The sequence below is a fragment of the Spermophilus citellus genome (genome assembly GCF_964194105.1).
Source record: "Spermophilus citellus genome assembly, chromosome: 9".
Lineage (NCBI taxonomy): Eukaryota > Metazoa > Chordata > Mammalia > Rodentia > Sciuridae > Spermophilus > Spermophilus citellus.
In genome coordinates, this window is record NC_138191.1 from 104,397,636 (window position 1) to 104,458,583 (window position 60,948).

Below are 60,948 nucleotides of genomic sequence, written 5' to 3' on the forward strand. Positions count from 1 at the left end.
AAGCACTTTACCACTGAGTCACATCTCCAGCCCAGGGATTCAATTTTAACTTATACATTCAAAGACACATTCAGATCAAATCAACTGGAAATGGAAACTGGAATTCTGTTCTTGTTAAAAATTGGTTTGACTATTATGAGTCTCCTAGACTCTCTATGAATTTTCTGCAAAGAAACCAGGTGGATTTGCATTGAAACCCAACTCAATTTAGGGAGTATGGCCATCTTAACAAGATCAAGTCTTTTGATTCAGGAACACAGGATGTCTTTTTTGTTTATATTGCCTTGGTTTTCTTTCTATCATGTTTTACAGTTTTCAGGTACAACTTTCTCCCCCCCCCCCCCAAGAATGTAGATCAAATCTGTGGCCTTGCACATGCTGGGCATGCACTCTACACTAAGTACAACCCCAGCCTCACTTATTTTTTTCTTAATATTTATTTTTTAGTTGTAGTTGGACACAATACCTTTGTTTTATTTATTTTTTGTGGTGCTGAGGATGGAACCCAGGGTCTCACACGTGCTAGGCGAGCACTCTACCACTGAGCCACAACCCCAGCCCCAGCCTCATTTATTTAAAAAATTATTTTAATGACATTAATTAAATATTTTAAACAGTTTAAGTATTTTTTTACTTTAAAAAACACCCTTACATCAAATACATTAATTTAGTTACGATTACAATAATTTTGCTCTTATACTTGTATGTATAGGAAGCCACAAATGCAGTACTCTGAGTAATCTCAAATCTATGGGTTAAGGGCTCTGTGGCAGTGAGGCCCAGACTTTGAGGCAGCCTGGAGCTCTACACGCAGGGACCAGCTCCAGACTCGGGAGCAGCCTCACGGCCACCAAAGACATTGGCATCCGGATGGCTGGATTAGAGGGAGCAGGGATTACACTTTCAGAAGGCTGAGAATATTCCACTTTACACAGAGGATATGCTAACCTGTCAGAGTCAAGTGAAAAATAAAATGTATATGTTTAACACAATAAAGTGTGGTGCAAAGGGCTTCGGTGAATCAATCAAGTTCCAAAGGTTGCAGCGTGTGGCCTTCCTTTCCGTTAAGAAGGCTACAAAATTAGACACTTGGCTTAAAAAAGTATGCCAAACCTTGCATGGTGGCTCAAGTCTGTAGTCCCAGCATTCAGGAGGCTGAGGCAGGAGAACTGCAAATTTCAAAGGCAGCTTCAGCAATTTAGCAACACTCTGTCTCTAAACAAAATATAAAAAGGGTTGGGGATGTGGCTCAGTGATTAAGTTCTCCTGGATTCAATCCCCAGCACCAGTAAATAAATACATAAATAAATAAGTGTATGCTGGTGTAGTCCCTTGGAAAGGACATTTTTTTACTTTACAATTTATAAATGGTACAGAGGTCAGTTTAAGGTTCTCAGAATTCAGAACCTTGCTCACATTCGGAAACTGGAAGATGTGGCACAAAATTCCCAATTTATCAATGTCCCAATGTGAATATTTGATCATAGTCAAATCTCTTCCTTCTCTTTCTCTGAATCTGAACCCAGAGTCTAAGTCTGAACTAGGAGGCTCTGTTTTTTATTATTTTTAACTTTAAGTGGTTGCTATTTGGAAAACTTTAGAAAAATAATTTTAATAAAATCCAATAAAATTACTGGATGAAGAGTATTTTTGTTTTGATTAAACTACATCCATTCACCTTTAAAATGGAAATAATAATAGTACTTATTTCATAGGATTAGTATCTACCTCAAAGGATAAATGAATTAATAAATGTAAAGTGTTTAGTATACAGTTTGGCATAACATAAGCATATTTCATGATGATATTATGTATTATTACTTTTGTTATTAGTGTCTCTGATTATAAAATAAGTGTTCATTGTAGAAAATGTAAAATAAAACAATGAAAAGGAAGTCTATGGGTTAATAAAATATTGAATTTGTAAATTTTTTTTAAAGAGAGAGAGAGAGAGAGAGAAATTTTTTTTAATATTTATTTTTTAGTTTTCGGCAGGCACAACATCTTTGTTTGTATGTGGTGCTGAGGATCGAACCCGGGCCGCACGCATGCCAGGCGAGCGTGCTACCGCTTGAGCCACATCCCCAGCCCCAAATATTTTTTAAAATATTTACTTTTTAGTTATAGGTGGACACAATGTCTTTATTTTACTTTATGTGGTGCTGATGATTGAACCCAGTGCCTCACACATGCCAGGTGAGCGCTCTCCCTCTGAGCCCCAGCCCCAGCCCAAATTTTTAAATTTTTAATTGGCATATAATAACTTATGGGGTGCAATATTGTAACTCAATATATGTATGCAATGAAAACAATCAAATCAGGGTAATTAACATTTCCATTTTCTTATGTTATCATTTTTACATATCAGGGACTTTCAAATTCTTCTCCTTTCGTTGTTATTTTGCAATGTATAATTAATCATTGTAGACTATACTTAGCCTATTGTGTTATTTAACTAAAAAGAGAGGCAGGGCACAGTGATGCATGCCTGTAATCCCAGCTACTCGGGAGCCTGAGGCAGGAGAATCACAAATTCAGGGCCATTCTGGGCAATTTAGTGAGACTCTATTTCAAAATAAAAAAATGAAAAAGGCTGGGAATGTTGCTCAGAGTTAAAGTACCCCAAGTTCAATCTTCAATACTGCAAAAAAATAAATGAAAATAAAGAGATATTAAGTCAATAAGACTGATAGAACTTTGCAATAGTTGAATGTGATGTTGAGCATGCAGATCATGTTGATATCCTTCTCAGATCATCTTTACTAGGATTGTAACGTGGTAAACCATCCCCCAGATCATGCAGGTATTGGCTTACTCTTGTACTTTTGACATTAGCTTCATCACCCACAGATATCAGAAAGGTTAAATGATGGGCAACCCTGGGAAGCCAATGACTAATTGATATGAGGGTATAAAAGCCTATTTGCTATAACTAAAAGTACTATATACACTAGATACAAATATCCTACTCTAAACTGTCCACTGGGAGTAAGAAATTGCCTCTTTGGTATGAAGAATTTATTTATTAATGGAAGCTATATATTAAGCTGTTGAGATTGACTATAATAATTGGTCCCAGAAGTTTACCAAGCAATTTGCAAAAGTACTTTAGAGATAATGAAAATACTTGTGGTTAGAAAAAAGGAAAATGAGTACTCAAAATTTATATTAGTTTAATGGATACAAAAATACCAGTTGAGAGGAGGATTAAGTTCTAGTGTGTTGGGCTGGGGATGTGGCTGAAGCGGTAGCGCGCTCACCTGGCATGCCTGCGGCCCAGGTTCGATCCTCAGCACCACATACCAACAAAGATGTTGTGTCCGCCAAGAACTAAAAAATAAATATTAAAAAAAAATTCTCTCTCCTCTCTCACTCTTTAAAAAAAAAGTTCTAGTGTGTTATAACATAGGAGGTGACTAGAATTAACAATAACGTATTGAATATTTCAAAATAATGAGAAGACATGAATGTGAATGTATCCAACACAAAGAAATGATAAATATTTGAAGTAATGTATATGTTACTTACCCTGATTTGATCATTGCACAGTGTACACATGTCTTCATATCACACTATACATGCATAATGTGTTAATTTTTAAAAATATATATTTTAGTTGTAGATGGATGCAATATCTTTATTCTATTCATTTATTTTTTTGTGGCACTGAGGATTGAACCCAGTACCACATACGTGTTAGGCAAGTGCTATACCACCGAGCCATAACCTCAGCCCCTAGTGTGTTAATTTTTAAAAATTATTTGGACCTGGGTTGTAGTTCAGTAACAGAGTGCTTATGTAGCATGCACTAAGACCTGGATTTGCTCTATGGGGTAATGGAAATAATTTATATTTTGATAGGTCACATGACATTATACTTGTGATGGTCTTATGATTGTGCTCTTAGCCTTTCCTGGGTCCTTCCTCATTTCTATCACAAGTGTTTCCTTTAAAAACAAAAACAATCTTGCATGTTTAATACCATTTTGGTATCTGCTTTTAGGATAATCTGGACTAATAATGCAATTAGCAAAACTCACAACTATATACCCAAAAAGCATAAATTTTACTATCAGTAATTTATACCTCAATAAATTATTTCTAAGTGTTATATTAGCTTTAAACATTTATCAACAATAGGTGAGATATTGTTGTTTCTTCCCCACTCTACATCAACAGTTCACTTTCAAGGCCTTTAACCTAAACTAGACTACCACCTAGAACTGGTGAAATTCCACATCCCACAATGACCACATTCACCTAATCTTACAATTTGTGTGGACAGCTACTACCCAAATCTGTTGTCCTGGTATTTCAGAATTGATTGGGGACACACACAAATGTCTTAAGAACTAAAGTTCTTAAAATATATAATAACTTACTGTATATTTCAAAATAATGAGAAGGGGGGCTGGGGATGTGGCTCAAGCGGTAGCGCGATCGCCTGGCATGCGTGCGGCCCGGGTTCGATCCTCAGCACCACATACAAACAAAGATGTTGTGTCCGCGGAAAACTAAGAAATAAATAAATATTTTTTAAAAGACTTAAAAAAATAATGAGATGAGTTTGAATGTTCCCAACACAAAGGAATGATAAATATTTGAAGTAATGTATACACTACTTACCCTGGTTTGACCATTGCACCGTGTACATGTGTCTGCATATTATACTGTATATGTATAACATAAATAAAAGGACAGGTAAAAGATCTAGACATTGGCCAGGCATGGTGGTATACAGCAGTAATCCCAGTGGCTTGGGAGGCTGAGGCAGAAGAATCACCAGTTCAAAGCCAGTCTCAGCAATGGCAAGGTGTTAAGCAACTCAGTGAGACCTTGTCTCTAAATAAAATACAAAATAGGGCTGGGAATGTGGCTCAGCAGTTGAATGCCCTTGAGTTCAATCCCTGGTACAAAAAAAAAAAAAAAAATCTAACATTGGAGAAGAGTGCCTAAACTAGAAAGAGAAGCTGGCCCTAGAGTGCCTGTGCTCTCTGCTGAACAGTCAGACCATAAGGGTACATCTAGTTCTTAAGGACCAAGAGACTATGACCTCAGACAACTTGACTGAGTTTTTATATGTACAAGCTATTTGTCATTCAAACAAAACAAAACAACAATTAACCACAACCACAAAACAAAATATACACACTAATAACATAATTATTACACTCAGAAGCCAAAGTCCTTCTCCTGGCAACCAAGGCACTATGTGATACTGCTCTTGGCATGTTTTCATATCCTGTGACTCTTCCTTCCTTTCACTAATGTTTCTCCAGAAACCATTATCATGTCATCTTCTACTTCTTTCCTCAGTACACCCCAGTAAAAATAGAAAGAAGCCTGAAGGTATAGCTAAGTGGTAGGATGCTTACCTAGCATGTGCAAAGCCCAGGGTTTGATCCCTAGTGCTGCTAAAAAATAAAAATTTAAAAAAAATAATAGTAATAAAATAAGCTGCAGCTGGCAGAGAAGCGAGGTCTACATTCAAAGCATAAAGTGGAACACAGTTACACCCCTTTCCTAGACTCGGCCAAAGATCCCGCGCAGACCGAAGATGGGTACAGTGACCCACAGACGACATTTCACGCACACTGTCACCACTCCTGCCTGGTGGAATCCAGCTCAGCGCACTCCATGAACCCACCAGGAGAAGCCTCCTGAAGTTTGCTGATTTCGCCTTGGGTCCTCTCACTGTCACAATCATAGCTGTGGGGAGGAACAGGGCGCCAACTGTTCCAACAAGTGTGCTTTGGGTGGGCCAAAGACGTTAATGATGTGCGTTGCTTTTTCCTCCAAGATGAAGAGGGAAACAGTCTGTTCCTAGGAGAAAACTTGAATCCAGAGAAGAAAGAAGGGGAAGGGGACAGTGTGGCCATTTCATCACACCCTCCCTTCCTTCCACTAAGATGCATGGCAGCTGCAATATTAATACTGCAGATGCTAAATTCGCTGGTAGGGGTTTGAAAACATTTGCAATGGGAAAGAAAGGGATTTTTGTTGTTTTTTAAATTTACTTTGGGTACTGGGGATTGAACTCAGAGGCACTTTACCACTAAATTATATCCCTAGTCCTCTTTATTTTTTATTTTGATACAGGGTCTCACTAAGTTGCTTAGGGCCTCAGTAAGTTGCTGAGGCTGGCCTAGAATTTGAGATCCTTCTACCTCAGCCTCCTGAGTTGCTGGGATTACAGGTGTGCACCATCATGCCCAACATTGATGCTGTTTTTAAATGACTTCATATTTTGTAGCTCTTGCACCTATATGTATAGTAAGAACCAATGACAAGTGTTAAAGGCTTTTTAATTTCATAAATGCTAGAGTGCTCCTTCCAATCCAGGAACACAGAAAAAGAAATTGTGAGATACAACTTCCTTGCTTTTTCACTACTGATGAGCAAACTAGAATTTAAACTCTTGAGTATTAGGAACAGTAAATCTCCACATGGATGATATTTTACTATGAACTTTTTGGAGCCTCTAGACAAGGCAATCAACAGGAATATAGAGCTGCTCAGCAGATGAAGACATCCTTTGGAGTTTTAAGAAGGAGATTTATAGTTGCTAAGCACCCCTTGTAAATCATATCAGATCTTGTTAAATTAGACCTTTTCAGCTGATGATTTTCAAATTGTTGGGCATATTTTTGAGTGGGTCAACTTGGACTTTAAGAATGACAAGATAGGCCAGGGATCGTGGCACATGCCTGTAATCCCAGCGGCTCGGGAAGCTGAGGCAGGAGGATTGCAAGTTCAAAGCCAGCCTCAGCAATGGGGAAGTGCTAAGCAATTCAGTGAGACCCTGTCTCTAAATAAAATACATAGAGTTAGGGATGTGGCTATGAGTCTAGTGCCCCTGAGTTCAATCCCTGGCACTAAAAATAAAATAAAATAAAAATAATAACAAGATATAAAGGGCAAAAGAAAAATAAAAGTCACAGGGGCTTGGAAAAGTTCTCTCAGACTTGGGCCCCAGCCTCTCGGGCTACGTGGTGTCTTGCTGTAACAGGGGTTCATTTGATGCTTTAACTATATCCCTTGTGGCATTGAAACTACGCTTTTTTCTTTTTTTCCAATCTCCTTTTTCCCTAAACTTCTCTTTCTTGATCTCCTTTTCTCAAATATTCTCCTTTCTTATCTCTCCTTCCTAATCTCATTTTTTTTCTGAGTCATCTCTATAAAAGCCCCTCCTTTCTGCAGATGGGCAGAATCACAGCCTTTGGGACAGGAGTCTCCTGTGTTTCTTTTATGCCAGCAAAGCAATAAACCTTCTTTTTCCTTTTTCTCAAAATAATAATAATAATAATAATAATAATAATAATAATAATAAGCCAGGTGTGGTGGCCCATGCCTATGATCCTAGTGACTCAAGAGACTGAGGCAGGAAGATGGCAAATTTGAGACCAGCCTCAGCAACTTAGTGAGACCTTTAGCAACTTACTAAGACTCTGTCTCAAAATAAAAAATAAAAAGGACTGGGATGCTGCTCATTGGTAAAGCACCATAGCTTTTATCCCCAGTACCAAAATGAATGAATGAATAAATGAATAAATAAATAAAGTAGAAAACTTAGCAAATGGAGAACCTAGCAAACAGTATGTCTTAGCCACAAAATTATCTGGAGCCTTGAGCAAGTTGGCATGCTCTATTTGCACTAGAGCCCCTTTAAAATTAAGCCCCAATCTCTCTAATTTCCTGATAAATTGTTTTTCTGCAACTGAGCTTCCTCAAACTGAGAATGGAAACTGAGGACTGGCCTCAAAGCCTGGGAAGGAGACAGAAGGCCTCAAAAACAGGAATTATAATATATTCTCCTGGCTACTACTGCTTAGCTAAGTCTACATATGTTTATTTCTTGCTTTTTTGTCCCATACTACCCCTTTTCCTCTTATAAAATCTGCTCACACCCAAATCTCCTAAAAATGAAGATTTGAGAGGAAAAGGTCTCCTCTCTTTTCCTCAGGGCCAGTTCCAAATAAACCTGTTTTCTTCCATCCACCTCTGCCTCCTGAATTTTATGGTTAAGCTACCAGCACCAAAATTTGCAATGCAGGTAACAGAGTGAATAAGTTTTCTGGGACTTTTGAAAGTGACTTTTCAAGTCAATCACTTCAACCACCATCTTAGGAAATCCTAAAAATCCTTGACCCAAGTTTCTTCTCATGGTATCTACCAAGCCAAATTCTAACCCTGAACCAATCCAAACAGTTACTTTTCTGAATCCAGGCAGGCTGCTAAGCATGGTAGAAGAAAAAAGCAGTCAACTAGGTAGGTTGACTAGGTAAATGACTATAAACTGATGGTCACTAATTTCAAGGAAAACATGGTCCAAAAATATTAAATGGACAATTCTAGAAATAAACAATTCACAAATTTTGAATAACCTATTATAGTATATTGTTATAATTGTTCTGTTTAATTATTAATTATTGTTGTTATCTCTTACTGTTCCTAATTTATAAGTTACACTTTAATATAGGGGCTGGGGTTGGGGCTCAGTGGTAGAGTGTTCCTAAGTTCAATCCCTGGTACCCCCACTCAAAAAAAAAAAAAAAGAATACAAAATTCTTGTGGATAAAATAAAACCTAAATTTTTAAAAAATATTTTTTTTAATTTACTTTTTTTTAGTTGTAGTTGGACACAATATTTTTATTTTATTTATTCATTTTTATGTGGTGCTGAGGATTGAACCCAGGGTTTCACACATGCTAGGTGAGCGCTCTACCGCTGAGCCACAAACTCAGCCCCTAAATTATTTTTAGAATTTAATTTTATGAAATAAAAATACTCAATATCATAGAGAAGTTAATTATCTACAAATTGTCCCATAGAGTTACTGAAACTCTAATAAGAACCTCAACTTCGGGCTGCGGATGTGGCTCAAGCGGTAGCGCGCTCGTCTGGCATGCATGCGGCCCGGGTTTGATCCTCAGCACCACATACAAACAAAGATGTTGTGTCTGCTGAAAACTAAAAAATAAATATAAAAAAAAAACAAGCCATCAAAAAAAAAAAAGAACCTCAACTTCTGTGTGTGTATGTGTATGCAAGATATGTGTGTATAAAACTAAACAGACTGATTCTAAAATCAATATAGAGGAATCAACATTGCCAGAAATAGCAGACACTACTGAAAAATAAGATAGGGAAACTTAATCTACTAGATATCAAGACTTTAAAAAGCTGTAGTAATTAAAACAGTAAGGCAGGAATGAATAGACCAATGAAATTGAATGAGAATGAATCACAGCCCAAAGGGAAATACAATATAGGAGGGAGCTGGCATTGCAGATCAGTGGAGAAATAAGAACTATAGAATATATGACAATTTTTTACATATATGGTGGTGGTGGTCAGATATGGGATCTCTATCCCAATCAGAACACAAAACTGCTTCTTAGTGACTTAAAGAATTAAATGTGTGGGGCTAGGTGCGGCTCAGTAGTAGAGTGCTCACCTAGTACACTGGGTTCAATCCTCAGCAGCACATAATAAATGATATAAAGATACTGTGTCCACCTACAACTAAAACATAAAAATAAAAAAAGAATTAAATATGGATAGAGATATTTTAACACTTTTAAGAGAAAATACAAGATATGGTGAAGAAAGAGTTTCTTTTCCTTCCTTCCTTCCTTCCTTTTTTTTTTTTTTTGTACTGGGGATTGAACCCAGAGGTGCTTTACCACTGAGCCACATTCTCAGACCATTTTATTTTTTACTTTAAAACAGGGTCTCACTAAGTTGCTTAGGGAATTGCTAAGTTGCTGAGAGTTTCTTAAACACACATCAATAGTGCAAAATGGGGCTGTGGTGAAGTAGCTCAGTGGTAGAGCACTTGTCTAACATGTGGATGTCCAGGGCTCAATCCCCAGCACTGCAAAAATAAATGAATAGGAGAAACATGAATAAATGTTTTAATAAATTGTAAAACTGTGAACTCTTGTTCATCAAAAGAGGCAATAAATAAAAGGTGTAGACAAACCACATGGGGAAGAAAATATTGACAATATGTATGATAAAAAAAATCCTTGTGGTGCATTACAGTACTCATCTGTAATCCCAGTGATCTGGGAGGTTAAGGCAGGAAGATGGCTGCTGAGAGCCACTGCCAAGTAGGAATGACGCATCAAAATTTTCTTGTCAGCCTACCCCATGTTGCTTAGAGGAAGAACTCTCCATTGTGGAAATGGGCTTGTCTTAGACTCAGGTCATTTGCAGTGACATTGCATGTAAGGTGACCTTGCTCAAGGACCAGGGCGGTTCCAGGTTTAAGGTGTACCCTGCTGGGAATAGGGCATATCCTGCTGCCTCAGGCACCTTGAGTTCTCGTGGGATTCAGAGAATATTTGGAATTCAGAGCCTGGTGGAATACGTGGATTTTGCCCAGAACGTGTGTAGAGTGCCGGTGTGAGTTCGGGAATAAAGAATTGCTGTTTGAATCTACAAGGTGTGTGGTGGCTCGTGATTTTGTGCCCAGCCAGACTGCGGTATTTGGTGGCCTGTACGGGGAACATCTGAAACTTGGAGGTAAGTGAAATTGCTCGCCCCTGAGGGAAGGCGAGAGAATGGGTGACCATTTCAAAAAACAATGTGATCTTGTTTTGATTTATTTTGTTTTTGTTTCAAGCTGCCTATCCCTAGAAATTTCTCAGGCAAACTGGGAAAAATGGTTGGCTAAAGGTTTGAAGTTTGTCGGCCCTTGGGAAGAGAAAATTGATACAACGATTTTTTATTCCGTTTTTGTTTCATTCAGTTTCGGTTTTGTTTTGTGTTATCTTATTGGGTTGCGTTATCTTTATAGTACATTAGAAATTAGTAAAAAAACAAACCGAAAAGGTGTTAAGTAAATTGTTAGAGGTTCAGACCATGGAGAAAGACATTTTAGATCAAGCAAAAGAGAAGGTATCTCAAGCTAGTCAGACAGAGGAAGAAAATTTAAAGGAAAAGGGGTTATTAGGAAAAAGGCTACAACAGGAGGTTGTTACTAATTCCGTTTTATCACCAGAGGGTGTAATTCAACCAACAGCCCCACCTATGGAGACAGCTGAGTGGCCCTCAAACTCCGTAGTTGATAAATGGGATCCTGAGACAGGACCTCAAAGATTAGCATGCCCTGTACTTGAACAGGTAGGAGAGCAGCGAATTCACCGTGATTTAGAGTTTAAAACAGTGAAGCAGTTAAAGGAGGTCGTAACAACCTATGGTCCCCAAGCATCCTTCACGGTAAGCATGGTCGAGTCCATTACTAACTTGGACATGACGCCAGCAGATTGGGCTAGCATGTGTAAATCTGTGCTAAATGGAGGACAATATTTGTTATGGAAGGTTGCCAATGAGGAATTTTGCACGGAGACAGCTAGGCAAAATGCAGCAGCCGGTTACCATCAAAGAAATCTAGATATGTTGTTAGGAAAAGGACCTTATGAGGGTCAACGGCAACAAATTGAATATGATCCTGCTATATATGCACAAATTGCTGCAGACGCAGTTAGGGCATGGAAGACTTTACAAGGACATGGAGATTTACAAGGTCAGCTATCTAAGGTAATACAGAGAACTAATGAACCTTACGCTGAATTTGTAGATAGGCTTATTCAAACAGCTTCCAGAATTTTGGGGGATACAGAACAGGCAATGTCATTAATCAAACAACTGGCTTATGACCAAGCAAATCGTTGCTGCAGAGAGGTCATTAGACCATGGAGACATGAAGATTTAAATACATATATTAAATTATGTAGAGACATTAATGAAGAAGGGCAAGTCTTGGCAGCTGCAGTACAACAGGCTTTAGATGCCAGGCCCAAAACATGCTATAATTGTGAACAAACAGGACATTTTAAAAGGAGTTGCCCCATAGGAGGAGGGTTTAACAAAACTAGATATCAAAGGAATAGAATACCGGGTATTTGCCCACGATGCCATAGAGGGAGACATTGGTCTAATGAATGCCATTCTTAAACCACCATAGAGGGTACTCCCTTATCAAAAAACGGACAAGGACCAGGTATTTACACACGGTATCGTGGAGAAAGGCATCAGGCTCCATTGCTAAAAAATGGACTGGGGGGCCCAATACTCCAGGGCCCACAACCACAAATATACGGGGCAGTGGAGGAACCCAGCAACACCATCAGGGTAGTGCCCAGGACACACTGTCCATTAAATCCCTCATCAGACAAACCCGAGGGAGCGCAGGGCTGGACATCTGCGCCTCTGCCAGAGCAGTACTAACTCCAGAGATGGGAGTTCAAATCATTCCCACAGGAGTAAAAGGACCTCTTCCCCAAGGAACAGTAGGCTTATTATTGGGACGTAGTTCATCTACATTAAAAGGATTTATGATAAGTCCTGGGGTAATTGATCCCGATTATGTAGGTGAAATAAAAACTATAGCTAGTTCTCCAAGAGGTATATCAGTAATTTCACCAGGAGATAGAATAGCACAGTTGTTAATAATACCCAGCCTACATGATAAATTCTCCAGCCGTAGTGTAGAAAGAGGTTCCAGGGGATTAGGCTCCAAAGGTGTAGATTGGGCTATGCTTTCTTTAAATTTAGATTCTCGCCCAATGCTAAAACTAAATATTCAAGGACATGAGTTTAATGGGCTACTGGACACAGGTGCTGACCTTAGCATCATATCTCGTCAAGAATGGCCAAAACATTGGCCAATACAACAAGCCACTCAAACGCTTCGAGGCCTAGGAGTGGCGACTAATCCACATAGAAGTGCAATGATATTAGATTGGAAGGATCCTGAAGGATGTGAAGGAACTATACAGCCATATGTATTGGATCATCTTCCTATAAATTTATGGGGACGAGATGTCCTAGATCAATTAGGTTTGACGTTAATAAATAACATCAATCCTAATGTGCCCACTACTAGGGCTAGACAAGGTTTTAGGAAAGAAAAAAGATTAGGAGAACAAGAACAAGGTATAGCAGCACCAATTCAAATAGATCAAGGCATACACAGACATGGGTTGGATTTTCAGAAAGGGCCACTGAGACAATAAAAATTACTTGGAAATCAGAAAGACCAGTGTGGGTTCCTCAGTGGCCCCTGACTAAAGAAAAGATACAAGTATCCCATGATCTGGTCAAACAACAATTAGCGGAGGGACATATACAACCTTCCGTATCTCCCCATAATACTCCCATTTTTGTCATCAAAAAGAAATCTGGTAAATGGAGATTATTGCAAGATTTAAGAGCCATTAATAATGAGATGGTTATTATGGGACCTGCTCAATCAGGGATTCCTCAATTGTCTGCTTTGCCAAAAACCTGGCATGTTTTAGCTATAGATATTAAAGATTGTTTTTTTTTCGATTCCAATTCATCCCGAGGATAGTCCACATTTTGCATTTACTATCCCTGCATTAAATCATGAAGGTCCTGATCAGAGATATGAATGGAAAGTACTCCCTCAAGGGATGGCTAACAGTCCAACTATGTGTCAAATCTATGTTAACAAAGCAATCCAGCCACTTAGAAATCAAAATCCTGAACTACAAATATTTCACTATATAGATGATGTATTATTAGCACATGAAGATAAAAACACATTGCTAGAATGTTATGCCACACTTACAAACTTATTAAAAAATTATAATCTAGAGATAGGAATAGATAAAGTACAATTAAATTTTCCAATTAATTATTTAGGAGTTCTATTATCCTCAACCATGGTCCGTCCACCAAAAATTCAAATACGAGTAGATCAACTCAAATCACTTAACGACTTTCAAAAGTTATTGGGAGACATAAATTGGATAAGGCCTTATCTAGGCATACCAACAGGAGAGTTGGTACCTTTATTTGATATTCTAAAAGGTCCATCAGATCCAAATTCACCCCGCATGTTAACTCCTAAAGCAAGAAAGGCATTAAAAATTATTGAAACATATATGGAAAATATGCATTTGGATAGAATTGATATAAGTTTGCCTTTATTATTTATTGTACTACCAACAAAAAATATTCCTACAGGAGTATTTTGGCAAAAAGGTCCATTATTGTGGATACATTTATCTTATTCTCCTAACACTATTCTTACTAGGTATCCTGAGGCTGTAGGACAATTAATACTCAAAGGAATAAAAGCAGCAAAGGGAGTGTTTGGAATTTCTCCCAATAAAATTATTACTCCATATACTATGGATCAAATTGATGAGTTAGCTAATGAGTTAAATACTTGGGCAATAATCATGTGTAAATCTAATGTTTCATTTGATAATCATTTACCATCTAATCCTTTATTGTCTTTTTGGTCTAAGCATCCTGTAGTTTTCCCTAAAATGACAAGAAAAACACCTATCATGAATGCTCCAAATATATTCACTGATGGGTCTAATAATGGTACAGCAGCAGTAGTTACCCCTGATCAAACTTTTACATTTTTAGTACCCAAACAATCAGCTCAAAAGGTAGAGCTTAATGCAGTTTTACAAGCTTTTGTGATGTTTAAAGATTCTGTATTTAATTTATTTTCTGATAGTCAATATATAGTTAATGCTATTGTATCCCTTGAAGATGCTGGTAGGATTTCCCCTTCCTCTACTGTTTTCTCTTTGCTTTCCACTATACAAAGTCTAATCTGGGACAGAAAAGATCCATTTTTATAGGACATATTAGGGCACATACAGGATTGCCTGGAGCCCTTAGTTTGGGCAATGATTTAGCAGATAAAACTACACATGACATACATATTTTCTCTACACTAGAAGAGGCTACAAATTTTCATAAAAGGTTTCATGTTAATGCTAATACTTTACAAAAGCATTTTAAAATAACTAAGGAACAAGCTAGACAAATAATAAAACAATGTCAAAATTGTGTGACCTTTTTACCACAAGTTAACCTTGGGGTCAATCCTAGAGGATTGATACCTAACCATATTTGGCAGATGGACGTCACACACTTGCCAGAATTTGGAAAATTAAAATATTTGCATGTTACAGTTGATACTTCTTCTGGATTTTTGATGGGCTCCCTTCATGCCGGAGAAAAAACTAACGATGTTATAGCTCATTGCTTACAAAATTTTGCCACTGTGGGCGTTCCTAAACAGTTAAAAACAGATAATGGTCCTGGCTATACCTCTACCTCTTTTAAACAATTTTGCTCATCATTTGGTATTACTCATATAACAGGAATCCCATACAATCCACAGGGACAAGGCATAGTTGAAAGAGCTCATCAAACTATTAAAACATACCTATTAAAGCAAAAAGAGGGAATTGGAAAAGGGTATATATCCCCCAAAGATAAACTTAAAATAACGCTTTTTACTCTAAACTTTTTAAATTTGGATTCATCAGGACTTAGTGCTGTGGAAAGGCATATGTATCCAAAAAATGTACATAAGCCTAAGGTACTTTGGAAAGATATTCTAACAGGACAATGGAAAGGTCCTGACCCAGTGATTGTCTGGAGTCGGGGTTCTGTTTGTGTTTTTCCACAGGGAGAACAGCAGCCAATTTGGATTCCAGAGAGACTAACTAAAGCAATTTCTACAGACCAAAAAGAAGATGATTTGACTTAAATCCATAACAGCTCATATCCAGAGCTCCAGCTTGGCTATTCTTACATCTGTGACAGTGATTAACCAGGATGCTTTTTTCAATATCTATTTTATTATTGCATTTTTCCCACATCATAAAGTTCTATTTTATTTTTTGAGCTCATACAGACCTAGGTTAATGTTTTTCTGATCAGTTTTATTTTTTGACTGTGGAGTTTTTAAACATTGCAATGGAGATTTCACCTAGGTAAAGCTACAAGGCCTTTACTATTGTCTTATGTGTTGTACGTTTGTGTGCACTCTTGTGTTTTGTGTTGTATGTCTGTGTGTGCGTATGTCCATATATCATATACGAGGAGTGCTCATGAAAAAATGGATCCGAATTATTATTTTTTATTCACGTGATTTAAATGGTTTAATTTAAATTAGGTAAATAGCTGTGAAGGATTGTTTTTAAAGGTGGTTAACAGATCTGTTTGTTTACTAATTTAAATTAGGTAAACAGCTCTTAGGATTGTTTTTAAAGGAGGTTAACAGATCTGTTTACTTTCACCTTTCCTTTTCATTATATTTAATAATTCTGTTCAGGATAATGTCTCTTTAGCATCTTTGCCAGAATTCCCATCTCCATCCCAGTGCCGGTGAAGACAAAGATAGAACCAAACTACAGCTTCTATGGTAGCTATCACAGTAAACTGTATAAACTGATGCATCAATGAATATAACTCAACAAGTAATGCTCAATCTAGGACTCGATTTACTTTGGGAGGAAATGGACATATTGATAGACTCCTCTGCTTTGAACTGCTTAGAGAACTTGCCTGGACTATGTATCACTTGTATACATTGTGAACTATCGTTTGGTGCAGCGAATTGTGGTAGTGCTGGCATATCTTTGCTGATGGTGTCACCAGTGATGCAATTTTTCCAAAGGAGCCATCAATTGGCTTGGTGTCGTGGCATTTCTGTATCCTCCTCCCTTTTGCTAGTGATGGTCTAAAATTTGGGGGCCAACAGAGGTGAGGCAAAGAACCTCACCCCCCCCCACTGGCACCAAGGCCAAATTTGGGGGCCAACAGAGGTGAGGCAAAGAACCTCACCCCACCACTGGTGCATAGGCCCATCCACAAGTATGGCTGTATGCTAGACCGGTAGTCAGTGACGGTTATGATCCAATTGCAGTGGTATCAACCTAAGACAGGAGGCTGACGCCTAGAGGTCAGTTTTTCCCATGACGGGTAAGAACCATATGTTGAATTGGACAACCTACCAGGCAGGGTCCTTAAGCCACATTGCTTGTCGTTTAATTAATCAGAAGGGGGGAGATGCTGAAAGCCATTGCCAAGTAGGAATGACGCATCAAAATTTTCTTGTCAGCCTACCCCATGTTGCTTAGAGGAAGAACTCTCCATTGTGGAAATGGGCTTGTCTTAGACTCAGGTCATTTGCAGTGACATTGCATGTAAGGTGACCTTGCTCAAGGACCAGGGCGGATCCAGGTTTAGGGTATATCCTGCTGGGATTAGGGAGTATCCTGCTCCTTAGGTTTAGGGCGGTTCCAGGTTTAAGGTGTACCCTGCTGGGAATAGGGCATATCCTGCTGCCTCAGGTGCCTTGAGTTCTCGTGGAATTCAGAGAATATTTGGAATTCAGAGCCTGGTGGAATACGTGGATTTTGCCCAGAACGTGGATTTCCCCAGAATGTGTGTAGAGTGCCGGTGTGAGTTCGGGAATAAAGAATTGCTGTTTGAATCTACAAGGTGTGTGGTGGATCGTGATTTTGTGCCCAGCCAGACTGCGGCAGATGGCAAGTTTGAGGACAGGCTCAGCAAAACTCTCAGCAATATTTTGCTGAGACCCTGTCACAAAATAAAAAATAAAAAGGACAAGGGATGTGGCTTGGTAGTAAAGTGTCCCTCAGTTCAATCCCTAGTACCCGACTCCCCCCCAAAAAAAATCCTCATATGAATCAATTTAAAAAATCAGTTAAGGCTAGGGATATAGCTCAGTTGGTAAAGTACTTCCCTTGCATGTACAAGGCCCTGGGTTCCAACCCCAGAACCCACATACACACATAAAAAAAGCCAAAAAACCTCTTAGTATACAACCAGAGATATGAAAAATTGTGATTTATATGTGTAATATGAATTGTAGTAATGCATATATATAATGTCATACATAACAAATTTGAATAAAACAAACAAACAAATAAAAAAAAACAGTTATCAGGGTACAGTGGTGTGCTCCTGTAATCCCAGTGGCTCAGAAAGCTGAGGCAGGAGGATTGAGAGTTCTAAGCCAGCCTCAGCAAAAATGAGGCGCTAAGCAACTCAGTGAGATCCTTTCTCTAAATAAAATACAAAATAGGGCTAAAGATGTGGCTCAGTGGTGGAGTCCCCTGAATTCAATCCCTAGTACCAAAAAAAAAAAATCATTTAAAAAATGGGTAAAACTCATGAGTAGTCTTTTATAGAAAAAGATACTCAATCCGTCTACATTTGTGCAAAATACAAAATACCATAGACTGCATGATTTAAACAGCAGAAATTTATTTCTCACAGCTCTGGGGGCCTGGGAAGTAGATTTCTTTCTTTCTTTTTTTTTTCCTTTTCTTTCTTTTTTTTTTCTTTCTTTCTTTCTTTCTTTCTTTTTTTTTTTTTTTAGTACTAGGGATTGAACACAAGGACATTTTACTTCTGAGCCACCTCCCCAGTCCTTTTTATTTTTTATTTTGAGATAAGTTCTCACTAAATTGCTTAGAGCCTTATTAACCTGCAGAGCCTGGCCTCAAAGTTGCAATCCTGTTTGCCTTATTTAAACTTGTTTGCCTCTGAAAGGCCCCATCTCTGAATACTATCACATTGGGGCTAGGGCTTCAACATGTGAATCAGAAACAATTCAGTCTGTAACACTCTATAAACATCTTTTTACTAACTAATATCACTAATAATCAGGGATGCAAATGAAAATAAACATGAAATACCACTTTACACCTACCAGATAATACAATATTGAAACTTCTAACAATATTAAAAGCTGTCAAGGATGCAAAGCAAAAGAATGCTATTCATTGCTGATGGGGATATAGATTGGAACAAACAATTTGGAAAAGAAATATTTTCTAGGGAGATGAAAGATGCACACACATCCTGTTGCAGCAATTTTTCTTCTGGGCATATGCTGAGAGCCACAGCCCAGTTGGAATGAAGCATGGCATTTGTGCCAGAAGGGAGTGGTTGAGAGGTGACACCAACGAGCCATTGAGATGACAGATGGTTACATTAAGCTGTGTTTTCAATTGTATATTAGACCCCTGCTGTCTGCCCGGGGCACCTGTTACTTTGGAGTTCTCTCGGTGATTCCTGGAGAGTTCGCATTGGTTGGGGAAGTTCCGGAGGTGGATTTTCCGGTTGGTGGCTGCTGGAAGAGCCACATGGGTGGCGTTCACGGGATTTGAACCTAGAAGTGCCTCGTGGAGGCTCGGTTATTTTGTGCCCAGCCAGACTGCGGCAGGCATACACCCTAAAGCAGAGCTTTTCAAATTGGTGAGTCGAAGCCAATAGTAATTAAAAGTAAAATAGTAATAGTGAAATTATTTTTAGTGGTGCTGAGGCTTAATTTTTTTGAAAATTAAGATCATGACTCTCAAATGTAAAATGAAATAGCAAATCTTTTATCTCCTAATGAGAGAGCCAGCAGCATGTTATAGGAATTTCATATGAATTTACTAAAAATCAGAAATGTTGAAATGGATCTTCAAAGAAGAGCAAAAGCAGCTTAATATTGATAATGGAGATAAGATCATACCTGAGATAAGATCTTATTGGAGATGGAGTCGTGTTCTTAGTTCTTGTGTCTTTTTTTTTTTTTAACTTTATTTATTTTTATTTGGTGCTGAGGATTGAACCCAATGCCTCACACAAGGGAGGCAAGCATCCTGCCACTGAGCCAAATCCCAGCCCTGAATTCTTGTGTCTTTTAATGAGAGGATTTCAAGCAGGACACAGGACTTAGTGAAGGTATAGCAAAGTTTATTAGAAGAGAAATAAGAAGGGGATGGTGGAAACACTATCAAAGGAGAGTAGGTCCTCTCAGAGAGAAGAGCAATAATTCACTTCTTTGTGTCCCAGCTTTTATTGGGTAGGAAGGAGACTGTTAAAAGGTCCCATCCAAGTATCATCTCTTGTCTCTGGATTGACAGAGTACATTAGCTAACAACCTAAGGGCATGCCTTGGTCATTGGCCTGGCTGACCAGTCCTAACTGAAACTGGTTTTATAGAATTTATGGTTGGTGGGGCCCAGTCTTAATCATCTTGCTTTCCTAGTCTGGAAATCTCTGGTCTGTTGTTTGTGTAGGGTCTTGCTTAAGATGTCTTAGTAATTAAGCCATTTGAGCAAACACATCTCTGCCTTCCCTTAATTTATCTATGTTCTTCCTGTTGTAAGAGGAATAGTTTATAGGGCCAAGATCAGACAAGGGTCCTGAAATAATTATTTTGTAAGACCTTCCACACCACTGAGGAAGGTCTGTTGATGAACTGATTTGCTCTGTATTAAGTGTTTTCTAAAACTCCTGACATGCTCATATCAAAAAATATGAAGGCTGGGCACGCTGGCTCACGCCTGTAATCCCAGTGGCTTGGGATGCTGAGGCAGGAGGATCCCGAGTTCAAAGCCAGCCTCAGCAAAAGCAAGGCATTAAGAAACCAAGTGAGACCCTGTCTCTAAATAAAAGGGCTGGGGATGTAGTTCAGTGGTTGGGTGCCCCTGATTTCAATCCCCGGTATCCCAAAAACAAACAAATAAACAAACACACACACACACACACACATCAAAAAAAGTAATGTTTTGGAATATATTTTATACCAAACTGACAAGTTATTTTAAATACTATCAGTCTTCCTATATATCAGTTTAGTCACTAGAAAATCAGAGGTACTTACGGATTCAAATCTTTCCAGTCTCTGCTAGACAATGCCCAGTCTTACACTGATTGGGCACTCGGTAATCTCTTTTACTCTTTTCCAGGTCTTCAACATTTCCTGCAATTTGGGTAGTGAAATAAACGAAATTTAGTGCATAATGGGTAGTAAATATATAGTTTTGTGAAAGTTTTGTTTATATTGGATTTGATATAAATCGGTTTTGTGCACCATGGACTGGGATTTAAAAAAAAGTTTAAAAGTCACTAATATGACAGATTATGAGGTTCAACAGTGAAAAAAAAACTAGGCGTTCGGAGTTCTCCATTCCCTCAAGTAGTTCCTTCAGTGCTGGGCTCAGACAAGCAGAGCTCAGAAAATAATCGGAGACGGGTCCAGAGGCACAATTTCTATCTGGCAACACTGAGGTCCGCGTTCTGACTGGGACGCCACAGGAATCCAGAGCGTGGTCGGAATGGAAAGGGCGAGCGGGCCAACCGCAGCCAGCAGGAGGACAGGCTTGCCACCCGGCCGCGCGCCCCGGAGGAGGCGAGCCCAGTCCCAGGGCCACAGCGGGGCGTACAGTGCGAGCGGAAGTACCCGGCGCACGCGCAGAGAAAAGCCAGTCCCGCAGAGCTCCGCAGACGCTTCACGCGGCCAGGCCTGGCTTCCAGCCTTCTGGGGGACCGCACCACCCCGTCACCCCGCCGGGTTTCCCCCGCCCTCCCCGCGCCTGTGCGGATCACGACTGCGCGCGCAGGGCCTGAGCCGGCGCCGGCGGGAAGGGGAAGCGGCGGGTAAGAAGGGCCTGCGTCCGCGGTGCGACTGTGATGGGTCTGGGAACTTCCTCTTCTGCTGTGTCCGGCTGTGTCCGGCTCTGAGGACCCGGGAGGACTAGACGGAGAGGAGCTCTGGAACTGGTTTCTCTTCTCCTGTCCTGTCGCCTCAGGCGTACCTCTGGCAGTGTTTTCGCCCTCACTGGAGTCCTCTTATCTGGAAAGCTGAGGCCTCTGCTCTCCCCGCTGCACTGGAGAAAAGGGGGCCATGTCCCTGGCTGCCCTGCTGTCCCCTCAGTCGTCTGAGATCCCTTGCCTGCCCTTTCGGTAGCTCCGGATTGAGTGTCCACCTTTAGTGTTGCAGGAGGTTATGGGTAGTTCTATAGGTCCGGCCCCCAAGCCAAGCACTTAGAACCTCAATTTTGTTTTTCTGGGTTTTCTTTCTCTCCCTTCTTCCTTTTCTCTCCCACCATCTACCCTCTTCTCCGACAGTCGTCCAGAATTCTTTCTGACACCGTTTGCTGAAGCAGCTTCCAGATACTCTCTACGTGCATCCAAGGACAGTAAACACGGGTCTTTACTTCTCAGTAATCTGTCTTTCAAGTTTGGGTCGCTTGAGGCATGGTTTTACATCCTTCTGCAATGTCCTAAGATCCTGCTCTTTTTCTTTGGAAATAGGATCACCCCGTCTGCCACCTTTTGGAATGAGGGACTCCACTGGCAGCGGGATAGTATCAGCAGATACTAAGAAAGTAGTAATAGACTAGGATTTCTGCTGTATGCTACCAGAGTGGGTTATTCAGCACTCTTTCTGGTAGCAGGAGGCAACATTTTAACTGAGTGGTTGTGCTTGATGCTTTAAGTAGGGGATGAAGGGGTTACCCTGTAGCTGAACCACTGGGGTTCAAAATCTGTTGACAGGGAGAAATCTGAAACCAGAGAAAAGATTGAAAACGTTGTCATGTTTAACAACATCTGCTAGTTGAATTTCTATATGTTAATTAAATGTACATGCTGGGGCTGGGGTTGTGGCTCAGTAGTGGAGTGCTTGCCTAGCAAGGGTGAGTCACTGGGTTCAATCCTGAGCACCACATAAAAATTAATAAATAAAAAGTATTGTATCCATCTACAATTAAAGAAAATGTACATGCTGATGTGAAGTTTTAGCAGCTACCTTAGAACCATTCAAATTTTTCAATAAGTTAATTTAGATAGTCATGATAATTGGCTTAGTTATTTTAACTTTGATAAGCTTGACTGGATACTATAAATGGAACTTGTTTACCTAATGTCAGCGCAGTCATTTCTTTCAATCTTACTTTGAATTCTCCTTGCTGCCTAAATTATAAAACCTTATTCATTTTAGGTTTCCTTTCTGCTTTCTTTCCATCTCTCTTTTTTTTTTTTAAAGAGAGAGTGAGAGAGGAGAGAGAGAGAGAGAGAGAATTTTTTTTTTAATATTTATTTTTTAGTTCTCGGCCGGACACAACATCTTTGTTGGTATGTGGTGCTGAGGATTGAACCCTGGCCGCACGCATGCCAGGCGAGCGCGCTACCGCTTGAGCCACATCCCCAGCCCTCCATATCTCTTATATTAGGGGATATTATGATTTCTTTATTCTAAAAAGTAATTTGGATTTATCCCTTTGATTCTCATTCCTGAAGCTCTAACACCGTTTTTTAAAAATGTTTTTTAGTTGTAGATGGACACAATATCTTTATTTTATTTATTTATTTTTATGTGATGCTGAGGATCAAACTCAGTGCCTCACACTTGCTAGGCAAGTGTTCTACCACTGAGCCCCAGCCCCTCTAACGCTGTTTAATAGAAGTTTGTTATCTCTTAGATCCTGCCTCTGAAAAACCATACAGTTCTGAAATATGGCTGTTGTTCATGTTTATTTTTGTTAAACCTATGAAAATTCAGGTCCAAATTTCTGTGCTTGGGTTTCAAGGCCCTTTCTCTATAATGTGGGCTAATAAATTATTTGTAATGTGATATGGTGGAAAAAGCCATGGACTTAGAGTCAGACCACCTGGATTCAGATAATGAAACTGTCATTATACTAAAACTGTATCTTTGGGGAAACTTTGAGCTTAATGAAATTTCCTTCTCTTTCATCTTAGATAAGATTGTCTTCCCCCCCCCCACTTCTTAATTATTGTGAGAATTACAATTAGTATGTAAAGAAGCTAAAGTAAACAAAAACCAACCTAAGTTGTTATTTCTCATTGTATTTCTCAATTGTTTAACAAACATTTGAAAAGCTAATATATGTTGAGATAGGTACAAGAGCTATGAAAGGTAGTCCTTCCCTACCCTTAAGGGACCCTCTTTCAAAAAACTGTGTGTGTGTGTGTGTGTGTGTGTGTGTGTGTGTGTGTGTTGGGATTAGAACGTTAGGGTATCTGACAAGATAGAGTGAGACAAGGGCTATAAAATAGGTGTAAGCTTAAGGTGATCACCAAACCCAGAGGGGTGAGGGACAGGGAAGGCTTCCTGTAGAAAGTTATATTTGAACATAGGCTAGATTACCACAAAGATCCAGAAAGACTTTTGTGTGTTAAGGGAAGCAAACAAATTGAAGAATTTTAAGTAGACATTTTGACTGATCACAATGTTTTATTTTATTTTTTTAAAGCTCTTTCTTTCTCTCTGTCTTGGTTGTAGATGGATGCAATACCTTTATTTTATTCATTCATTTATTTATTTATTTATTTTATGTGGTGCTGAGAATCGAACCCAGTTCCTCACACATGCGAGGCAAGTACTCAACTACTGAGCTACAACCCCAGCCCCTCATTTTTTTATTATTATTTTTTAGTTGTAGATTGACCCAGTACTTTTATTTATTTATATGTGGTACTGAAGGTTGAACCCAGGGCCTCACACATGCTAGGCAAGTGCTCTACCACTGAGCCACAAACCCAGCCCTTATTAATTTATTTTTATGTGATGCTGAGGTTCAAACCCAGTGCCTCACATGTGCTAGGCGAATGCTCTACCACTGAACCACAACCCCAGCCATGATCATAATTTATTTTTGAAAGTTCATTCTGGCTGTGATGTGTGCTTCCTTACTGCAGTGTGCAAAAACTTTGCGATTGTGCCTTATTTTCTTTACCCAGAGGAGCATATGAACTCTCCTCATACTTTAATGCTGTTTATCTTTTAGTATCCAATTCAGGTCCCATTTCTTCTGTGAGATAGCTCCAAATGTTTTAGCACCCATTATTTATTCTCTTCTCTGAAACTGTATTAGAAGTAGTACCACAAGATTTAGTCCTGTTTGTTTCATGTGTATTTGATATCCCTAAGTAAATTATAAGCTTAAGGAATTTTAAATACAAAAACATGTTTTTTGATCTCTTTGTATTTTGTTTTTCAGGGTAAGAGCAGACTATGGGCAATAGTCCTTTTAATTAATCTGCGATCATTATGGCGAATGAAGGCCATTCCAAGGCTGGTGATAATCCATTTTCATCAGACAAACATGCTCAACTCATCTTGGCCCAGATCAATAAAATGAGAAATGGACAGCATTTTTGTGATGTGCAGTTGCAAGTTGGGAAGGAAACTTTTAATGTTCATCGACTAGTTTTGGCTGCCAGTAGTCCATACTTTGCAGCTTTGTTCACTGGAGGAATGAGAGAGTCCTCAAAAGATGTTGTGCAGATTCTAGGAATTGAAGCTGGAATCTTTCAGTTACTTCTGGATTTCATTTACACAGGTATGTTACATGAGCCTGTTGCTTTGAGTGAAGAATGATACAATCACTCATACTCTATGATAGGAACAGAAGTCTATCTAACTTTATATGGAAGGTAACTTAGTAAACTTCAAAAAGTTTTTTTTTTTTTAGGTGAGATCTCACTTTGTTATCCAGGCTGGCCTTGAATTCTCAGGCTCAAGTGGTCCTTCTGCCTTATCTTCTTGAGTATTGAGGACCATAGTTACACACCATGTCCAGCAAAAGTTCTTATATTTTGACCCAATACTCCTTTTCTAGGAATCCTAAGGAATTAACTAATGATGCAGGCAAATATTTGTGAACCATATTTTTGTGTGTGTGAACCACAATTTTATTGTGACATTATTTATAATAATATATAATTGGATGCAATGTAATTGTCTCTCAGTGGGTTGTGCAATTAAATAAATCATGGTGTGTGTGTGTGTGTGTGTGTGTGTAATGGACTATTTCTTAGAACCTGATGAAAATCTACAAAAATATGGTTTCATGGGAGAAAGTTTATAATATACTAAATGAAAAAAATGAGAATATAAATGCAACCTAAATTTTGCAAAAAAACAAGTTGTGTGCATGAGAAAGAGATTAAAATGTTGATTGAATATGCAAATATTCTTATTTTACCCTTCCCCCCTCAAACTGTTTATAATCAGCATGCATTATTTTAGTTAAAACTTATTTTTAAAACATTTTGAAGCATTTCTATGACATTAAAAAATGCATATAAGAACTATATATATTGGGCTGGGGATGTGGCTCAAGCGGTAGCACGCTTGTCTGGCATGCGTGCGGCCCGGGTTCAATCCTCAGCACCACATACCAACAAAGATGTTGTGTCCACCGATAACTAAAAAAATAAATAAATATTTTATATAAAAAAAGAACTATATATAGTCTTAAATGATATGCAACATTCATATGCATAGAAAAAAGAGTTGAAAGAAATTCATTGAAGTGTTAATACAGTGTGTCTGTGATGGAAAATGTGTGATTTTCCTTTTATTTTTATGCTTTTCTGTTTAAAAGTTTTTTCCACAGTGAATATATATTACTCTTAAAATCAGAAAAAAAAAGTTTGAAAACAAAACCTGTTTATTTGGGTTAGTTTTGACAATATACTATGCTCTTCTCCTTTTTTTTTTCTTTTTTGATTGAACCCAGGGTGCTTAACCACTGAGCTACACCCCCAGCACCTTTTAGTTTTTTTTAATTTTAAGACAGGGTCTTCTTGCTAAGTTGCTTAGGGCCTTTGCAAGTTGTTGAGGCTGGACTCAAATTTGCAATCCTCCTGATTCAGCCTCCAAGTTACTGCAATTACAGGCATGTGCCACCAATGCTGTTTACTGTGCTGTTCAAGAGACTACTTTGTACAAGATAAACAAAGTATTGTTTTTTTCATGCATGGCATTTAAATATACAAAGTGACAAAAAGTGATTTCTTTTCTTTGTATTGTTTCATATTCCTTTTTTGGAAAATTTCAGAAAAACAATGATAATCTTAATTTGGGGACTATAATTAATTATCTTTTATTTGCTAAAAACAGTGCAGTTCTTACATTGAGGGATTCTTGAACTCATTACTCCAAATGACTTGTATAGGCTAATTAAACTCCTTCCTAAATTCTTCCTGCTTCATTTATTTGGAAAAAAAATGTATCAACCCAAATTAATCCATGGAATTAGTATTGAACAATATAAAAACAGAAGAAATACCAGAAGTTGTCTATTCTGCTTCTGTTGTTTGACTATAGCAACAAGGTATTTAGTGGAAAAAATGTTCATTCATGGCTTCATCATCATATTGCTGGTGATGATCACTTCCATCAAAGAAGTTAAAGGTGGTCCGCCAAGAACTAAAAGCTATCGAGCACATTGGGGTAAAATAATATTGTGGAGGATTGACATTTGAGGTAAAATCAGTTGCCAGTTATTTCCAACAGCATTTAGCTGCTGGAAATAGACATAAAATAGCTTGCTAATGTAGGAGTTTATTTTTCCACAAAAATGAATACATAGTAGGCATTCCAAGCCTGGTGTGGTGGCTTTATAATATTATTAGTGTCTAAATATTTAAAAAAAAATTTTTTTTAGTTGTAGATGGACACCATACCTTTATTTCTTTTATTTATTTTTATGTGGTACTGAGGATTGAACCCAGTGTTTCACACTTGCTAGGCAAGCACTTTACCACTGAGCTACAACCCCAGCCCCTAGTGTCCAAATATTCTAATCTTTTGCTCCATTATCTATAGGTTATAGCTTCCACTCTCTTACTCACTAACCTCCAGCCAGGAGGGAGGAAGGGAGAAAGACAAAAGGGTCTGCCATATGAATCTATGTTTTTTAAAATTTTTCTGGTAGTCCTTCCTAACAACTACTGCCTGTATGATGAGGGTCATACTCATTTAACATTTCATATCTATCTGCAGTTTTCAGCAGGGCATAGTTGCCACCCAAAACAAAGTCAAGTTTCTCTTAGTAAGGATGAAATTAAAATGTATTGAGACAGGGAAATTTGTAGTCTTTGACACAATTAGTTCTTACAATAATGTTCTTTTATTTTCATTGTAATACCATTTCTTATTTTGGCATGTGGGGACAGCAAATCTATTATTGAATTTATCTCTCCTTTGATCTCTTTTTCTTTACTAACCATTCACAATTCTAAGGTGTCTTTCTTTTTAATATTTATTTTTTAGGTGTAGATGGACACAACACAATGCCTTTATTTTTATGTGGTGCTGAGGATCGAACCCGGGTCCCACCCATGCTAGGTGAATGCTCTACTGCTGAGCCACAATCCCAGCCCTAAGGTGTCTTAATGTGTATTTCTCATCTTAGATTTTTATGCACTTCACTTGGAGTCTACTGACTTGGGTTTGAGATCTAACTATGGCACTAATTAACTGTGTGATACTAGACATTTCATTTAACATTAGTCAATCATTCATTCATTCTTTTAACATTTTTTAGTTAGGTGCTGGAATATGACAGTAAATGAGACAAAGTCTCTGCCTTAACAGAGCTTTATAGTTGTACAGGTTAGGTGCTTACAAAATACAAATAAGCCTGTGAGTATCTCTTTTTCTTTATTTGTAAAGTGGAGATCATAGCACTTTATAGTTCATGTAAAGGTTGAATGAGATAAATTTTAGCAAACATGAAAGTCCTTAGTAAACTATAAAGTTCTGTTAAGTTGAAGGGCATTCTTTTCTTACTCTCAAGCAACTCTTGGTATTATCCATCTAATAGTAGTCATTCAGTCCTCTTACATCAAAACCCATGATCTGATCTTATCCAAATTTGCAGTGAATTCCCATTCATTCCAGTAGTCTAACCTCAGTTTTCTCTGTAGCCCCTACCACCAACTCCCCCAACTTGCTCGATTTCATTTTTTTTTTAAATATTTATTTATTTATTTTTATTTTTTGGCGGACACAACATCTTTCTTTGTATGTGGTGCTGAGGATCGAACCCAGGCCGCACGCATGCCAGGCGAGCACGCTACCGCTTGAGCCACATCCCCAGCCCTCGATTTCATTTTTTATACTTTTGGAAAATTTTCAGTTTGCATTCATTGAGCCATATCCTTCCTTTCACCTTAATCTATTTGGCCATTAAAAAAAAAACATTTTTTAGTTTTTGATGGACCTTTATTTTATTTATTTGTATGTGGTGCTGAAAATCAAACCTAGTGCCTCACGAATGCTAGGCAAGTGCTCTATCACTGAGCCACAATCCCAGCCCCTATTTGTCCATTCTTTCATTAAATTTTTTTTTGTTTTTGTTTTTGTTTTGGTACCAAGGGATTGAACCCAGGGATGCTTTACCACCACGCTACATTCCCAGCCATTTTTATTTGTGGAGACAGGATCTTGCTAAGTTGCTGAGGCTGGCTTTGAATTCGCAATCCTCCTGCTTCAGCCTCCCAAGCTGCTGGAATTACAGCCATGTGCCACCATGCCCAGCTCATTAAAAAAAAAAAAAAATTATGAGCATCTAATATGTTTTGAGCATTAGGAATACAGAGGGGGCAAGCCTTGCCTTGACAGACTTTATAAATCTAATCAGGAAAACAAACTTTGGACAAAAAGTTTAATGAAGTGATTATAATAAAAGGCATAAAGTAAAAGGAAAGTGTGAGATGGAATGGAGAGTTTATTCTTTTTTTTTTTAACTTTTTAAAATAACATTTATTTATTTGTTTATTTATGTGGTGCTGAGGATTGAACACAGTGCCTCACACATGGTAGGCAAGCACTCTACCACTGAGCCACAACCCCAGCCCCAAGAGTTTATTCTTATTATGTAGGATAATTACAGTGATTTCTGTCCCCTATTAAATATAATTAGCTCTTTGATGTCCTCCCAAAGTCATTATGTAATTTAAAACACTTTATCTTAATTGAAGATCAAGAGCCAGGCGCTGTGGCACACGCCTGTAATCACAGCGGCTCAGGAGGCTGAGGCAGGAGGATTGAGAGTTCAGAGCCAGCCTCAGCAACTGTGAGGTGCTAATCAACTCAGTGAGACCCTGTCTCTAAATAAAATACAAAATAAGGCTGGGGATGTGGCTCAATGGTCGAGTGTCCCTGAGTTCAAACCCTGGTACCTCCCCCTCACCAAAAAATAACAGTTGATGATAAAGCCTTTATCTTACTTTCCCTATTTCCTTAGTGATGTTTGTTACATACCTGTATGTTTATGTGAAAAGAATGTACTTTAGCCGAACACAGTGGTGCTGGCCTATAATCCCAGCTACTCAGGAGGCTGAAGCAGAAGGATCAAAAATTTGAGGCCATGGGCTGGAGTTGTGGCTCAGTGGTAGAGCACTTGCCTTGTACATGTAAGGCACTGGGTTCAATCTTTAGCACCACATAAAAACAAATAAGTAAAAATAAAGGTGTTGTGTCCATCTACAATTAATAAAACATTAAAAATTTTTTTGAGGCCAGACTGTACAATTTATCAAGACCCTATCTCAAAATTAAACTTTTTTTTAATATTTATTTTATGTTTTTAGTTTTCGTGGACACAACATCCCCATTTCATTTTTATGTGGTGCTGAGGATCGAACCCAGCGCCCCACGCATGCCAGGCAAGCGTGTTACCGCTTGAGCCACATCCCCAGCCCAAAATTAAACTTTTTTTTTATTTTTAAAATATTTTTTTAGATGTTGACAGACCTTTATTTTATTCATTTATTTATATGCGATGCTGAGAATCTAACCCAGGGCCTCACACTTGCTAGGCAAGTGCTCTACCACTGAGCCACAACTCCAGCCCTCAAAATTAAACTTTTTTAAAAAGGACTAGGGATGTAGAACACTTTCCTAGTATATGGTAGGCACTGGACTTGATTCCCAGTACTGTAAAATCCAAAGGAAACCAACAAACCAAAAACATGGATTTAGATGTTACTTGCTTAGCCATTTAAGAAGGGGGAAAGTTACTTAAACTTTCTGATTCTGTTTCCTTAGTACAATAATAATAAAAATGATACTTGCCATTTTGAGTCATAGTGAAGGTTAAATAAGTGTGTGAAGGAATTAATACTGTGTCTGGTTCATTATAAGTATTCCAAAATGTTAATATCATTTTTATTTTAAGTTTTATGCTCATTCCAAAAATCCTTTGTTGCCTTTTTACCAAACTTTTATTTTGCAAACAATAAACTCTTTTTTTGTAGAATTTAACCTTTATTTTGTTTATTTGTTTTTATGTGGTGCTGAAGATCAAACCCAATGCCTCACACGTTAGGCAAGTGCTCTACTACTGAGCTACAACCCCAGCCCCCCTGACATTAAACTCTTAATGTAGTCAAGTAAAATATTTTTTGAGTATGGTAAATCAAATGTTTTTATCTTATTGGCTATTTTGTCTCCCTACTTCCCCAGGTATAGTTAACATAGCTGTGAACAATGTTCAGGAGTTGATTGTCGCAGCGGACATGCTACAATTAACTGAAGTTGTTAATCTTTGCTGTGAATTTCTCAAAGGACAAGTTGATCCATTGAACTGCATTGGAATCTTTCAGTTCTCTGAGCAAATTGCCTGCCATGATCTTTTGGAATTCACAGAAAACTACATCCATGTCCATTTCTTGGAGGTTCATAATGGGGAAGAGTTCCTGGCACTTACAAAAGATCAGCTGATCAAAATATTACGAAGTGAAGAGCTTAGCATTGAGGATGAATATCAGGTCTTCTTAGCTGCAATGCAATGGATTCTGAAAGATCTGGGAAAGAGAAGAAAACATGTGGTAGAAGTGCTGGACCCAATTCGATTCCCTTTATTACCTCCTCAGAGACTTTTAAAGTATATAGAAGGTAACTTTCTCACTGTCTATCAAATTAATTGATCATCAAATGGCTTTTTCTCTGAAATGTGATAGTGTTTTCATTTTTTGATTCAGTAACACATCTATTGAAATTATGTAAGGTACAACTTTGGTGAGTAGACAGTATTTTGATATTTCTACTCCCTATTTTAATGAAATTCTTATATATCTTTTTCTGAAATTAATAAAACAGATTAGTGTTATAAAGTTACTGACAAAACTAACACTGATCTGCTATTGTTGATGGTACTAATTATTTCAATATAGGATTTCCTTTTGCCATTCTGAAATTTTCAGCAAATCTTAATATTTAAGGAAAATGCTTATATTAAAAACAAAAGCAAAACTGAATAAATGCCTCTCACTATAAAATGAATTTTATATTGATATAATATCATAGCCTCTGAGTAGCCTTTGAATCAGCTTTAAATTCTAATCCCGCCCCACCCCCCCTTGCTGGGGATTAAACCTTGGACATGTTAGGCAAGTGCTCTTCCATTGAGCTGTATTCCCAGGCCCAATGCTAAACTTCTTTCTGAAAATATTTGTACCATAGCATAAAATGGGTTTTAATCTGTATATTAGAGATATTATAAAATTTAAATTTCTTTTTAAAAAGTTCTTTATATTTTAAAGATTTGATACTTTTACTGTCCTCATGCATTAAAACATTAGGTTGTAACAATTACAGATGATCTTCCTACAAATTAAATAGCACTAGTAAGCATCAAAGGTGTAATTCTGTGAAGAAATTATTTTGAATAATTGCCAGTTTTTCTCCACTCTTGGCAGTGTTAAGAGAATTTTGTAGGTTTTTTTTTTTGAGTGATATTTTTTATTAGTACATATAGTGTTAATTGTTACTTGCAATAGTTATTTCCTGTACAGTTGCCACAAACACTAAATTAGCAAATACCGAGCTATTTCTCCTAGATGATATATGGGGTTAGCTTCCTACAAGCCTCTGGTCACAACATTATTGTTCTCCAATCAATACGAAGCTTTATTTTATGTGTATTTTAATCTAAAAATACCTTAACACATATTGTTGATTTATTAACATTGAACTCATGGCCAAGCACTATAACTTATTCCTGAATGAAACTTGCCTAATACAAATAGTCTACCCTCAGATTCCTTGGTAAATTGGTTCCTGAACCCCCAAGGATACACAAATCCACACATGCTTAAGCCCTTTATATAAATGGTATTTTCATAAGACCAACACAATCCTTCCATGTATTTTATATCATCTCTCTATATAATGCAAATGCTATATAAATAGTCATTGTACTGTTTTGTGTAGGGAATAATGACAAGAAGAAAGTCTGTACATGTTTAGTACAGATAATATTTTTCCCAATTATTTTTATCTGCCATTGGTTGAATACATGATATAGAACCAACAGATATGCAGAGCCAACTATGTTTTCCCTGTGAGGCTCATAATAGCCTTGGTGCACATAGGAATACTACATAGTACCTGAGTACTAGAGTTGGGGACTATTTTAAACAGCAAAATCAACGAAAAGAAAAAAAATTGCAAAAAACATGGCCTAAAGTAGACTGAAAAAGGTGCTTATTTACATTCCAAGAGCTATAATAACAAGGCAGAGTGAATCCTTCTTCAATCTCATCCAGAAAGTACATATGAGATGATTCAAATTTTTTGCCCTTCTGCACATGTCGATGAACAACTACAAAAGTACTCCAAATATTAATTTGGGGGTTAAAATACTTTTTAGTGAGTAGGGGTTATTCACAAATAGGGACTCCTCAATTAATGAGGACTGGCTGTATTTAAATGATAAAACAAGGGAGAGGAATTACCCATACATACTTTTGTATGAGTCATGTGAAAATTTAGGAATGGATAAAGGTTTTTTTGTCTGGGTTGGCTTTTCTCAAGTGCCCAGGATACAGAGTGCTAAGGGGAAATTCCTTTGCTAGGAGCAAGGCAGGGTTACCCATATTGGGGCTTGTTTTCCTACAGCTTTTTGTGATTAAAATTAAGTCTACCACTGTTTTGTTTTGTTTTTAGTACTAGAGTTTGAACCCATTACCATTGAGATACATCCCCAGCCCTTTTTATTTTTCATTTCAATTCAGAGTCTTGCTAAGTTACTTAGGGTCTTATTAAGTTGCTGAAGCTGTCCTCGAACTTGCAATCCTCCTGCCTCAGTCTCCTGAGCCAGTGGGAGTATAAGCATATATCATCGTACTGGGCTCTTCCACTGTTTTTTAAGCAGGCCCAGTAGTTATCATATGAAGGTATTTTACTGGAGGAAAAATCTTCAATGTGTCAGGGAGAAGTAAATTGTGGAGTGTGTGTTGTGTGGGAAATTGAACCCAGGGACACTACCTGGGTTCACTACTCAGCTACATCTGCAGCCCTGTTAATTTTTAAGTTTTGACCCAGGGTATCACTAAGTGCCCAGGTTGGTCTTTCACTTGTGATCCTCTTGCTTCAGCCTCTGGAGTTGCTGGGATTACAGGCATGCACCTGCATGCTGGGCTGAAATTGAGGACTTTTAAAAAGTCAACATTAATATTTTTCAACTTCGAAACTTTGGTTATATTTTAGAAAATATGGGCAATCTATTAGAGAAAAACAAGAAGACTCTACCACAAAATTCAGAGAAGGAGCAAAATACTTAACCGAAGTAATTAAATTACATTATGTGAATGTGTAGACTTTTCTGCCTAATTCGTGGCATATGCTTATTATAAAAAGTGTAGATAATACAAATATATAAAAAGCAACAAACAGGAGCTGGGTGCAGTGGTTCACAGTTATAATCCTAGCAACTCTGAAGGCTGATGCAGGAGGATTGCAAGTTTGAGACCACAGGGTGTTGAGAGCCACAGCCCAAGGGGCCCCAGCAAACTTTCAGACTGCCAGCTGATGATTGGCTCACAGCGGCCCCAGCAACTTCTAGCTCATTGGCTCCTTTGCAGTGATGCTCATTGGGCTGTTTCCCTGCCCTTTCAGACTACGGAGCTGCTCATTGGGGGACTTCTTTTGGCTTCGCCCACACGACCCAGCCAATAGGCCTCAAGAGCAGGAGGATTGTGGGAGGTGGAGAGGCTTGTGGGAAGCCAGTGGTGGCAGTTGGGCTCTGAGGGTTTTTCCTGAGGAGCTGTTTTGTTTGGCATGTGTGGTTCTAAAAATAAAGTTAGTTTCTTTTGACAAGTGGCTCCTGATTGTGCCCAGCCAGACTGTGGCAACAGGGCAACTTAGAGATAACCTATCTCAAAATAATGTGTGTGTGTGTGTGTGTGTGTGTGTGTGTGTGTGTTAATAATACATAATATAGGGGCTGGAATTGTGGCTTAGCGGTAGAGCGCTCACCTAGGATGGGCGGTTCCCAAGTTCGATTCTCAGCACCACATAAAAATAAAGGCATTGTGTTGTGTCCACCTACAAAAAAGATTCATATTCTCTCTCTCTCTCTTTAAAAAAAATACACAATATATATATTATATATATATGTATATATAATATATATATGCACACACACACACACACATATGTGTATAAAAAGACTCAATGATAAAATGCATGCAAGAGCAAGGTCCTGGGTTTGATCCCTAGCACTACAAAGTAAAACAATAAGTCACCCAAAGTCTGTTCCTTAGAAATAGCCAGTTTTAATTCATATATAGGAAATATGTGATATAGAGGAGGATTGATGATAGGTAGTTCGTTGGATGGTCTTTAGAAAAAAATTTTAGTAAGAATAAGAATCATGGTACATATACAATTTATAATATAAAAATTTAGTTAAATTTCACTAAAAGTTAACAAGAGTAAGAATCCTGGGCTGGGGCTGTAGCTCAGTGGTAGAGCACTTGCCTAGCATGTGTGAGGAGGCATGCTAGGTTTGATCCTTAATACCACATCAATCCTAGGTTCGATCCTTAGCACCACATAAAAATAAACAAATAAAATAAAGGCATTCTGTCCATCATCAACTAAAAAAAATTTTAAAAAAGAGAATTCTTTTATATATACTGTTTATAATATAAAAATTTAGTTTAATTTCACTAAAAATTAACAAAAGAAGAAATAGAAGCAATAATTAATTTCCAATAAGTATTTCTTCATCTCAAGAAATAATCTTAAAGGTTCATATGAAATTAAGGGCAAAATTATTTAAAGATGAAAGCATAGTTCCATATTTTTTTAAATTTTTTTAGTTGTTGATGGACCTTTATTTTATTTATTTATATGTGGTGCTGAGAATCGAACCCAGTGCCTCACACATGTGAGGCAAGCACTATATCACTGAGCCACGACCCCAGCCCATATTTAAATATTTTTTAAATATTTTTTTTAGTTGTAGATGGATATAATACCTTTATTTTATTTATTTTTATTTTTATATGGTGCTGGGGATTGAACCCAGTGCTTCACGCATACTAGGGAAGCACTCTACCACTGAGTACAATCCCAGACCCATAGTTCCATATTAAAACAGTTATCAAACTCTGGTAAGAAAAATGAGGTACTTAGCATTTTTATTTTTCTTCTCTCCTACTCTCTCGGTCAAGGTTTATAACCTTTATTTATATAGGTATTTGCAGTCATGATTCCCTTAGTTCTATGCCATTATCTCTGTACTTAAATAAATTTGATGATCTCTACCAGGTTTTCTTCCACCGAGTGCGGTGGCACAGGCCTGTAATCCTAGCGGCTTGGGAGACTGAGGCAAGAGGATTGCCAATTCAAAGCTAGCCTCAGCAATGGCAAGGGCTAAGTAACTCAGTGAGACCCTGTCTCTAATAAAATACAAAATAGGGCTGGAGATGTGGCTCAGTGGTTGAATGCCCCTGAGTTCAATCCTTGGTACCCCCCACCAAAATTTATTTAACAAAAAGCTTAATATGAAAATATACATGCAAAAAAAAAAAAGAAAAGAAAATATACATGCCCTGATTTTTACATCCTAGTTTTAAATAGGCCTTTTGGAAAAGGGTCATGGATTTCTCTGCTAAACAGCCATTTTTTTTAAATACTCATTCCAAGACTTCTAACATGATGATTCTATTTCCTAGTATTATCACCATTCCATTGTTGTTCTGTTCCCCACTAGTTGCCATCTCCATCCTCATCTATCACAAGATTCATGAAAGGGTCAAATCCCCACAATATTCCTTGGACATGTCTGCCACCATTTATTTTCAATGATAACTTCTCTTCCATAAATGTTTTCAGCTCGGGAGTGTGAGCTTTGCTCTTGTTGCCTATTCAGCAGGCTCAGAGATGCTTTGAGACAGAATTGGCAGCCTCTTCACACTATTTTGGTCTTATTATTGGTCTTGAATCAAGGCCTACTTAACCTACCTAGAAATGTATTCCAAGAGTATGGTCCTGTAAAGAACCCCACCATGCTGGAGATCCAGCCCAGGTTCTGGTGCCTGCTAGGCAAACATTTCATTCCTAAGCTATACCTCCAGCTAAGACTTTTTCTTTTAATGGTTTAGTTTCCTTAACTTTCTTCTGAGTTTTGCTTTTTCATTGTTTATCCTTTCTCCAAATTTTTAATTATTGGTGGGAATTCTCTAGGGTTTATTATTTGACCTTTCCTCAAAATTCTTGTGGGATGTAGAGATAAAGCTAGGGAAATAGAAACAAACTAAGAGACAGGGAAATAGAAACCAACTAAGAGACAGTCCCTTATTAGCATATATAGTGCTTTGTGCAAATTAGAAAACAGTGCTCTTTTATTGGGGCTAGGTCTTAAAAGTTGGCAAAAGAAGACAGGTTGATTTTCATCCTCAGTTTACCTCAGCTAAGCACCCTTAAGAAGGGACAATCTGCCCAGTCATACTCAAGAGCGTTTTAGAGAAATGGTCCTCATTCCACCAGAATTTTTGTCTCTTGTTTTGCCTATCATTTTTTAAAATTTATAACATAATTTTGTATCTTTTTTGTTATTAGGTTGAAAATTAGATTTTTTTTTTACTATTTTTTAGATACTTTTGATCCCCTTACACTTTTTCATTTTTATTTGGAAATCCTTATACGTGAGTTTTCAAACTAATATTTTGAGCATATTTTTAAAACAATTTTTTGATTTAAAGAAAGTATATTCCTCAGTAGCAATGAGAAAAATAATATTTGATATTGAAGGGAACAAATGCCATCATTTGATGATGATTTGAGTACAAAATGTGTTTTATTTATAGAAATGAGCCTTTTGATAGCATTTAAGAGTTATTTGAAATATTGTCTTTTTAAATATTGCTCTAGGAGTATCTGATTTTAATCTTCGTGTTGCACTGCAAACACTTTTGAAAGAGTACTGTGAGGTGTGTAAATCTCCCAAAGAGAACAAGTTTTGTAGTTTTCTGCAGACATCTAAGATCCGACCTCGGAAGAAAGCAAGAAAGTACCTGTATGCAGTAGGTGAGGACCTTTAAAAAAGTAATAGAAATTATCTTTATTTTCAGAAGCAAAACTTTTTAATACTTTTGTTTTTAATATACATGTCACAATATATAATTAAATATGTAATATTTAATTTCACATTCAGGTTACAGATTTATAAATTATATTTGTGTAGCATAGTAAACATTTTTAAAAATACATAGCTTGGGGCTGGGGATGTGGCTCAAGCAGTAGCGCGCTTGCCTGGCATGCGTGCGGCCCGGGTTCGATCTTCAGCACCACATACAAACAAAGATGTTGTGTCCACCAATAACTAAAAAATAAATAAATAAATATTTAAAAAAAAAAGAAAGGGAAAGTTTAAAAAAAAATACATAGCTACTTAATTTGTCATCTGTTATTCTGTGATCTGAATGTTTGGGCTCTTAGATTAGCCAGTTATCAAATGACTGAATAAAGAAACATTGCTTTAAAATTTGAAATTTTGAATTCAAGTAAAAAATGTAGAGAATAAATCTCAAATTTTTGAACTATTTTAGTCATTGGTACAATAGAAATCAATGGTCTCCAAAGGGTCAGGTGCAGCATGATTTATCAGAATACCCAAGGAGCATACTAAAATTTCTTTTCATTTTTAATTTAAAAGCATTAAACCTGATAAATTTTTGATATGTAAGGTCAAATGTTTTCCAGATCAATATGTATGAAATAGTGTTTATGTAAGTGCTTTATATATGATATAATTTATAATTGCATATATTTTATATGTAATATGTAAATTTTCACCATTGGAATGCATACTATAATTTTTTACTGATGGGATGTGCAATCAAAACAAGGATTTCAATCTACTATTTTTAATTGAAAAAGACACTAATAGAAGTCATAGTGAAACTTTTTAACTAAATAGATAATCAGTGCCTAGATTTTTTATATACATATGTATTTAATATTTACTTTTTAGTTGTAGTTGGACACAATACCTTTATTTTATTTATTTATTTTTATATGGCACTGAGGATCAAACCCAGGGCCTCTCATGTGCTAGGTGAGTGCTCTACCATTGAGCCACAACTCAGCCCCTAGATTTACATTTTATCTAACATTCTGTTATCATCAGACTGTTATCATCAGACCTTCTCCTTGCATTTAAGCCATAGTCTTTCAGGGCTTGGCACATTTAAGAATAATACATTTGTATGTTATTTTTTATATATGGCAACATAAATAATGCATTTATTTCTTGGCATACAATAGTTATACTAAGTGTTTAGAGGTAGATGGCTAAATTTTCCTCATTACTGTTATTCTCATATTGAGTAGTAAAGGATTTTCTGTTTACTTCCTTTTTTTCTTTTGTTTAGGTGGATATACACGGTTGCAGGGGGGGCGATGGAGTGATAGCAGAGCTCTCAGCTGTGTAGAACGTTTTGACACTTTTAGCCAGTACTGGACCACTGTGTCTTCACTTCATCAAGCTCGATGTGGACTGGGAGTCGCAGTTCTGGGAGGGATGGTCTATGCTATTGGAGGTAATAATAAAAATGCCTTATTTCACTTATTAATCTAGTTGGCTACATTTTTTGGCACTATCCTCTCTCCTCAGCCCCTAGTTCACTGCATTCTTATATGTCTTATATATAAATGCTAGGTGCTATGTGATATACATAGATATAGTTACACTCTATAAAAATTTTTTTTTGTGAGGTGCTGGGGATCGAACCCTTGTGCATGTGAGGCAAGCACTCTACCTACTGAGCTATATTCACCAGCCCCCAAATATTTTTTTATTGAATTGATCAAGGAAAGAAAACACAAGTTGTTGAATGATTCATATCAGACAGATCCTGTGATTTTTTAACAAAACAGAATACTTAGGTTTGGTTTTAATAAAAAAAAAAGTTGTTTGTAAAATGTAATAAGCCATGTATTTTATGAACAAAATGTAATAAACCATCTATTTGAACTTTACTTATATGTCTAATGTGCACTTCAGACTTAACTTGTCTAAACTAAACTCTGATTTCCTAAGGTCTTAAGTCTGTATCTTTCCCAGGGTTTGCCATCTATAAATTGTAACCATGATTTACCTAGTGACTTAGGACAAAACTTCAGTCATACTTGATACCATTCTTTCTTTTATAACCCCTATCCAATTCTCCAAAATATAGAAAGATATACCTTCTTCATTAGTATAGTATAATACCTTAGTTTTCCTGATTGTATTTTTGTTTCTCTAAATCTATTCTATACATTATAGCCTATGATGTTCTTCTAACATTCGGGTCTGATCATGTCATTGCCATGCTCTGAAATGGCTTCCTGTTCACTTCCCCACCCCAGGCCCCCCAGTACTGGAATTGAACCCAGGAGCATTCTACAACTGAGTATATCCCTATCCCTTTTTATTTTTTTTATAAGTTTATTTATTTATTTTAATTAGGTATATATGACAACAGAATGCATTTTGATTCATTGTACACAATTGCAGTACAACTCTTCATTTCTCTGTACATGTAGCATTGCACCATATGTGTAGTCATACATGTACCTAGGATAATAATGTCCATCACATTCTTTTATTTTATTTTGAGACAGTTTTGCTATGTTGCCCTGACTAGCCTTGAACTTGCTTTCTCCACCTCCCAAGTTGCTGGGATTACCAGGCATGGGCTACTGTGCCCTTTCCTGTTTACTCTTAAGATCAAAACCAATCTATAATATCCTTCAAGGGCCCTACATAATATCTGGTTTCTGTCTAGCTCTCAATCTCTTAAATCTCACTTCTACTATTCTTCCCTTCATGTGGTTGTTTTTTTGGGGGGGGTCCATTTTCTTTGACATAATATATTTATTTATTTATTTATTTTTATGTGGTGTTGAGGATCGAACCCAGCGCCCCATGCATGCCAGGCGAGTGTGCTACCGCTTGAGCCACATCCCCAGCCCATCTTCCCCTCATGTTTAACTGCACTGTCCCTCTTGCCTTTTTCTTGGAAAAGTTACCTGAGTTCTAGTTTAATTGTTTTAGTTTTCTCAGTTGTAAAAGAAAGATGATGTAAAACTTACTCAAATATTCATTCTTTTAAACAGAATGATAAATTTGCTCTTATTATAGAATTCATGTTTGAGAAATATTGCATGACCTCTGTTTGTAAAATTTGTACTATTATTCTACCAGTTAGAAAAAAACAATGTGTTTATTTAGAAACTGGACCTCTGATCATGATTTTGTTTTTGTGGTTTTTTCTTTCTTTCTTTTTTTTTTTTTTTTTTTGGTTCTGGGGATTAAATTCAGGGGTGCTTACCCACTGAGCCACATTCCTATTATCTATTTTTAATTCTACCACTCAAACAATCCATGTGATTTTTTTTGAATTTTATTTAGAGACAGGGTCTCACTGAGTTGCTTAGGGCCTCCCTAATTTGTTGAGGCTGGTTTTGAACTCTCTGAGAGCTGCTGGGATTACAGGTGTGCACCACTGTTCCTGGCTTGCTTTTGTGTTTTTTAAACATAGGTAAGAAGTCCATTAGCTGGATGCAGTGGTTCATGCTTATAATGCCAGTGACTCAGGACACTGAGGCAGGAGGATTGTGAATTCAAAGCCAGCTTCAGTAACTTAGTGAGACCCTAAGCAAATCAGTGAGACCCTGTCTCTACATAAAAATAAATTAATAAAAAAAAAGGGGGGCTGAGGATGTCGCTTAGTGGTTAAGCACCCCTGGGTTCAATCTCTGGTACCAAAAAAAAAAAAAAAAGTTCATCAGCAATAAATATTCTTTGTCTCCATCCTGAGTGAATTCAGAGGATCAGAATATGGTTATCTTCCCAGGACTCCCAGAGCACTTGACAGTGTGATTATGTAGAACTTCACTATTTAGCCTTATAGTATTTGCTAATTGATTCTTGTCAGCTCAGGTGGTTGTGATGTTCTTAACCAAGAACAATTTTTTGAGCTTTTCTTTATCTGGCATATATTAGGTGCTCAACTAGCAGTAATGTTCAGTAAGCATAATTATCATGTTTACATTGACATATAATTCATGAACATAATACATTTCTTTATTTATTTAGGTGTGCCTTAATTTAAAATTTTATAATTTTCATTTATTAATTTATTTTTGTGGTGGTGGGGATTAAATCCAGGGCTTATGTTCACTTAGCACATGCTATAACTCTGAGCAACACCTCCATCTCCCCGATTTACCTTTTTTTTTCTTTTAATATTTTTAGTTGTGCAGGGACACAATACCTTTATTTTATTTATTTATTTTTTATGTGGTTCTGAGGATCAAACCCAGTGCCTCACACATGCTAGGTGAGCACTCTGCCACTGAGCTACAACTCTATCCCCCTAGACAAATTTTTGGACTCTGCTTTAAAATACTATTTTAAGTAGTATGTTTTTTAAAATTTTCTTTTTCTGTTTGTTGCTACATAGGATTATGGTTACATTGAGCCACAAATTGTACTAAGACCAGCTACCCAAACTAATACTTGAAAAAATATAGTAATGTTAAAATACAAATTGTGTCCTCCGAAATTGCATGGATTAGCTGGATCTGGTGGTGCATATCTGTAATCCCAGCCACTTAGGAGGCTGAAGAAGGAAGATCACAATTTCCAGGCCAGGCTCTGCAACTTAGTGAGACTTTGTCTCAAAATAAAAAATTGAAAGGACCCGGGATATAGCTCAGAGAAAGTACCTCTGAGTTCAATCTCTATACCTACCCCTCAAATTACAAGGATTGTTTGAGTGGTAGAATTAGAAATAGATAATAGGAAAATTGCCTTTATTTCATAAATAGGCTTAAATGACAGTTCTGTAGATTCAAAATAATGCTTGCTGAGCAAATGAATTTAATGATATTTTAAAATCACATAACAGTTGAATTGTCTAAAACAGAATGTTATTGAGTATTGTATTATGGTTCTGTGGTTTAGCATTACTAAATCCTTTGTTGTGTGTCTCTTATTTAAACCAGGTGAAAAGGATTCAATGATTTTTGACTGTACTGAATGCTATGATCCAGTTACTAAACAGTGGACAACTGTAGCTTCAATGAATCACCCCCGCTGTGGCTTGGGAGTGTGTGTGTGTTATGGGGCTATCTATGCTTTAGGTAATTTAACTAATATTATTTGAATTCTTAGGTTCTGATTACTTTATAGATGTTCCTTCTCTCCAATAAAAAATGTGTATCTTTTCAAAACTATTAATTCCTATTCTCAAATTTGTATTACTTGAAGAATATTGTCAAGTATGGGGTTTTGTTTTGTTATGTTTTTACAGGGCTTCTCTATTATCACTTCTTTTGACTTTTCTTTTTTATTCTCTTTAAGTATGAAGTTTTAAAAGGAGATAGTGATAAAAATATAGATGAGCTATCCAAAGAAACACTCTAGCTGACTGGCTAAATCTCATGATTTTGATTAAGTATATAACATTTCTAGCACTCTGAATGGTAGTCTCCCCCGCTTTTTTTTTTTTAAATCATTTTCTCTTTAACTCACTGTGTGGAACTCATGTTCTTCCTATACCTCACCATTAAAACCTATTCTGGAAAAGATATCAGTTATCTGAATGTGAATTTAGTCCATTATATTTTATCACTCCCATAAGTACTTTCATTTTGCAATTATACTTAAAATAACAGAAAAAAAAAACATTTTCAATTTCAAGAGTTGGAGAATGATAAGAAAATGCTATTGGGATGAGGGCCTCTTTGAAGTTCCTAAAATCACACTAAATAGGTAGTATACTCTGATTAGGTTTAGAACTGATCTTGATTAGTATAACCATTCTGAATTTGTAGAAATCATTTCAAAAGGTCACTTTGAAAAATACCTTGTTTCCTTTGCAATATGTTGAACTTTTTGCTTTGTTTTACTGCCTAGTGAAAGACCCAAGTTTTGCTTTTGATCATTTTCTAACTTCATGTCATCTTGGACAAATTACCTCTCTGGTTCATGTAATACTCATCCATAACATGAAGTAGTTAGATGTTTTCTAAAGTCTTTGTCATAGATAAGTTTCCTTTATCCCAGAAGTAAACATTTTTCTATTTGATTGCAGGTGGATGGGTTGGAGCTGAGATAGGTAACACCATTGAACGATTTGATCCTGATGAAAATAAATGGGAAGTAGTTGGCAACATGGCTGTATCACGATACTACTTTGGGTGCTGTGAAATGCAAGGTAATAACTTTCTTTGTTTGTTTTTTAGTTATAGTTGGACACAATACCTTTATTTTATTTTTATGTGGTGCTGAGGATCAAACCCAGTGCCCCTGCATGTGCTAGGCGAGTACTCTAACACTGAGCCACAACCCCAGCCCTAAGGTAATAACTTTATAAACCATTTTTCCACAAGATATATGTGGAAGTATGTGTGTGTGTGTGTGTGTGTGTGTGTGTGTATCTGTGTATATACATACACGTGTATTTAAACTATGTGATTTCGGGGCTTTATCTTCACAATGATATATTTTGGGTCTGTTAGTATTAAATGATTGACACTAGAAGTATAAATCTTTTACCTCATATTATTAATCTTTATTTCTGTATTGCCAAAACAATTGATTTTTTTCTGTAATAAACAAAGTTAGATTAAAATATCCAGGTAGGGACTGGGATTGTGGCTCAGCGGGGGACACCCGGGTTCCATCCTCACCACATGAAAATAAAGGCATTGTATTGTGTCCATCTACACCTAAAAAATAAATATTAAAAAAAAAATTCCAGGTAGGCAGACATACCTGATTATGCATTTCAAATGTAATTCATTATTGTCATTTTCTCCCATGAACACCTGAGTTAGTTTTTTAAAGTTAGGGAGATAGCATCAAAAGCAGTTTTCACTGTAGCCCACAGTGGTGGATGCCTATAATCCCAGTGACTGGAGAGGCTAAAGCAGGAGGGTTGCAAGTTGGAGGTCAGCCTTAGTAACTTACAGAGACCTGTTTCAAAATTTAAAAAAAAGGTTGGGGATATGGATTAGTGGTAAAGTGCCCCTGAGTTAAATCCCTGGTACCAAAAAATAAATGAACAACAACAACAAAAAAAAAAACAAAGAACAGTTCTCATGTTCTACCTACAGACTTCTTTGGTGCATGGACATTATTTTGTCTACTCTAAGAGGTAGATAGCAAGCACTGACAAATAGAACCCAATTCTGTTTAGGGTTAGAGAGCAAATTATAATGTATCTGTGGAGCAGGAAGCAATTTTCCTATTGTTGTATAATAGCTCAGCCTATAGTTTCCAATTCAAGTTCTTTATGCTTTGTGGATATTGTACCTTTTCTGATTTCCACCAGCATTTAAATGTTCAAATTATATGATCGGACTATATTTTATTGTTTAACATCATAGTATTCTCTAATTATTTTTTATTTAATATTTTTTATCTTCCCATCTAAAATTATAGAGCTAGAGAGGGATCTTAGAAATTATGTCTACATAAACTCTTTTAATTTATAGATAAGGAAGATGAAGATGAGCAAAGTTGTGAGTTGTCTTTTCTCATCAGTCATTACTGGCAAAACTGGAGTTAAAATTTACTAACGTTCACTCTGTGTTTCTTAAGATTTCACTCTTTTATAACTTATAGCTTCTCAGTTTAGATCATGAGAAATAAGATTAATAACTCAAAAATAATTTTGGATTGTCAGAACCATTAGTTTTAAGTCAATTTAATGAGCAGCTCTATAAATTTATTCTATTGTACTTTAGTAATTAATCCTGCTACCTAGATATGTAACTATTCCAAATTAAAGTCTCTATTTTATGTCCATCTGAGCAACAGGTAGGTTTTTGCTGAAGAAGACAATGTCATTCCCAGCATGCCATTTGCAGGGGGATGTTCCATGTCCCTTTCCTTTTTTATTTATGGGTAGTAGCACTGGATCTGGAACCTGAGATCACCAAGCAGACAATGAGATAGAAAATCCTTGTCTGACAAATTATTTTGTTATAATATCATTGGGTTCTTCAAGATTCAATGTCACTTTAAATTATATCCCTAATTTTTTGTAACATGCTTAAATGTGAGAAGTGATAATCTAGACTGAAGTTGATTTTTTCTTTTTTAACTTTTTTTTTAGTTGTTGATAGACATTTATTTATATGTGGTGCTGACAATCGAACCCAGGGTCTCATACATGCCAGGCAGGTGCTCAGCCACAGACACAGCCCCTTGATTTTTTTCTTTTAAATAATATTGTAAACTCTGGAATGAAATATAGTATTGGCATAGCAAATAGATCACAACTATGACTTTTCATCATTTTATCTTAAATTTCTATAGCATCTGAGCAAAAACATTTTATTTCCAGGTTTAATTTATGTAATTGGGGGAATCAGCAATGAAGGAATAGAGCTTCGTTCTTTTGAAGTTTATGATCCACTTTCTAAGCGTTGGTCTCCACTTCCTCCAATGGGAACCAGGAGAGCCTATCTTGGGGTAGCTGCCCTCAATGACTGCATCTATTCTATTGGAGGGTGGAATGAGACACAAGATGCTCTTCATACTGTAGAAAAATATTCCTTTGAAGAGGTAGGTTGGATGATTTCAAATGTTTAGAATCTGGTTTTATTTTATTTTTTAAATGTCCATAAGATCTGTAATGATGTGCTCTATTCCATTCATGAGTTTGATTATTTATACTTTTTTCTTTTCAAAGATCAACTTTTGGTATCATTAATTTGTTTTCTATTGATTTTCATTTTTTGTTTCCTTGATTTCTGTTCTTATTTTTTTTTCCTTCCTCTGATTTATTTGGATTTTTCCCTTCTTTTTCTAGATTCTTAAAGTAGAAGCAGAGATGATTGATCTTTCTTTTTCTATAATATGAGCCTTTAAAATTATGTTTTTTCAAGCACTGCTTTAATTTCATTCCACACATTTTGATATGTTGTGTTTAATTAGTATTCATCTTGAAATATTTTGTAATTTTCCTGGTAATTTCTTCTTTTGACCAATGGGAAGTATGTTATTGAGTTGAGGGTATAGTTCAGGGGTAAAGTGTGTGAGACTCTGAATTCAATCCCAGCACCAAAAAAAAAAAAAAAAAAAAGGAAAAGAGAAATATGTTATCAAATTTACAAATATGTAGGGATCTTTCAGATACATTTTTGTTATTGATTTCTCACTTAATTTCATTTCGATCAGAGAACATATTTTGTATTCTGCCATTGTTGGGTGTAGAGTTCCAATGTCGATTAGGTAAAGTTAAGTTTTTAGTGTTATTAAGTCTTCCCCAGTCTGGCTGATTTGTCCAACTATTCTGTCAGTTAGCAAGAAAGGGACATTGAAATCTCCATCAGTATTTGTGGATTTGTCTGTTTTTCTTTTCATTTCTGACAGATGTTTCCTTACATATTTTGAAACTCTGTTGGTAGATATGTACACATTGAGATTATTATATCGTCTTGGTGAATTGATATATTTCTGGTCATAAAATGTTTCTATATTTATGCCAAAGTCTACTCCGCCCAATATTAATATAGCCATTAATGCAGCTAAGCTTTCTTTTGATGAATGTTTACATGGTTTATCTTTTCCTTTACCTCTTCATTCACTCATTCATTCATTTATGCATGCATGCGTCTCATGCATGCTAAGCACAAACTTCCCCTCCGATTTTTAGTCTGTTTTTATAAACTGCAGACAACATATAGTTGTGGCCTCTTTTTAAATAGAGATGGGCAATCTCTGACTTTTATTTGGATTTTAATTTTTTGTTTCTTTTAAAGATAGGGTCTCATTGTGTTTTCCACATGGGTCTTAAACACATGGGCTCAAGTGATCTTTCCGCCTCAGCCTGCGGAGTAGCTGGGCCTGCAAATACATACCACCAAAGTCCACTAATCATCTCTGACTTTTAAATGGTTTTTAGAGTTTATGCTTTTATAATGTAATTACAGGTATAGTATAGTTAGGTTTTAGACTTCCATTTTTGTTTATATAATTTGTCTTTGGATTCTTTTTGTCCTCTTTTTGTCTTTATGTTGATTATTTTAGTATTTCATTTTTACCTCTTTTATTGTTTAGTTATTTTCATCTTTCACTTTCTTTTTCCTTTTTTTTTTTACTTTATTTTGTTTATTTATTTTTTTATGTGGTGCTGAGGATCAAACCCAGTGCTTCACACATGCTAAGCAAGTGCTCTACAACTTAGCCACAACCCCACCCCTTCACTTTTTTTCTTTAATGAATACTTTAGTGTTTATATTATTGTTGTTGTTGTTATTATTATTATTATTATTATTAGGTACTAGGAATTGAATCCAGGGCCTTGCTCATGCTAGGCAAGTGCTCTACCCCTGAGCTATATATTCCCAGCCCCACATATATATATATTTTTTTCTACATATATATTTTAATGTATCAAATCTACCTTCAAATGATAACATTCCACTTTACTTATAATATAAAAATCTTACTAAAATATACTTTCATTTCCACCTCGCATCCTTTGTGCTATTCTTATACATTTGATGTCTATGTGTTGTAAATCCCGTGATACATTTTAAACAATTCAAAATTTTAATGAGTCTTTTATAATTATCCATATAATTATAAGTTCAAGTTCTGTTCATTCTTTTAAAGAATTGATTTCTACCTTGTTTCATGTTCCCTTAGTTTTAGGGAAAATTTTGCAGGATTGGGGATTGAACCCAGGGCCTCAAGAATGCTAGGCAAGTACTCTACCACTACTGAGCTTTATCCCCAGCCCAAGAACTTCTTTGAATAACTTATTTAGTGAAGTCTCTGACAACAAATTCTCTTAGCTTTTGTTTTCTGACCTTTTTTTCCCTCTCCCTGTTTTCTTTCTTTCTTTCTTTTTTTGCCTTTATTTTGGAAAAATGCTTTGTTGAGTAGATTTTTTTTTTATTATTGGTTGTTCAAAACATTACAAAGCTCTTGACATATCATATTTCATACATTTGATTCAAGTGGGTTATGAACTCCCATTTTTACCCCATATACAAATTGCAGAATCACATCGGTTACACATCCACGTTTTTATATAGTGCCATACTAGTGACTGTTGTATTCTGCTGCCTTTCCTATCCTCTACTATCCCCCCTCCCCTTCCCTCCCATCTTCTCTCTCTACCCCATCTACTGTAATTCATTTCTCTCCCTTATTTTTTTTCCCTTTCCCCTCACTTCCTCTTATATGTAATTTTGTATAACAATGAGGGTCTCCTTCCATTTCCATGCAATTTCCCTTCTCTCTCCCTTTCTCTCCCACCTCTCGTCCCTGTTTAATGTTAATCTTTTTCTCATGCTCTTCCTCCCTGCTCTGTTCTTAGTTGCTCTCCTTATATCAAAGAAGACATTTGGCATTTGTTTTTTAGGGATTGGCTAGCTTCACTTAGCATAATCTGCTCTAATGCCATCCATTTCCCTGCAAATGCCATGATTTTGTCATTTTTTAGTGCTGAGTAATACTCCATTGTGTATAAATGCCACATTTTTTAATCCATTCATCTATTGAATGGCATCTAGGTTGGTTCCACAGTCTAGCTATGGTGAATTGTGCTGCTATGAACATCAATGTAGCGGTATCCCTATAGTACGCTCTTTTAAGGTCTTCAGGGAATAGTCCAAGAAGGGGAATAGCTGGGTCAAATGGTATTCCCATTCCCAGCTTTCCCAGGAATCTCCATACTGCTTTCCAAATTGGCTGCACCAATTTGCAGTCCACCAGCAATGTACAAGTGTACCCTTTTCCCCACATCCTCGCCAGCACTTGTTGTTGTTTGACTTCATAGTGGCTGCCAATCTTACTGGAGTGAGATGGTATCTTAGGGTGGTTTTGATTTGCATTTCTCTGACTGCTAGAGATGGTGAGCATTTTTTCATGTACTTGTTGAGTGATTGTATGTCCTCCTCTGAGAAGTGTCTGTTCAGGTCCTTGGCCCATTTGTTGATTGGGTTATTTGTTATCTTATTGTCTAATTTTTTGAGTTCTTTGTATACTCTGGATATTAGGGCTCTATCTGAAGTGTGAGGAGTAAAAATTTGTTCCCAGGATGTAGTAGTTTTTTTTTTCTTTTAGCACCTTGAAAATGATGTTTAATTTCTTCTTGCATTGTTTCTAATAGGATGTCAGTATTGATTTTTGTCTTTGCTCCCCAACATGTAATGTGTCTTTTTTTGTTGGCAGCTTTTAAGATTCTCTTTTTGTTATGGGTTTTCAGTAACTTAATTATGACTTTTAGACTTTTAGATTTTTTTTTGTAGTTGTAGATGGACAGAATACCTTTATTTTTATTTGTTTATTTTCATGTGGTGTTGAGGATCAAACCCAGTGCCTCACGAATGCAAGGCAAGTGCTCTGCCACTGAGCCCCAACCCCATCCCATGATGTGACTTTTAGAGTTTGATGTTTGACTTGCTTGGAAGTCATTAAATTTCTCAAACTATGGGATTATAGCTTTCATTAAATCAGAATGCTTTCTGTCTTATTTCTTCAAATATTCTCCAACCCTCTTTCTGTGATTCCATTTATATCTTTATAAAACTACTTGATACTTGATATTGTCCTCTAGTCACTAAACTTCTGTTAATTTTTTCCCAGTCATTTTTCTCTCTGCTTTAGCCTGGATCATTTCTTCTATCTTTTTTTTTAATTAAATTTTTTAATATTTATTTTTTATTTCTTGGCGGACACAACATCTTGTTTGTATGTGGTGCTGAGGATCGAACCTGGGCCGCACGCATGCCAGGAGAGTGCGCTACCACTTGAGCCACATCCCCGGCCCTCTTCTCTTCCATCTTCAAGTTTATTAATCTTCTGCAATGTCAAATCATATCTACAGATTATTTTATTTCAGATATTATATTTTTCAGCTTTAGAAGATTTTTTTTTCTTTCTCTTCATCATATTGGTATTTTCTTGTAGATCCTAGAACATATTAATACCTGGGTTTATTTTTCTTTTATTTTTATTTTTTAGATGTTGATGGACCTTTATTTTTTTTCATTTATTTATGTGCAATGCTGAGAATTGAACTCAGTGTCTACACATGGTAGGCAAGCTGCTCTACCACTGAGCTAAAACCCTAGCCCTTTAATACCTGTTTCAAAATCCTTATCTGCTAACTTCATTATCTCTATAATTTTGGAGTATCCATTGATTGTTTTTCTTCCTGGTTTGAGTTACAGATGCTACTACACATCTGGTAACTTTTGATTGGATGCTGGACAGTGTGAATGTTATGTTGCTGAGTGTTTGGATTTATTTTTTTATAAGACAGCTATTTCTTTTTTTATTTTTTTTATTGGTTGTTCAAAACATTACAAAGCTCTTGACATATCATATTTCATACATTATGGATTTTGTTTTCTTCCGTTAGTTTTGAGTTTAGTTTCAGTACACAGTTTAATTATTTGCAAAATGTATCAATCCTTTTGAGACTTGTTCTTAAACTTCATAGGGAAGGTCTAGCATAGCCTATCCTTCAGGTTAGTCTATCCTTACTACTAAAGCATAACCCTTCTTGGGCCTCTATTGAATGCCCCAAGTGCTCTCTTTACTTTGGCTATTCAGAACTGCAATATCATGCAGTCTTGTGTGAGGTCTGAGAATTGTTCAGCCACAACTCCTGCCATTAGTTGTTTTTGCTTGTTCTCATGAGGTCTTACCTTAGCCATTTACCAATGAGTGGTATTTAGCCCAAGACTTTAGGGGACTTCTATCCTCTGGCACTGTTACTTGCAAATATCTGGTACTTCAGCCTCTCCAAAACTGATCTCTGTCTCCTAAACTAGCTGACTTTCAGGCTTCACTTGGGATCCCCTTCTTGTACTACTATTAAGAAAGCATCCCTTGGGCTGGGGATGTGGCTCAAGCGGTAGCGCGCTCGCCTGGCATGCGTGTGGCCTGGGTTCGATCCTCAGCACCACATACCAACAAAGATGTGTGTCCGCCGAGAACTAAAAAATAAATATTAAAAAAAATTCTCTCTCTCTCTCACTCTCTCTCCTCTCTCACTTCTCTCTCACTCTCTCTAAAAAAAAAAAAAAAAAAAAAAAAAGAAAGCATCCCTAGACATGAAAACTGCCTTGTTTGTTCCTTTTTCTCAGGGATCACAGGTTTATATTACCTGTTATCTAATGTCAAAGCACTGTTTCATTTGTTTTGTCCAATTTTCTAGGTCTTAATGGCAGGAGGACATGTTTGATAAAATTTATCATGTCTGAAATTGGAAATCCTTCCTGTGTCCTTTTGATATATTCCCATTATTCATTGACCATTTCTTTACTTTCTGTCAAAATAAAACCTTTTAAGTCCGTCTATGCTTTTTCTGTTCTAGCCCTAGAATCAGCCATTTCTTCAAGAAGCCGTAGCTTCTCTTAGTGAAGAACAGTATTTAGAATTCAGATTTCAGTTCCTAACTGCTCCTAAGGAGTTCCTCCTAGGCACTGAGTAAACATAGCTAAGAATTATATGTATGTATATGTGTGTATGTATTCACACATATATTATTCCATAACTCTGAATATATTTGTACATTTGTATTTTATTTTATTATTTTTATTTTTATTTTAAACAGAGAGAGAATTTTTAAATATTTATTTGTTTTTTTAGTTTTTGGTGGACACAACATCTTTGTTTTGTTTTGTATGTGGTGTTGAGGATTGAACCCAGGCCGCACGCATGCCAGGCGAGCGCTCTACCGCTTGAGCCACATCCCCAGCCCTGTTATTTTTAAAAAATATTTATTTTTTAGGTGTAGACGGACACAACAAATGCCTTTTTATTTCTTTATATGGTGCTGAGGATCGAACCCAGGTCCCACCCGTGCTAGGGGAGCGCTCCACCGCTAAGCCACAATCCCAGCCCAACATTTGTATTTTAAAACCATAAGTTCAGGGGCTAGAGTTGTGGCTCAGAGATAGAGCACTTGCCTAGTATGTGTGAGGCCCTGGGTTCGATCCTCAGCACCACATAAAAATAAATAAATAAAATAAAGGTATTGTGTCTAACTAAAAAATAAAAATATTTTTAAAAAATTAAAAAAAATAAAACCATAAGTTCATATGACAGCTTCAATTCCAGTACAACACTTCAAGTTTTTTCAGCCCTTTCTCCTTTCCATATTTACATACTATCTTCTTTGTCGACTAAAAACTTGACTCCTATTACTATCAATATATTTACTTATTTGTTCATTCAATTTACTTACTTGCTAGATGAAACCAATCTCCCTAGCATACTGTCTTCTCTACTTGTCACCTCCATGCATTACCTATCCCATCACTGTCCATGTGAGCTCTTCCATGTTCCCTCATGCTCTCACTTACTGAGTTGACTCAATTGTGCTAGAAGGGAAAAGAAGAAAAAGACAGGAAAAGGTTGGGTGGTCAGCTTTGGTTCACTATTCTATCAAGTATTTGTTCATTGGTTCATTTATCCATCAGAAATACTTACAGATTTCACAGTATGTAAATAGGAATCAGGCACTATGCCCAGAAAGAAGAACAAACTAAACATATGACCACTGCTCTCAAGGAAGATACATTGTAGTGGGGAATATGGAGAAATAAATAGACAATTACATTATAAAACTTCAACTGCTAAGATACTGAAGTACAAGATGTGTTATGCCTTAGACTTGAATAATGGGAATATATCAAAAGGACACAGGAAGGATTTCCACTTTCAGACATGATAAATTTTATCAAACATGTCTAAATTAATTTCCATGGAAAACTAATTTTTACTTCATTCTTTAAATTTTTTATGTTTCTGGTACTGGGGATTGAACCTACAACAACTTAATCACTGAGCCACATACCTAGCCCTTTTTCATATTTTATTTAGAGGCAGGGTCTCACTGAATTGCTTAGGGCCTTGCTAAATTGCTGAGGCTGGCTTTGAACTCTTGATCTTCCTGCCCCATCCTCCTGAGCTGCTGGGATTATAGGCGTGTGCCACTATGCCTGGCATTTAACAGCTTTATTGGGAAGTAATTCAGCATTTTGATTGTGTCTACTTTTTGGCTTTATGAACAATGCTGCTGTGAAAGTTCAGGTTCAAACATGTTTATGTGGACATGTTTTCACTGCTTTTGTGTATATACTTAGGAGTAGAATTGCTGGTTCATGTGGTAAATGTCTTTAACCTTCTTAGGTACTGCCAGAGTGTTTTCTGAAGTGACTTCACTATTTTATAAAATCACAAACAGTATATAATGATTCCAGTAACTCCATATCCAAGGCTTTTTTTTTAATTGAAACAGCTTTTCATGTGTTTATTGGTAATTATTATATCTTCTTTGAAGAAATATCTACTTAATTTGTCCATTTTAAAATTGGATTATTTATCTTTTTATTATGGAGTTGTAAGAGTTCCTTATATAGTCTAGATGCAAGTCCTTTGCCAGATATATGATTTGCAAAAAAAAAAAAAAATCTTGGGGCTACAATTGGTAGATTACTTGCCTAGCATGTGTATATGTGGAGCCTCAGCACCACATATAAATAAATAAATAAAATAAAGGTATTCCATCTATCTACAACTATTTTTTTAAATTCTGTCATTCTAAGGGTTTTCTTTATTTTCTTTTATTTTTAATAACTTTAATTAATTAATTTATTTATTTTTATGTGGTGCTGAGGATTGAACCCCGTGCCTCACACATGCCAGACGAGTATGTTATTACTGAGCCACAACCCCAACCCAGTCTTTACTTTCTTGATTGTATTTTTAGAACTACAAGTTCAGGGCTGGGGCTGGGGCTCGGGCTCAGTGGTAGAGTGCTCGCCTAGCTCATGCAAGACCCTGAGTTCGATCCTCAGCACCACATAAAAATAAATAAATAAATAAAATAAAGGTATTGTCCAACTACAACTAAAAAATAAAATATTTTAAAAAAAAGAACCACAAGTTCACATTTTGATGTTCAATGTGTTTTTTTTTTCTTTTATTACTTGTTCATTTGGTGTTGTAACTAAAAAAAAAAATTGCTTAATTTAAGGTCATGAAAATTTACATCTATGTTTTTTCTAAGACTTTCATAGTTTAAACTCTTGTATTTAAGTCTTTGATTTAATTTTCATATATAGTGTGAAGTAGGGGTTCACCTTTATTCTTTTACATTTGGGCAATTGTCCCAGTACCATTTATTGAAAAGATTATTCTATCTCCATTGAATTGTCATGGTGTCTATGTTAAAAATTGTTGGCCCAGGTTGTGGCTCAGTGGTAGAGCACTTGCCTAGCATACATGAGGCACTGGGTTCGATCCCTGGCACCACATAAAAATAAAAACAAATAAAATAAAGGTACTATGTCCAACTACAACTAAAAAAAATTATTTAAAAAAAAGAAAATTGATCGATCATATATCTGAGGGTTAAATTGGGGGCTTTTATTTCTCTTCATTTATCTACATGTCTACCCTTATGCCTATACTACACTGTCTTAACTACTGCAGCAATGCAATAACTTTTAAAATCAGAAAGTGAATCTGCCTGATCTCTTTTAAAATTGGATTATCCTTTGAATTTCATATGAATTTTAGAATCAGCTTGTCAGTTTCTTCGAGGAAGCCAGCTGAGTTTGTTGGGTTGTTTGTTTTGGTTTTTATTTATTTTTATTCTTTTGGTAGGGCTTGCATTGAATCTGAGATCAATTTGAACAGTATTGTCATCTTACCAATATTAAGTTTTAATTCATAAACGTGGGATCTTTCCTTTTATTTAAGTCATCTTCATTTTGTTTCAACAATGCTTTATAGATTTCAGTCCTTGCAGTTTGTTGTTTTAATTTATTCCAAATTGTTTTATTCTTTTTGATGCTATTATAAAGTGAATTGTTTTCTTATTTTCATATTCAGATGTTCATTTTAAGTGTGTAGAATGCAATGATCTTGTTAATGACAACCTTGCTGCATTCATAGGTCAGTAGTTTATTCTTGTTGCTTTGTTGTGTAGAGATCAAACCAAGGGCCTTGAACATGCTAGGCAAGTGCTGTACCAGACTTATATGCATGTGTGTGCCCATGTGTAGGGGTGTATTCCTCAGGATTTTTCTATATACAAGACTACATCTACTAATAGAGATTGTTTGACTTTATAAGTCTGTATTAAATATAGATGCCTTTTATTTTCTTTCCTTATTTCCCTGCTAGAAGTTCTGTAACAATGTTGAATAGAAGTGGCAAAAAGGGGCATCCATATCTTGTAAAGCATAAGGATTTTGATTCTCATTTCTGATAAATTTCAAACTTGGGTGATATTTCAAATAATTTTCACCTTTTACATTGATCTCATTTGGATCTATGTAATGTAGAAAGTGAATCTTTTGAGGATATTTTCTGTTGCTGATTTTTCTGTATGATTGTGAAATAAATAGGTTTTAGTTCCAAAATTAGTGCTTTTCAATATTGAGTTATCTTGGTTTTTTAATGCATTAATCTGAAATTGTATTGCTACTATCTACTAAAGTCTTACATCATAGATCCAAATCCTAAAGCTATATAAAGCACACTTCTAGTCTTACAAACTATTTTGAGGTCACTTGGAATAAAGAGCAGATATTGTTCTACTACACAAATAGAAATGGAAAAAACAACAGCAACATAGAATGAACTTCATGATCCCTTGTTCTAGTCATAGGGCACTTTGTGAGAGAGTAAAGGTTAGTTCTAATTATAAACATAACCCCAAAGCATCTAATTTATATAAATCAATTATGGGTATTTTGTGCATTTGTCTATCTGTTAAGATGTATTTTTTTAAAGCTATATTAGCTTTGTGATGTGTTCCATAGTTATAGGTGATCATAGCCTTCAAATTTAATCTGATCCTTCAATTTCAAAGAATTATCTCTGGTTTTGGTATTTCAGAATTTCATTGAAGTTCTGATTTGTCTAAACTGGGTACTAAGGTCAGAACCTCATTGAATTTCTGCCAAAAAGTTCATTTTTAGCATCAGTGTTTACTTAAAAGAATTTTTTTTTTTTTTAGTTGTAGATGAACACAATTCCTTTATTTATTTATTTTTATGTGGTGCTGAGGATTCAACCCAGTGCCTCAGACATGCTAGGCAAGTGCTCTATCACTGAGTTACAACCCCAACAACCCCCAATGTTCACTTTTATGATTTAAAAAATTTAGTTCATTGTATGCTTTATTTACCGATAATCTGTTCTTCGATTACCTGGCTACTTGCTGTTTTCTCTACTTATTATTAGCTTTTCTGTTTTCTTGGAATAGTTTCCCTGAAGTAGGACACTAGTAATGTTGTATTCCATAGACTTAGTTTCTCAGAATTTCATCCTATATATGATTTATATATAATCTCCTGATCATAATTTTTAAAAATATTTATTTTTTAGTTCTAGGTAGACACAATCTCTTTATTTTATTTTTATGTGGTGCTGAGAATCGAACCCAGTGCCTCACACATGCTAGGCAAATGTTCTACCACTGAGCCGTAACCCCAGCCCTCCTGATCATAATTTTCAATCAGACATGTTTCCTATTATTTTCCTCTAAATTCTATTTTGTCCATGCCAACTCATTAATTTTAAAATGTTCTAAATAAATCTACCTGGATTGTTAGTTTGAGATTTAAATGTGTTTGAGATTTAAAAAGAACCAGAATATCTGACTTCTTTTTAATATTGTTTTAGTTATCAATATTGTTTTATTTATTTATTTTTATGTAGTGCTGAGAATTGAACCCAGTGCTTCACACATGCTAGGCAAGCTCTCTACCACCGAGCTACAACCCCAGCCCAGAATATCTGACTTTTTAGAGATGTTCTCTGTTACCATTTTCTGACACTACTAACATTTATATTTTTCTCTTTTAACCAGGAAAAGTGGGTTGAAGTTGCCTCAATGAAAGTGCCTAGAGCAGGCATGTGTGTTGTAGCAGTCAATGGTCTTCTGTATGTTTCTGGAGGCCGCTCTTCCAGCCATGATTTCTTAGCCCCAGGTACCTTGGACTCAGTTGAAGTTTACAACCCTCATTCAGATACCTGGACAGAAATTGGTAACATGATCACTAGTCGTTGTGAAGGGGGTGTTGCTGTACTATGAAACATAAGGTATAAGCACACAAGCAACATTTTGAAAATGTATGATCTGATCTTTTGCAAATCAAATATTTATTTGATTATAGGACCCTTTCATTTTATTGAGTTTTATATGTATTGGGTAGATAAGTGACTAATAAGTAATTTTTCTAAAAATGTGAATGAGAAAGGATATGGAATATATCCTAAATTAATAAAGAACTCACACAAACTTGCCAAACTTACCAACAATAGAATTGGTGTTTATGCTCTCAAATTGTCCAATTAAAAATTGTTCTAATTGTAAGAATTGTTTGCTAGAAGCTTCTGAGGAATAACCTTGTTGGCTATTTTTCCAATGCAATTCAAATTGTAACATAACCTGTATATTATGTAGGATTGTTTGCTAAAAGCTTCTGAGAAATAACCTTGTTGGCTATTTTTCCAATGCAATTCAAATTGTAACATAACCTGTATATTATGTAGGAATAATATCCATGAGACAGTTTAAAGATTTGAATCAATGCAGAGCATGGTTTTCTATGGCCATAGTTTAACCTGCAGAGAAAAGCCAGTGAAACAAGTTCCTACTTTTATTTGACGGCAATTTTTACTAGCTCCAAACATTTTATTGGCAGCAGGTATAGTAGGAGGGTGTGTAGCTAACAAATAGGTAAGGTTTTGCTTGTTGATAGCCTAAGAAAAACTTTTACTTGTTCTTTTTTTTTTTTGTCTTGAGTCTGAGAATACAAGTAGGGAATTAAGAGGAGGTCCTTAGTGACAGTCTTTGATTGAAATAGATGTTGTAATGGGTGATGGAGCACGGCAAATCATACTTCACATCTAGACATTTCTTCCTTAATTTCTAGATACCAAAATTATCTGCTTGGCTTTAGGAAGAGAGATTTTTATTAGATTATCAAGCTTTGTGAACTTTATTTGTACTTGGACAAGCCTGAGTTTACTACAAAGCTATTGCCTGGAGAAGGCTGAATTATAGGTATACCTTGAGCATCCCTAATCTGAAATCTTTAGTCTGAAACTTCTGGAATGTTAATATAATGCTCAAAACGTTTTGGATTTTGGAGTATTTTTTACTTTGGATTTTCAGGATAGGGATGTTCACTCAGTAAAATCTATGTAAATATTCCAAAATCTGAAACATTTTTGGTCCCAGGCATTTCAGATAAGGAATGCTCAACCTGTACCTGTGAAACTTTTTATAGATAATGACTCATAAGTATAAGCTAAAATGCCCTTCTCATCCAAAATTTGTTCTCAAAATTTCTCCTTTTCCCTTGAGAAGCATTCTAAAGAAGTGTTTTATTTTCAATTCTGAAAATTTATCATGTGTATGGATAATCACTTTTAAGTTATTTCTACTGGCCATATGTATTAAAGGTTCTGCATACAATAAAGTTAACTAATTCAAGGATTTGATTTCCTATTTCTTTACTAAGGTCTTTTAGTTTATTGTTAGAAGCATCAACAGCTTAATTAAATAGAAAACTTTGGTCAGCATTAAAGACTTGGGTAGCATTCATTTCCAAATATGTTGGTTTGGCCCACAAGGATATTTTCTTTCATAACTTAACTAAAATTCTTGTATTAGGAAAAGCTTATGTACAGAGAAGTCTGTGTCCTGTTCTGTGAGGTATCCTGAGAGTCTAAACAGTCTCACAGATGCCTGTTTGGAATCTGTAAGATAGCAAAGAATAAGTATCAAGATGATCTGTAGACTACAAAAGCTCTAACTCATGTGCCTTTAATATTTCTGGTTATAGAGAATCTGCCTTCTGGTTCAAAGCAGATTTACAAAATACTCCTACAGTTTCATTCTCAGTATTGCCTAGTACCAACCTAAAATGGCACTATGAAGAGAGATGTTTTACACTGTCATGGCAGAAATGTAATGTCAAAACAATCAATTTTGGGGTTTAACAGGTCCAGAAGATCACTGAAAATAGTTAAGTGTAAAACATGCTTATTGTTTCCTAGATAATGACAAGATTTTTTTGAAAAAGAGAATGTACTAATAAAGTATGTAGCTTTTTAAATTTTCTTTGTATTAACTTATTAGTTTAGTAGTCACATTTTTGGATTTCTAAACTGGAGTAGAATTACATATTTAGTTCTTATTCCATTTTATGAGCAACAATTAAAGTAGTCTTTCTTCAGGGCTAGGGTTGTATTTTAGCTCTGTGGTAGAGTGCTTGCCTAAAGTGTGAGGCACTGGGTTCGATCCTCAGCACCATATAAAAGTAAATAAATAAAATAAAGGCATTGTGTCCATCTACAACTAAAAATATATTTAAAAAAATAGTCTTCAAAATGTTTGAATTCAGTATGCTTCTAAATATCCTGTTTAGTACAGGCACAGTAGCACATGCCACTCTCAGAGGCTCATGCAAAGGATAATTTTAGGCCAACAATTTAAAGTCATCTGGGCAACATTTGTGACATTGTGTCATATATATATTTATATGTGTATCATATATATTTATATTTAGTTGTAGATGGACACAGTACCTCTATTTTATTTGTTTTTATATGGTGCTGGGGATCAAATTGAGTGCCCCACGCATTCTAGGAAAGCACTCTACCACTGAGCCACAACTCCGGCCCCCGTGACACTGTATCTTGAGGGTAAAAATAAAAAAGCAAACTAATAAATAAAAAACACAACAAATTTACTAAAGAGAGAGAGAAAAAAAAGTCAGACATAATGGCACATAACCTGTAATCCCAGCTATTCAGGAGGCTGAAACAAAAAGAAATGAGTTCAAGGCCAGCCTGAACAATTTAGCAAGACCCTGTCTCAAAATAAAATAAAAAGGAATAGGAACATAGCTCACTGGTTGAGCACTTGCCTAGCATGTTCTAGGCCCTGGGTTCCATACTGAGTACTGCAAAAGAAAAAACAAAACAAAAACAAAAATCCCCAACTGTCCAATGTACTTAATTGAATGTTCTTAAAAATCAGTTTTAAGAATACACTAATTCACCTACAAAATAGCAATTTTTAAGTGAAATTAAGCAATTATCTTAAAAATATGACTTGTTCCTATGTTGGAAGTAACAGAGTTAACTGAGACTAAGGAAAAGTTTAGTGTAGTGTATATGCAATTTAGAAGCAAAGAAGTTCCTTAATCTGAATAGAATTTGAGTTACAGATTAACCTTA

General features: G+C 36.3%; 1 protein-coding gene and 1 pseudogene across 8 annotated transcripts; one reads left to right on the forward strand and one right to left on the reverse strand.

Annotated features, from left to right (window-relative positions):
* Nucleotides 1–20,396: 20,396 nt before the first annotated feature.
* Nucleotides 20,397–58,607, forward strand: IPP (intracisternal A particle-promoted polypeptide). Of its 7 annotated transcripts, XM_081307197.1 has the most exons (11): nt 20,397–21,256; nt 21,728–21,808; nt 24,625–24,966; nt 30,885–31,316; nt 37,584–37,739; nt 39,086–39,253; nt 42,708–42,845; nt 43,799–43,921; nt 45,204–45,230; nt 46,058–46,278; nt 57,566–58,607. In XM_081307197.1, the coding sequence occupies exons 3-11, from the start codon at nt 24,675–24,677 to the stop codon at nt 57,788–57,790; spliced, it is 1,782 nt and encodes a 593-aa protein (XP_081163323.1). In that variant the 5' UTR covers nt 20,397–21,256; nt 21,728–21,808; nt 24,625–24,674; the 3' UTR covers nt 57,791–58,607. The 7 variants fall into 7 exon arrangements, with proteins under 7 accessions (XP_081163323.1, XP_081163321.1, XP_081163322.1 ...); XM_081307195.1 differs by having other exon boundaries at nt 20,397–21,808; XM_081307196.1 differs by lacking the exon at nt 21,728–21,808 and having other exon boundaries at nt 20,399–21,256.
* LOC308657232 (small nuclear ribonucleoprotein G-like) lies at nt 36,347–36,560 on the reverse strand (annotated as a pseudogene). Its single transcript has one exon. The product of its transcript is annotated as a small nuclear ribonucleoprotein G-like (transcript).
* Nucleotides 58,608–60,948: the final 2,341 nt, after the last annotated feature.

Excerpts from the sequence above, each read along its gene's own strand:
- IPP (XM_081307195.1), top strand. The coding sequence starts at position 24,675 with ATGGCGAATGAAGGCCATTCCAAGGCTGGTGATAATCCATTTTCATCA. Across the intron at positions 24,967-30,884 it reads TCTGGATTTCATTTACACAG|GTATAGTTAACATAGCTGTG; the intron begins GTATGTTACATG and ends CTACTTCCCCAG. Across the intron at positions 31,317-37,583 it reads ACTTTTAAAGTATATAGAAG|GAGTATCTGATTTTAATCTT; the intron begins GTAACTTTCTCA and ends ATATTGCTCTAG.